This window comes from Medicago sativa, chromosome 7, assembly GCF_051527215.1.
Source record: "Medicago sativa cultivar Bolivia chromosome 7, Bolivia_mono, whole genome shotgun sequence".
Classification (NCBI taxonomy): Eukaryota; Viridiplantae; Streptophyta; class Magnoliopsida; order Fabales; family Fabaceae; genus Medicago; species Medicago sativa.
Window position 1 is genome coordinate 37,228,385 of NC_140755.1, and position 72,089 is coordinate 37,300,473.

The following is a 72,089-nucleotide window of genomic DNA, read 5'->3' on the forward strand; positions in this document are numbered from 1 at the left end:
ATAACTACTACAAAATTATTTAAATTTCAAAAAATGTCTCTTCGACGAGAAACTGGTACTCAGCTCCTCCTTTCGATGCCAATCTTCCTTCGACTTCTTCTTCACTCTATCGAACCATCCTCTCAATCAGCACATCTTCTGGACTTCACTTCGACAGTCGAACTTGAGAATCAAACTCAATTCACTACAAGAAAAACTGCATTTTGGAACTTTTAAAATGGCTGATTGCGACTGTTAGAAGGGTCGCAAATGTACAATTGCGACTGTTCCCTAACAGGCGCGGATGTTGGGGTCGCAACTGTCTTTTGTGACCCTTCATAGAACAGTCGTACATGACTAATTTAAAATTTATAATTTAATATGCTGTGACTGTTTGAACAATCACAAATGTATAATTTTTTTATTTTTAAAAGTCACAAATTTATTTATTTTTGAAATTGATATGCCTTGATTTAAAAAATATTCTCCAGAATTTGAAGAGAATCTCAAAATATATTACTAAAGGCATAAAATACAAAATATACATAATTCAAGAGAAGAAGTTTGATCCATATATCAACTTAACTAAAACAAAAGATATATAGTACCAAGTTTATACATTCAAAAAATAGAAACACTAGTGACTGAACATTCAAAATAGATGTAGGAAAATTAGAAGTCCATAACAAAACAGTTGTAGCAAAATTAGAAGTCCATAAAATATGCAAATATTCCCTAGTGATGTTGCTTCAATGATCCTCAAGGCGCGCGGTGGCTAGACTCAGATGAATGTCTACCATCCCTTGTTTCTAAATTTGTTGGTTGAAAAGAAGAAGAAAAAAAATAAGACAGTGATTAGTAAATTGAAACGCAAAATATTGAAAATGAAAAAAGAAACACCAGAGATATCAAATATATCGATAAATGGCAGAATATTCGAGTACTTGTATTGCTAAAAAAAAGCACCAGAGTTGTCAAGATACAAGTAAAAACACAACATTCAGTAATGGCAAAAATGAGCCAGTCATAGCAGTTATACAAAGACAAGTCTAAGGACTCTTGCAGATATCAACTTCTAATTTTTTTTTTTTTAAAAGAGAAGAATGTTTTTGCAATAGTTTGGTAAAAGTTACCTCTTTGTCTCTAGAATTTTGCACTTGCATTTGCATTAAAAAAGCAACTTGCGCCTGCAAGATATCAACTTGTGAAGCCTTAACCGTAAGAGAATCAATCTCAGCTTGCATTTTCAACATTTTGTCATTAGCCTCGATGGAAGATGAGGCTAATCTAGTAGAGCGACTAGAGATTTGAGATGGTGTAATCCCAAGCCCCATAGAACGGACATATCCAGCATGTTCCTTTCCAAACACTTGGACAAATGCTTCATTCTCACATTGAGTTTTTTGCATTTCAACTTGCAATAGTTCCTGCATATACAACAGTTCATGAAACAACTAAATAAAACAGAACATCAACAAACTTTGACAGTGATAATGTCAAGCATTTCATAAATTAAACAAAACATAAACTTTCAATGTTATGACCTCTTTAGGCAATAATACAGTGATAATGTCAAACATTTCATTTTAGGCGAGCTATGAGGTATTATGACCTCTTTTTCAATTGTGCAGAAAAGAAATTGTCACTTACAGCTTTTTCCCTTGCATATTCATTGACAAATTTTCCCTTGGCATCTTTATGCGAAACATCATACATATCTCCCCTGCTATATTCTCGACCATATCTCAATTCCTACAAGTAAGCACATATAATAATTACTTGTTCATTTCCGAACAATCTTATAATGTACGTCCAGATGAGATCACTAATTGCCTAGATGAGATGATAAGATCAACTAAAGAGAGATGTGCCTACAGGTAAATTGCAGAGTATTGCATACACAGAAAAGTAACATATCAAAGATAAACTCATCTTTGAGTGAACCATACCAACTTATCTTTTTTGATCTCAAGCGAGTCAGTTCCTAGTGTATGAGGAGTTTTTTGCTTTTTTCGATTTCTTTCATATTTTTGAGCAATCGCCTGCATTAATTGAAACAATAATTTTTATACACGCATTAGTTAAAAGCTTAAAAGAAAACAAATGAAACCATAGTTTACCACTTGTTCAGCCTTCCTCCTAAAATTGACAAAAACAGCCCAATGATCTGGGTGAATAAATCTTGGACGATTTTTGAGATTCTCCTCTAATGTGAGTTCCCATTTGTAATGTTTATTTAACAATCGAGACTTTCCATCATTCCATTTTTTTCCAAGGCAAGAGATAACATATTTTTTATGGTTTCCATCATCATCAACAACAAACTTTGACTTACAACATAAACATAAAAAAGCAAATTGTTTTTTTTTTTTTGAAGAAGCTAAACTAACCCCCTCAAATTAGGCACCAGAGAGAATCGAACTTGAGACCTTGAGGAGGAGCACACTCCCAGGTCCCAAGCCAATACCACTAGGCCAACCCAAGTGGGTTGATAAAAAAGCAAATTGTTAGTTAACACAAAAAACAAGAAAAATCGTATATATTTAAATGTATATCAATTATACCTTTACTTTGCTATCATAAAACTCAGTTTTCTTTTCCTTTAAAATTGCAGCATCCCATCTTTCAACCATTATCAGGAAATCTTTAAATTGCCTTGCCATTGCACCCAAATAATTTGCTAACAATTTAGCAAATTGCCCCACCGGTTGAGGAACATCATTCCATCGAGTCATTATCCTGGTTCCATTTGGAGATTCTTCAAGCACATCTGCCACTATTAAACGTCTCCTTGAAATATGACCCGCCGCATCTAACAAATAAGAAAGTGAAACATAGCATAATTAACCATTTAAAACAATCAATAACAGCACTTACAGGAGAAAAAAACACAGCACCACAAATAGGACACTAGATTACATACTTATAACTTCAACCTCCTAGTATCTAGGTTTCTTTTTATCAGTAATGTTCAGCTCTTCATCTACATCATCATCTACATAATCATCTCCAGAGCCAAGGGACAGAATATCATGTGTAGGTGTCACATGTGTAGGTGAAGGTGTCACATGTGTAGGCGATGGACATGTCTCATGTGTGGGTGGTGGATCTGTAACATGAACATGCGGTGAAGGTGTCACATGTGTAGGTTGTGAAGCTGCATGTGGTAAACCTTGTGAACGGAGACGCTTCTTATTGGCTGCCTCAAGAGTTTTGGGTTGTACATGTCTATGAGCTTTTAACTTTTCAATCGGTGTAAGAGTGTAACGTGAAGATCCACCAATAGGTTTTCCAACTCTAGGAAATAATTCGGCTACACGCGGGTCAATTTGTACATCATTAATAGGCTCATCGTCTACACGACCCGGTTGATTCCGATTAGTCTCAATGTTTCCTAGATACCTTGAACCATATGTAAGAATCTCATGTATGATGTACCCTTCTGCAATAGACCCTTCTGGTTGTGCTTTATTACGTACATATTTCTCGAGTTTTCCTAAGTACCTATAAATTGAACCACAATAATATTATTTTCAATAACTTTACAAACTACTAAATTATTGAAGGAATGAAATCCGACATATTTTACCTTTCGACAGGATACATCCAGCGATACTGAACGGGACCTCCAAGTTTAACCTCTTCAACAAGGTGAACAACCAAGTGAACCATGACAGTGAGGATAATTTGGTTTTGCATTTTTTCCAAATCTTCAACTTTCAATACTTTACCACATAATTGTCTAAAGAATGAGCATAACTCGATCAATACTGCTGAAACTTCAGTAGGTAATGTTGTCCGAATGGCTAATGGTAGAAGTTGTTCCATCAATATGTGGCCATCACGACTCTTCAATGATCCTTTCAACTTAAGAGCTTCCAAGTCAATGAATCTAGAAATGTTGCTTGAATAACCATCAGGCACTGTGATATTCTTTAAAATTGTTAAAAATTCCCTCTTACTTTTACCAGTCAAAGTAAAAATTGCAAGAGAAATTTTTCCATTTTCATTGCACCAAAGGTCAGATCTTATGCCCATAACTTCAAGGTCTCTTCGAGCATCAACATGGTCTTTACTCTTTGAACTATCGTTAAGCAAATTATATATGATATTATCCAACACATTTTTATCGATATGCATCGGGTCAAGATTATGACACAAAAGATTCTCCTTCCAATATGGAAGTTCAAAGAATATGCTTTTCTTCTTCCAGATTGGAGGGTCATCTTCTGTAGATTGGCTCTTGCCTATCCTTTTTTCCTTTTTTTCTGATTTGGAGGGTCACCTTATGTAGGTTGTTTCTTGCCTTTTCTTTTTCCCAACATTGCTTTCTTTGGCTTTTTACCAAAAATGACCTTTATGTTTTCAACTTGTTGAAGAACTTGATGTCCAGATAATGTTACCAGTGGACTACGCATTTCTTGCTCACCATCAAAGCGAACCTTGTTCAATCTAAATTTGTTTATCCGATCAAGGTAACAATGATGGCCCATAAAACACCATTTACTGTTATTTTTAAGGCGACGAGGTTTAGTGTCGGTGTTACACGAAGGACATGCAAAACCGGTGTATGTGTTCCAACCAGAAAAAATACCTAACCCCGGAAAGTAACTAATCGTCCACATCAAGATTGCGTGTAATGTGAACACCTCTTTCTTAAAAGAATCATATGTATCCACACCAGTTGTCCATAACTCCTTCAACTCTTTGACTAGAGGTTGTACGTAGACATCGATATCATTTCCTGGCGAATATTAACAGGAATTATCATCGACATTATAAAAGATATGTCTTTCATGCATACCCGTGGAGTGTTGTATGGGATGAGCACAACTGGCCAAATGCTATAATTTGAACTCATTATACCAAATGGATTAAAGCCATCACTAGATAATGCAAGACGCAAGTTTCGCAGATCTGATGCAAACCAAGTGTGTTTCAGGTTAAATTGTTTCCAAGCTTCAGAATCTCTAGGATGCCTCATCATTCCATCGTTGTTATTATCAACTGCATGCCATCTCATATCCTCGGCAGTCTTTGATGAAAAAAACAGTTTTTTCAATCGAGGTTTTAATGGAAAATAACGAAGAACTTTTGCAAGAAATTTTTTCCGATTATTGACAACACAATCCTTTTCCCCTGATTTCCATTTTGAAGTGTTACAAATTTTACAGGTCTCCCTCTCTTCATCTTTACCCCAATAAAGCATACAATCGTTGGGACATGCAGGTATCTTCACATAATTCATACCAAGTTTTGTAATTGTTTTCTTTGCTTCATAGAACGAACTTGGAATACTTGCAAATTCAAATGCATCCTTTAATAGCTCTAAAATCATTGTCAACGACTTATCACTCAACCCACACAAACACTTGATGTGATACAATTTTAACAAAAAAGACAATCTTCAATATCTTGTACACCCTTCATACAAGGGCTGTTCTCCATCTCTAGTTAATTCATAGAATTCTTTGGCTTCATTCCTTTCTTCACTTACACTTGGTATCACATTTTCATCTCGATCAATCTCTACATTTGATGCAATGGGTACCTCATTTGTCTGATCCCTATCAACTCCAAACGCATCATTGATCACGTTTTGAATAGGATCTTCAACAACCACCGTGTCTTGACCTATATTTGGAATAGTACTAGTTGAGACACTACTAGTTACTCCTAAGGACTCCCCATGATGCAGCCAAACAGTGTACCCCTTTGGAAATGGTGACCATTTTAGGTGGTCGAACATTACGCTCCTACTTTGCGGTTTTTTGAAACGGCAAACTCTACAGAGGCATATTACTTCACCATTTTCTACTTCGTCTTTAAAAGGAAAATTAAAAAATTCCACTATCCAGCACCTAATATTTGTTCTAGTGTGTAGGACCATAGACAAAAATTTGAGTGCCTTTAATTCAAGCATAGGTTACGGAAGAACAAATGAGAGCAATGAAATCTACAAAAAGGAAGCTTGTGTTGCAAGGAAACATCTGAAGAAAAGAGGTTCTGAAGACAAAAGATTCTGAAGATCATCAAAAGCTGACGTCATCAGAAGCCCTCTCAAAAGCTGAAGACTACCAGAAGCTGACGTCATTTGAAGCTGAAGATCATCATAGGCTGAAAAACTAGAAGCTTCAATGTTTGTCAAAGAGATCTTATGATCATGCCTATCATTGCAGAAAGAATAGAAGCCTGGAGCAACGGCTATTTCAGATGAATTGAAAGGCATTGGATGCTTATTATTTGGAGCGTTGGAAAAGGACAATAGTACAATTGTACAACCACTATCTCCACTACTCTGTTTTGTGTCTGCAATAGTACAAGAACAACGGTTGTGACTACGCTGGTATTCCTCTATACTTTGAATGGATTTGAAATTGTTCCCTCTTCGAACAATAACCAAATCAAGCAATAGATCATTGCTAATTTGATCAAGCTTCAAACGACTCTTTTGATGTGTTGGCAATCAACAACGTCTCTTTCACACCTCTATATAAAGGAGTGAAGACTTGAAGATTTCCAAGAGACTCACAACAATTTTACAAGGGCCAAAACTATGCTGAAATTGTTCCACATCACAGTTCACTTAGAATTTCTTAACAACTTTCATATCTTAGAAATTCTATAGTCTTAAGAGTCTCATCTGATTTGTATTGTGAACACCACTGATTGTATATCAAGTGTTCAACCTCAAACATTTTCTTTGTAATTATGTTTGAATAGAAGTCTCTTGCAGTTGTGCTTGAGCATAGGAAGTCTCCTGATTTTGTTCTTGAGCATAGGAACTCTCTTGCAGTTGTGCTTAAGTAGTTTGAAGTCTCTTGATATTTTGAGTAGTGAGCAGTTGAAATCAGATATTGATTTTAGTGAACTCTCCTTAGAAGTGCAAGGGGGACATGACTACTTTCGGTTTATGGACGAAACCTTTATTATTGCTTTGTGTCTCTCTTCTCTCTCTCTCTCTCGCTCTCTCTTTCTCTACTTATCCGTTGCAACTAGACTCTGATCACTACTTCAGAAGCTGAACTCTATCAGGTTCTAAACAGTGAATTCAGTTTTAGCAGAAGAAAAAGAAACCACAATTCAACCCCTCCTTCTTGTGTTTTTCTCACCTTCAATTGGTATCAGAGCCTTGGTCTGTTGTCTTAACACTTAACAGTGTAACAGAAAAATATTTGAGAAAAACATGGTTGAAGAAATTCCTACAAGGAACAATGTTGTTCAATATGATTATGGTACCACTAATGACAAGAAATCTGACTCAGGCAAAGCTCCAAAGTTCAATCGGAATCCTGAAGAATTTTCTTGGTGGAAAACCAATATGTACAGTTACATCATGGGGTTAGATGATGAATTGTGGGATATTCTTGAAGATGGTGTTGGTGACTTGGCTCTTGATGAAGAAGGAGCAACTATTGATAGAAAGAAACACACTCCTGCTCAGAAGAAACTTTACAAGAAGCATCACAAGATCGGAGAAATCCTTTTTGCATCTATACCTCGCACAGTGTACATGAAGATGAGTGACAAATCTACTACAAAGGCAATGTTTGCTTCACTTTGTGCAAACTATGAAGGTAGTAAGAAGGTTAGAGAAGCAAAGGCTTTCATGCTTGTTCATCAGTATGAGTTGTTCAAGATGAAAGATGATGAAAGTATTGAGGAAATGTACTGAAGATTTCATACTATAGTCTCTGGACTTCAAATATTGAAGAAAAGTTATGTAGCTTCTGATCATGTGAGCAAGATACTAAGAAACTTACCTTCTAGATGGAGACCTAAGGTGACTGCTATTGAGGAAGCTTGATGATTCATTAATTAGTTTATTTTATTGCATTATTTAGTTTAGTTTTATTAAAGATTTGATTTGATTTTATTGCAATTTATTTCTTTTTTGAATATTTTACTTCAAATTGCTTTTATTACATTTTAGGAACGAATATATGGTGGAAGGTGTCTTGGAGCAAAAGAAAGAGGACTGGAGCAAATACAGTGCGAAAATATGAAGATACGGGACAAAAATATATTCCCACCAAGTCAGAAGCTTGGCACGGCCCGTGCTAACATGTGGCACGGCCGTGCCACCTCCAGAAGCCACTTTTGCTGCTTTTCTTCAAGCCCAAGTTACCCTGTTGCAGCTTTACTGTTTTGCCCTTTTAGTTGCTTAGTTTCTAAGTCGATTGTAAAGCTATAAATAGAGTAGCTCTCCACTATAAACATTCACCTTTCCTTTGAATATTTTAAGAATTATTTCAATAAAGTCTTTTATTTTATTTACTTTCTTCTTTGCAATTTACTTTACCGTTTTCTCTCTTCTTCCCCCATGTCTACGATGAACATGAGTGAGTAGACTTCTTTGTCTTGGGATTGTTGGATAAGTCTAATGACGTATTCCGGATTAAGCCAAGCCTTAAACCCTAATTATATGTTACCTTAATTCCTAATCTAAATTCACCGCTTTAACATGAATTAATTATTATCAAACTGTGGAAGCGAACGCGGAGGGTTTGATAATGGTTAATTCATCATCTAAAATATCAATTCATAAAGCGAACGCGGAGCTTTGATATTCGAACAAGTGAATTTAGACAAGGGTCGCGAAACATGAGAATAGTCTAGCAAACCTTGGGACACATAAAGTTTCGATCTTCAAGGGTCCCAAAGGCAATCACCCATGAGAATAGGTGTGGTTGTTGGAGGGATACACTCACTGACTTCGAGAGAAGCTGTGATATGCTAAAGAGAAACTTGTCCTTAGAAATTAAGATTAACGCATAATTATAAGTTTAAGGCTTTGCTTGTGAAAAGATCCGTTATTAAGACGAACCAATGATCCCAAGGCTCTTTATCATTATTGTTATTTACCGTCAGCAAATAAACCTCCTTTTACTAAACTTTCTTCTCCTCTAATCATTCTTTAAAGGTTAATTGAATTGAACAACTCCCTAGCGGAACGATACTCTTCTTACTACTATTACATCGATAATCCGTGCACTTGCGGTTTGACCCTATCAAGTTTTTGGCGCCGTTGCCGGGGAGTTAACTAATTTAATTAAATTTTCTTTAGTGGTTAGATTTCTCTCTTCTTCTTTTTCCTTTCTTTTTATTTTTATTTTTAACTTTTTATTTTTCTGTTATCGTTAACTTCTTGGGTTCTCAATTTTTTATGCGAAAAACCAGAAATCGAGTGGTAATAATCCCCGAGATCGAAAGATATTTGCATAAACGAAAGAGAGACGCACGAAATAACACCGCCATGGCTAATCACACTCTCAAAGAGTATGCAATGCCATCTACGGCTGAGCCACAAGCTGTTATTGTGTACCCAATGGTTGAGGATGACAACTTTGAAATAAAGCCTGCCCTACTTAACTTGGTGCAGCAAAACCAATTTTCGGGATCCCCCACCGAGGATCCCAATCTTCACATATCTGTTTTTCTACGAATTAGTGGAACCATGAAGGAGAACCAAGAGGCCGTAAGACTTCATCTCTTTCCCTTCTCCTTAAGGGATAGAGCTAGCGCTTGGTTTCATTCCCTCGAAGTCGGTTCCATTACTTCATGGGATCAGATGAGGCAAGCATTCCTTGCCCGGTTTTCCCCCCATCCAAAACTGCTAAACTTAGGGATCAAATTACACGGTTCAATCAAAAAGATGGGGAATCTCTTTATGAGGCGTGGGAGCGTTTCAAAGAAATGCTAAGACTTTGTCCCCACCATGGCCTAGAGAAGTGGCTTATAGTCCACACTTTTTATAATGGCTTGTCTTATACCACTAAGATGTCTGTTGATGCAGCTGCAGGTGGAGCTCTTATGAACAAGAACTATACGGAGGCATATGCCTTGATTGAAGACATGGCTCAAAATAATTACAAATGGACCGACGAGAGAGCCATCACTAGTTCTTCATCCTCCAAAAAAGAGGCAGGTATGTACGAAGTCTCTAACTATGATCACCTTGCTTCTAAAATTGATACACTAACTGAAAAACTTGAAAAACTCAATGTTAGTGCTATCAATTCTGCTTCTACTCCTTCTTGTGAAATTTGTGGTATAACTGGTCATGCTGGTGTTGATTGTCATCTAGGTAGTGCTATTAAGGGTGTTGAGCAAATGAACTATGCTCAATACAACCAAGGGATGAGACAAAATCAAAATTTTTATAAAAACCAAAATCCTTATGGACAAGTAGCACCACCCGTTTATGCAAACAACCAGAGATTCACTCAGAAATCTAATTTGGAAATTTTGTTGGAAAATTCTATTGCCAACCAAAACAAACAACTTCAAGAACTCAAAAACCAAACTGGATTTCTGAATGATTCTCTTTCCAAGCTCAATACCAAAGTCGATTCTATTGCTACTCACTCTAAAATGCTTGAAACTCAAATCTCCCAAATAGCCCAACAAGTGGCTACCTCTTCCCAAACACCGAGAGTCTTTCCTGGTCAAACCGAAGCCAATCCCAAAGCCCAAGTTAATGTTATATCTTTTGGGGGTAGTAAGTTAGGCAAAACTTTTGCTAAGGTTAAAAACATTGGGAAAGAAAGTGTCAAGCCTTTAGGTGATAAAATTGTGATAGAAGAAGTAAAACCGCTTAAAGAGAACAAAACTCCATCCCCACTAAACCTTGCTAAGCTTAAACTAGAGGGTAAGTTTGAAAAATTTGTCAATGTACTTAGGAAGATTTGCATTAAACTTCCTTTTGCAGAAACTTTGTCTAGGATGCCTCTATATGCCAAATTTTTAAAGGAAATTTTTTCAAAGAAAAGGCATATAGAGCATAGTGAGACAATAGCTTTGGCTAAGGACACTAGTGCAATCATTCTACCATGTGAAATTGAGAATGAAATTGGGAATGAAACCATAAACAAACCCTTATGTGACTTAGGAGCTAGTGTTAGTCTGCTGCCTTTGTCTCTTCTTAAAATGATGGGAATAGGAGAGTTGAAACCTACCGAGATATAATTGAAGTTAGCTGATCGTTCAACCATGAAACCAATAGAATTTGTTGAGGACATACCTGTTAAGGGTAATGGCTTGCACTATTTGGGGTAGAACCGAGATAGGAAACACTAGAACCGATGAGTTGTTCATGTTATGGGCAATGCTATATAACCACCCCGTCAACACTTGCTTCTACTTGATTGATTACCTAGACTTTGTAGGTACTAGACCAGCCGGTAAGGGAGACATAGTGGTGGGTGGCATCATTACATACATAGCTATGTGTTTTGGGTTGAGTGAGGATGAGGGGATCAAATCGATTGAGGGAAACAATAGGCTCAATAGGGAAACCCTCATTGCTATGAATTTCATAAAACATCGTCCACCCATGAAATACCAACTCAAGCTAAATGTGCCTATTATGTTTTTACTTCCTAACCCATCTCGGACCACCACCGAGGTGGAAGAAAATTGGTTGTATGTTGATGATGTACAGGTTCTTGGTGAGCAAGCTCATGATGCGGGAGAAGGTGCTCACTTGCACCAAGAGGAAGGAGAAGGTGCTAACTTGCACCATGAGAGAGAGCACCATGACCATGAAGCCAGTGAACTTAATGAAGATCAAAGATGGGCATGGATTCACAATGAAGTTGAAAGAGTGAGCACCGAGCAACAAAGGTAAGGTGTCGAAATCGCCGGACTAAGGAACGATGTTCAAAGGGGCAACCGCTTAACTCAAGAAAATAATGAGATGCTCCGCCGGATGATGCAACACCTACAACTCCATGGTCCTCCTTATGGACCTCAATAGACATTGTGAGCTTTCCTCTTCCTACTCTTCTTCTACTCTTTAATTTTCTTTTCTTTTGAATCATAGAGGACAATGCTTCCCCTAAGTGTGTGTGTGTGTGTGTGTGGGGGGTGGGGTGGGGGGGGGGGGGGGGGCGCTAATAAAGTGTCTAGAGTCGTAGTGTTTCCAAACTCCCTTGAACTTTATTCTTTTATTTTGTTTTTATAGCAAAAGGCATGTTTAAGTAGATTGTTTTTAATGTAAAATATGGCATAAAATTTTTGTTTTGTCTCTTCTTTAAAGGTTGTTTCTTGTACATGAAAGTAGTTTCTTGTGTTTCTTGCTATACCCATATCTTGTTTTATTGTGAAAAATTCTCCAATGAGAAAAGCACCCAGTTGCAATCTTTGAGCAAGTGTATGAATAGGTATTTTAAGGAGCATGTTCTATCTTTAGTGTTAACTTAGACCCTTTTAAGTCTTCAGAGTAAAAGTAATATAAGTTTGTGTGGGAAAAATCAATGTTCTTAATTGTTATATTCTTAAATTGTTAAAGTTATAATGGGGCGGGAGAATGGCACCAACATGTGGGGGAAAGGACAATCCCTAACTTCCTAATTGTGGTGGCGACTCCCTAATTTGAACTTATAGTGAAACAAACTCATCAATGCTAGGGGAAAGGACAATTACATCCAAAAAGACTTCCTACGCGGAGATGAAATAAAATTTTGCAGCACTGCTTAGGGTGATTTTGAATCTAGGGGGAAAGGACAATTACATCCGAGAAGACTTCCTATGAAGATAGATAGCCCCTAAGCAACTACAGCCCCCTTTGAGCTTAAATGTTAATCTAATCTAATTTAATTTTAACTTAAATTCCCATCACTCTTATATGAAATGAAGAAAGGACTTTTCTCGGTTACTTTAGCACTAAGGATAGAACCTGTTCCTCATAATATCTGTCTTATACAGGAGCAAGAAAAAGGTTGGATTGCACACACACACACACTTGAGACTTGATGTTGGGTTGAATAGGTTCACGAGGGATGTTTGAAATTTTGATTAGTGTACTTGAAGCAAAACCTTTCTTTTGAGACATGTGTTCTTAATAGTACTGTCATGATTAATATTTTGTTGCTGCTATGTCTATTGCCTTTTGCTTGAGGACAAGCAAAGATTCAAGTGTGGGGGAGTTTGATGAGTCATTAATTAGTTTATTTTGTTGCATTATTTAGTTTAGTTTTATTAAAGATTTGATTTTATTTTATTGCAATTTATTTCCTTTTTGAATATTTTACATCAAATTGTTTTTTATTATATTTTAGGAACGAATATATGGTGGAAGGTGTCTTGGAGCAAAAGAAAGAGGACTGGAGCAAATACAGTGCGAAAATATGAAGATACGGGACAAAAATATATTCCCACCAAGTCAGAAGCTTGGCACGGCCCGTGCCAACATGTGGCACGGCCGTGCCACCTCCAGAAGCCACTTTTGCTGCTTTTCTTCAAGCCCAAGTTACCCTGTTGCAGCTTTACTGTTTTGCCCTTTTAGTTGCTTAGTTTCTAAGTCGATTGTAAAGCTATAAATAGAGTAGCTCTGCACCATAAACATTCACCTTTCCTTTGAATATTTTAAGAATTATTTCAATACAATCTTTTATTTTATTTACTTTCTTCTTTGCAATTTACTTTACCATTTTCTCTCTTCTTCCCCATGTCTACGATGAACATGAGTGAGTAGACTTCTTTGTCTTGGGATTGTTGGATAAGTCTAATGACGTAATCCGGATCAAGCCAAGCCTTAAACCCTAATTATATGTTACCTTAATTCCTAATCTAAATTCACCGCTTTAACATGAATTAATTATTATCAAACTGTGGAAGCGAACGCGGAGGGTTTGATAATGGTTAATTCATCATCTCAAATATCAATTCATAAAGCGAACGCGGAGCTTTGATATTCGAACAAGTGAATTTAGACAAGGGTTGCGAAACATGAGATTAGTCTAGCAAACCTTGGGACACATAAAGTTTCGATCTTCAAGGGTTCCAAAGGCAATCACCCATGAGAATAGGTGTGGTTGTTGGAAGGATACACTCATTGACTTTGAGAGAAGCTGTGATATGCTAAAGAGAAACTTGTCCTTAGAAATTAAGATTAACGCATAATTATAAGTTTAAGGCTTGCTTGTGAAAAGATTCGTTATTATGATGAACCAATGATCCCAAGGCTCTTTATCATTATTGTTATTTACCGTCAGCAAATAAACATCCTTTTACTAAACTTTCTTCTCCTCTAATCATTCTTTAAAGGTTAATTGAATTGAACAACTCCCTAGCGGAACGATACTCTTCTTACTACTATTACTTCGATAGGCCGTGCACTTGCGGTTTGGCCCTATCAAAGCTAAAGATTTAAACACTTTAAGTGTTGAAGATCTTGTGAGTTCTCTCAAGGTTCATGAAATGAGTCTCAATGAGCATGAGTCTGCTAAGAAGACAAAATCTATTTCTCTGCCATCTAAAGGAAAGTCATCTAAAGCTCTAAAAGTCATTGAATCTGAAGATGAATCCCCTAATGGAGATTCTGATGAAGATCATGCTGAGAAGATGGCTATGCTTTCCAATAAGCTTCAGTATCTGGCTAACAAGAACAAGATTTTCTTGAGCAGAAGAGGTAGTTACAAATACTCCAAGAAAGAAGATCAGAAGGGTTGCTTCAACTGTAAGAAGGTTGGACACTTCATTGTTGATTGCCCTGATCTTCAGAAGGAGAAATCAAAGGATAAGTCCAAGAAACCGAATTTCAACTCAAGCAAGTTCAGGAAGCAGATTAAGACAAGTTTAATGGCAACCTGGGAAGATTTAGACAATGAATCTCGATCTGATAAGAAAGAAGCTAGAGATGAAGTAAATGTAGCTATGGGGTTAGTGGCTACTGTGACTTCAGAAGCTGAACCTGATTTAGACTCTGAATATGAAAATGAGGTATATTCTAAAATTCCCAAATAAGAATTTATTGAGTGTCTTAAAGAGCTTCTTACACACTTTGAACATAGAACCAATGCGATGAATGATAAGAAATAGATATGGCATAGAAGCATAGAAGTTTGGGACATACTAACTGCATATTAATCTCTAAGCTTAGTAAGTTACAACTGGTCAGAGGCTTACCTAACATTGATTATCATTCAGATGCACTTTGTGGTGCATACCAGAAATGGAAGATTATTAAATCATCTTTTAAAACAAAAGACATTGTCTACACTTCCAGTTAACACTGCATCCCTATATGGAAGTAAATATGGATTAGTCATTGCTGATGATTATAGCAGATGGACTTGGGTTAAATTCCTGAGAAGTAAGGATAATGCTTATGATGTATTCAGTAGCTTCTGCACTCAAATACAGTCTGAAAAAGAAATGAAATTTTTAAAAGTCAGAAGTCATCATGATGGAGAGTTTGAAAATGAGCCATTTGAAACTTTTTGTTAAAAACATGGAATTATCCATGAATTCTCTTCTCCTAGAACTCCACAACAAAATGGGGTTGTAGAGAGAAGCAATAGAACTTTACAAGAAATGGCTAGAACCATGATTCATGAAAACAATTTTGCTAAACATTTCTGGGCAGAAGCAGTGAATACAGCATGTTATATCCAAAATAGAATCATCAGACCTATCTTGGAGAAAACAACATATGAACTCTTTGAGGGAAGAAGACCCAATATCTCTTACTTTCATCAATTTGGATGTACCTGTTACATTCTAAATAACAATGTCTACCTAAAGAAATTTGATGCCAAGGCCCAAAGAGGAATCTTTTTAGGAAGGTCAAAGGCATACAGAGTGTATAATTCAGACACTCTGTATTGAAGAATCAATGCACATCAAATTTGATGACAAAGAGCCTGGAAATGAAACTCGAGAGCAAGGTGAAAGTTTTGCAGATATACAGGTGCCTGAAGATAATTCAGAACCTGATCAGACTCAAGAGTCTGAAGGTAGTCCAGAAGCTAAACCCACTCCAGAAGCTCAAATTGAAGATGCTTCTGATGAAGCTCAAGATGGTTCTCAGCAAGCTAATCAATCCAAGAATAAATTCAAGTACAAGTCTTCACATCCTGAGGATCTAATCATTGGAAACAAAGAAAGTCCCAGAAGAACAAGATCATATTTCAGACAAGATGAGTCTATGATTGGATTGTTATCAGTGATAGAGCCTGCTACAGTTGATGAAGCACTATCAGATGATGGATGGATACTAGCTATGCAAGAAGAACTCAATCAATTTCAAAGAAATGATGTGTGGGATCTGGTACCCAAGCCTCAGCACAAGAATATTATTGGAACAAAATGGGTATTCAGAAACAAGCTCAATGAACAAGGGAAAGTAATCACAAACAAAGCCAGACTTATTGCTTAAGGATACAGTCAACAAGAAGGCATTGATTATACTGAAACATTTGCTCCAGTTGCAAGATTGGAAGCAATCAAGTTACTTCTATCCTATGCAGTAAATCATGGCATAATATTATATCAAATGGATGTTAAGAGTGCATTTCTCAATAGAGTAATATTTGAAGAAGTGTATGTTAAGCGACCTCCAGGTTTTGAGGATCTGAAGTATCCTCACCATGTTTATAAGCTTAAGAAATCACTATATGGTCTTAAACAAGCTGCTAGAGCTTGGTATGATTGACTAAGTAATTTCTTAATTGAAAATGATTTTAAAAGAGGTCAGGTTGACACAACACTCTTCAGAAGAACTCTTGAGAAAAACATTCTTGTTGTGTAGATTTATGTTGATGATATAATATTTGGTTTTACTAATGCATCTCTTTGCAAGGAATTTTCTAAGTAAATGCAGGATGAATTTGGGATGAGCATGATGGGAGAATTAAAGTAAGGTAGAATCTCTTTCACTCTCAAACCCCTACTTACTTGAGCGTCGGAGTGTCTACAGGTACACCCCCCCCCCAATACAGGCTACTTTCTTTATATATAATATAGATTATGGATTATAGATTAGATATATAGATCATATGTGTATTGTTACGCTCGTTAAAGTGTACTAGATCTCCTTCCCGTGCTACCGCACGGGGCATATATGGTATGAATAAAGAAAACAATTGAAAAAAAAAACAGAAACATAAATTTTTTGATGTTATTGAATAAAGAAAAGTGACGTGTTAGTCCAAAAAAAAACTGTCATTAACAATACAGAAACAATGTCTAATATGAGTTATTGTCAAAATGTCACAGTGTTGTTTAAATAAGTGCTTATACATTTTGGAATACTTCTTTGTAAACAACATAGTTTGTGTTGTCAGTGCAGTCGCCGTTACTATCAGTTATGAGAATTTTCAAACCCTTCCTTGATGTGACTCTGGAAATTGCAACATATAATTGGCAGTGAGAGAAAACTGATTGTGGCAAGTAGATTCCAACATGTTTTAGTGATTGACCTTGACTTTTGTTAATTGTCATACCAAAACAAACCGTAATAGGGGATTGCCTCCGTTGGAATTTGAATGGTATTCTGGCGTCCAAAGCCATATGAGCAAATATGAATTCAGCAAGTTCCTGCAATGTCAAAAAATCATATCAGTAATTATAGCAAAATTTATCATGTTAAGTGAAATATAAGATCAAAAAAGTTATGAATTTACCAAATATCCAACAGTAACATCATGAAGACGCGGAATCTTTTCATAAGTTAGCTGAAAATTAAACACATCATGCACAAATGGGCGCGGGACAACCCAGTTAGGGGTGACTGACACAACAATACGATGAACCCTAAAATCCATTGGTAGTTCCAAGGTTGGATACTGAATCCTCTTACCAAACCTATTTTTCACTCTAATGCTGAACATGTTGTTTCCCTTAAAGACAATGGTAATCCACAAACCAAATTGGACCTTGTAGAAATCACGAATAGCATGCCAACCCTTAGTCAGATAAATTCCTTGGTTATTTCTTTCCACCAATACCTCAAAACGATTGTTTTTTGGATCAATAAGGGTTGCATACTGATGTATCTGGTCCCCAAAGTCATGTGAAAACATCATTGGCAGCATTACAGATCCCTGAGTAAACAAAGTCGTCATTAACAATTTAAAAAATAAACACATAACAGTAATGAAAGTTAGAGTGCACTATTATATTAGGTAGACCACCCACGTATTTCACATCCATCTCAACCATGTATGTCCGATATTTCAGACGAAGCTCGTTGATCCTCCTCTCCATATCAGTAGTTGGGTTGGGGATCAAAGGCGTTGAAAAAAACATGAAATGGTTTAAAACCAAAAAGATGGCGACAAAATGCAATTACAAAAATAGAAACACTTCAGAACATTTTGGTTTGACATGAACAAAAAATAACATAAACAGAAAATAAAAAATTAATAGTATGAATATTCACCAATTAGCATATGATAGGAAAGCATTGCCTGAAAGTTGTGGTGGTGAGTCATCACTGGAAAGGGAACGTGGACTCCATACTTGAAAGCTTGAATATATAGAAGGCAAAATCCTTTGATATGAAACCATAAAACATTGGGAAAATGGGAGGTATTGAATAACGTTTTGGGAAACCAATATTTGAGGGATGGTGGAATACAATAACCGCCATTCAATCAATGTTTTGAAACTAATCAGAAAGGCATAGATAATACTCCCTCCGGTCCTATTTATAAGAGAAATTTGGGTCAACAAAAGTTGATGTATCTAGTTAAAAATTCAGTCCAAATACATTCATTTTTGTTGACCTAACTTTCTCTTATAAATAGGACCGGAGGGAGTAGAAGTTGTATCATTGTCTTGTGAATTGTGATAGCAATAACTACGCCACCGAAAGAAAAAAAATCACGGCATAGCATTTCCAAAAAAATAGGAACAGCAAGGCGCCAAAAGTGAGTAGAATTAGGGTTGGCACACTTTGTTAGCAATGTTATTCATATTAGAAATAAGTATGATTATAATTATTTATAACAACTTACGACATAAAAGTTTAAGTTTAGCTATTTTCTATAAGCTTTGATATACTAAATGTAAAAGGAGAATAAATTACTAATATTTATAATAATATATTTTATTCATTTATTTATTAAAGGAGCTTATTATAATTATGTAGTGGTGTCGTTGTTTGTGATATCTTCAATGAGCAAACGAAGATAATAATACTTGCATGTTATAATAATACACTTTTGAGCTTGTCATAAAATTCAATGGCATAAGAGATATAAATCAAATTCTAAAGTAAATTATAAAAGTACAAACATTATTATACGCTTTGAGGAAGCATACTTATTTTTAAATTAAATTTTTCTCCCTAAAGTATCGACAAAAATTAGCTTCGCACTTCAAAAATAGAGGAGGGGACGTCTTTGGACAATGTTCATCAGAAAAGCAAGGAATGTTAGCTGCATTGTAAATAAGAAAGATAAATGTTATTTAAAGGGGATAAAATATTGTGTATAAGATAAATTAGAAAATTCAAAAATAGTTTAAAAAATGGCATACTTCTCTTTGTTTCAACTAGAAACAGAGAAAGAAAGATGATCAAAGAATAAACAAACATGAGAATTTGAGCTATATTTTTCCTCCTTTGCATGTAATAGACCATTTTTTTTATCTCTTTATAAGTAAGATTTAATGCTTTGTTAACTTTAACTAAATAGTTGTTACCATTTAGAAGTTGCAAGAAGCGCCATATAAAGCTGTAAATAATATTAAATGTCACTAATCAATATGTCGTGTGTATCCCTTTAGCTCACTGAATTGATCATTTAAATTTAGGAAGTTTCTCACATAAAAATATTGATAATCATCAATGTCATTATTTATTATTTAAATTTTAGCCTTTCATAGATATGGAAAATCCAAAAATAAAAACACCAATAACGAATGATAAAAAAAAGTTAGATGTATAAATAATGGATCGAAGATGTACCGACGTAATATATTTTATGGATTAAAAGTACCATGGAATGAAGTTTTGTACAATATTTTATATCAGAGTAAACGCATATTAAATGTGAAAATTGTAAGAATTGAGCAAATGTTGTGTTCTTTTGTACAAAGAAAGAAAGAGAATTAATTAGTTATGGTATGTAATATTGTCATTCTATAGACATAAATGAAAAAAAAAAAAGGAATGGATTAAAAAATTATTTAGACCATGTATTTTGTTAAACATTTTGGGAATTTAAATCATAAATTTATAAATATTTCAATTTAATTAATTTTTACGGTAAAAAACTTAATTCATTTCATTCATAATAATTGTTTGATATGTGTGCCAAAAAAATATGAAAATTGGTTAAAGATGGAGACACTCTAACAAGATTATGGTCATCCTCATTGATTTGTCTCTTAATGAACTTGACATAAGGATTCACATATATGTGGATAGGATGCATCTGTAATCATTAATAATAGTATCGTAAGCTAAAACACATGATTTCTTGTCGTCGAGAAGCTGCATGTCTCAAACCCACCCAAGGGTCTTCGACAACCCAACTGCTTCACCCGTATCTACCACAAGAATCACTACTATAAAAAACACTGGTTGATACAAGAATTTTAAGTGGACAATTATCTACTTGACTTAAAAACCTGACGGAGGATTACCTGTAATAGATATTAATAGGCGAGAGTCATTTCATTCTAGAAAGTAAAAGTCTTCCATGATCATCGCAAATACACATTCCAACACCCACCTATTAATAGTACTTGAAAATGAGACATCCACGTTGCATTTGTAGACTCCTGGAGATGGTTGACCACACCATACCTGTGTTGTTTACTTGTACTAGAGGGCTATGTTCTTAGACATTTTGATCATTCTTCTATTGCAACCTCATGAATTGTTTCAATACTCCCTCCGACTCAAAATAAATATCCTCTTTACTATTTTGATTTATCTCAAATTATTTGTCTCTTTTACGATACTAATACAACATTCATTTTGTCAAAAAAAATAAATAAATACAACATTCATTTTTCTTTTACACTACTATACTCTTATTTATTGCATTTCACTCATTACTCTTCTAATTATAATTAATAGTTATAGTAAATGAAATACATTTCAACATTAAAATTAACACAACTAATCATTTTTATAATACCCATGTAAAACTTAAAAAAGACGCCTAACATGATACGGAGGGATAGCATTATTTCCAACCCTAGACATTTCTCTTTGTTTGTGAACGCTGAACATGTCCACATTCCAATGCATTTCATTAGGCATTAATAAATCAACAACTTTAAGATTTTGGATTGTGGTATTTGCTTGATTTGGCAGGCTTCTGCAACACCAATCCACTTTGAATCTATGTACTCCCTCCGTTTCAAAATGAGTGTCGTTTTAGGTGTTTACACACATATTAAGAAATGCAATGATTAAAAGAAAGAGAATGGTTATTTTACCAAATTATCCTTAATAACTATTGGTTAGTTTTGAAAGTAATACTTTGGAAGTAGTGTGCAGAGTATTAATTGGAGTGTACCAATTGAAAGGAAAAAGTTATTATTGCATTGGAAACTGAAAGTGACATTCATTTTGAAACAATTTTTTTTGGCTAAAGCGACATTCATTTTGAAACGGAGCGAGTATAATGTTAACTCTTGTCCGAATACTCCATTGGTTTAAATGTGTGTTTGGTCCCTACACTTTTACCCAATTTTGGTATTGGTCCCTGCGTTTTTTTTTGTTTGGCATTGGTCCCTGCAGTTTGTAAAATTTTTGGTTTTAGTCCTTCCGTTAAGTCTCAGTTAAAAAAAAAACCAAAAACTAACGGTGTGCCACGTGGACCAATAATAACACGCCACATGGCACACCAAAAGACAAAATTTTATAATTAGTTTTTTTAATATTATTATTTTATTAGATATTTAAAATAAAAAACAAAAATAAGATGAGAAAAGAAAGAAAGAAGAAAACACTGGAAAGAGAAGGCAAGCCACCGTTCCAGTTCCTCTGCTTTTGCTGCTTCATGAATATCTAATAAAATAATAAAAAAAAAAAAACCATTCTCCGTTCTCTTCGTGTGTCTTGGCAACAGACTTGGTGAAAAAGAGGGGTTTTGATTCAAAGTTCAGTTCTGCTGGTACAATCGGTTATATGAAGTGGGTTTCTCCTTTCTTTTCTCATCTTATTTTTGTTTTTTATTTTAAATATCTAATAAGATAATAATATTAAAAAAACTAATTATAAAATTTTGTCTTTTAGTGTGCCACGTGGCGTGTTATGATTGGTCCACGTGGCACACCGTTAGTTTTTGGTTTTTTTTTTAATTGAGACTTAACGGAAGGACTAAAACCAAAAGTTTTACAAACAGCAGGGACCAATGCCAAACAAAAAAAGCGCAGGGACCAATACCAAAATTGGGTAAAAGTGTAGGGACCAAACACACATTTAAACCTACTCCATTTAAAACCTCTTTGAAGAACACATTTTTAGAGGCTTCGAAGAACTTATTTAGCATTTAAAATACTCTACCAAACATATCTTGGATTGTGACCGATGCTTGAATCAAGAAAATCACATTTTAAAAAATATTTTTCTTTGAGTAATCCAGTGATGAAGTTCCCCGAATTTGTAAATAACTTCTAGCACATAGTTAAACTTGACACACTTTAAAAATGTGCTCTATAGTCTTAGTCTATAGTAATTTGACACATTTTAAAAATGGGTATCGTGTAAAAAAAAGGTAAACAATCCTAATACTCTTAACCTATAGTATTAACATTACGACAAAATAAAGAGACATAAATCAATAGTCTTTGGATTTTGTAGGGGACGAAAGGGGTCAAAATTGCTTTTATTTTATTACGTGACGTCTTCTCAGCAATTTTAGTCTTAATCTCAATAGTCTTATTTTGTAGGAATGTTAGGGGTTTTGATTGGGTATTTTAGGAACTAAAAAATTTAAAAACAACATTAGGACTTTTCCTGTTTCATTCTTGCTATCATTTTTACCCTCCTCGCTTTGGTTGGATATCTCAATTTCTATAGTTGTTTATAGAAATGTCCAATTAATATTCCCCGTTTTGAAAATGTATCCATTTATATTCTTTTTTTTCCGTCAAGTAACATATTAGCTAGTATTTCACCTCTTAAGGTGAATAAGTGGGGAATACAGGGTTGAACCTCGATCTCTACATATTGCAATGCCCTAATCAATTGAGCTATGCATTTAAGTTTTGAAAACATTAATCCCTACGGTGTCGAATATAAGAAAAAAAATTATTTTTCCAAGTTTATTAAATAAATCATGTAATTCGTCTATGTTATTGACCAAATATATCAGTTATTGAAATTATATTTGGGGTTGTTTCATATATTTTCACATATTTTAATTTTATTTGGGGTTGTTTCATATTTTATAATAGGGTTTAAAATTATATATTAATGAAATTGTGAATAAAAAATAGCGAAAAATATATATTCAAATTTTGATTATATTAAAATGGACCCGCAATACTATTTTTCTTTGAAATGTGTATGATTTTTTTTGGGTTAATTAAGTTTTTAGTCCCTATAAATATTCACAGTTTTGTTTTTAGTCCCTACAAAATAAAATCATACTTTTTAGTCCCTGTGATATTTTTCTTAAGCTTTTTAGGGACCAAAAATGTTGATGAAAATTTTTGACATGGACTAAAAATGCTGATGGAAAATTTTATACGGACTAAAAAGTGTGATTTTATTTTAAAGGGACTAAAAAAATTCAAAATATTTACAGGGACCATTTACTTAATTAACCCTTTTTTTTGTCGCTAGATTATTAGAAATGAAAAAATTTATTGAGGGAGTAAAGCGTATATTTTAACATAAGAGGGGAGGGAAGGGTAATTCAAGCTTCCTCAAGGGAGGGGAGTGAAATATTTTCTAATGTGTTTTGAATAAGAGGGGAGGGAAGTGTATATTTGAACATAATAGGGAAACAGAGTGTAATTCAAACATCTTTGAGCCTATTATGATATACTCTTATAATTACACTCTACTTCCCTATTTTAAACAACAACACCACTACATAATTATAAGATAAATGATATTTTGACAACCACTTTTTGACAACTTTTGAACAACTTTCTCTCTCATACTCACATGATGTTGTTATCCTCTCTCTTCCTTTTTCTTTCTCCATTGTTTTTGACCAATAAGAAGTGAGAAAAACAAGGTTGTCAACAAAGTTGTCATCAAATAGATGTCAAAATATCATTACTCTAATAGCATCTTTGAGCCTTCCCTCTTATTCAAAGTTTGAGGGGAGGGGAGTGTAATTTACTGTTATAATTATGTACTGGTGTTGTTGTTTGTGTTATCTTCAATGAGCAAACAAAGATAATAATACTTGCATGTTATAAGACTACACTTTTGATCTTATCATAAAATTCAAAGGTAGAAGAGACATAAATTAAATTCTAAAGTAAGTACAAATATTATTATACGCTTTTTTTCGGTTACTAACATTATTATACGCTTTGAGGAAGCATACTTATTTTTAAATTAAATTTTTCTCCCTAAAGTACCGACAAAAATTATCATCGCACTTCAAAACTAGAGGAGGGGACGTCTTTGGACAATCATCATCGGAAAAGCATGGAATGTTAGCTGCATTGTAAATAAGAAAAATAAATGTTACTTAAAGGGATACAATATATTGTGTATAAGATAAATTAGAAAATTCAAAAATAGTTTTAAAATTGGCATACTTCTCTTTGTTTCAACTAGAAAAAGAGAAAGAAAGATGATCAAAGAATAAACAAATATGAGAATTTGCGCCATATTTTTCCCCCTTTGCATGTAAAAAACCGTTTTTTTTTTTATCTTTTTATAAGTAAGATTTAATGCTTTGTTAACTTTAATTAAATAGTTTTTAGCATTTAGAAGTTGCAATAAGTCAGTCATAAAGCTGTAAATAATATTAAATGTCTCTAATCAATATGTCGTTTGTATCCCTTTAGCTCACTGAATTGATCATTCAAATTTAGTAAGTGACATAAAAATCTTGATGATCATCAATGTTGGTTAGTTACTATTTAAATTTTAGCCTTTACGGAAAATCCAAAAATAAAAACACCAATAACGAAAGATAAAAAAAATTAGATGCATAAATAATGGATCGAAGATGTGCCGACGTAGTATATTTTGTAAATTAAAAGTACCATAGAATGAATTTTTGTACAATATTTTATATTAGAGTTAACGCATATTAAACGTGAAATTGTATGAATTGAGCAAATGTTGTGTTCTTTTGCACAAAGAAAGAAAGAGAATTAATTAGTTATGGTATGTAATATTGTAATTCTATAGACATAAATGAAAAAAATAAAAAATAAGGAATGGATATTAAAAAAATTATTTACACCATGTATTTTGTTAAAACATTTTGGGAATTTAAATCATAAATTTATAAATATTTCAATTTAATTAATTTTTATGGTAAAAAAACTTATTTCATAAGACTAAAAAGATTTTATCAACTCCAAAACTGAATCTGTAATGGTACTACAGAACCATCGGACGAGTTTCTATGTTTTTGAAAAAGATTTTACAACTCGCCCCAAACTTGTCCACGACAAGTTGGTCCTGAAGTTTATACGTTTTAAGTGAGTTTACTTACGACATATTTCATCAGTTTCGAAAATGTATAATTCCATGAGTTTAGAAATAAGCATCGTTCCCAAGCTCCATAATACAAATCTTAGCTTTAAAAGTTATAAAATCATGACTTAACATGTTTTGACAAGTATCGTTTTCACTCAACAAGTATTGCATACAAGGGCATGAATCTTATAACACATCACTCAAAAGTTGCTTCTCTCTCATGATAACATACTTAACTTCAAAGATAGATTCTTCCCTTTTTAACCGATATACATACTCGCAATAAGGCTTACATATCCGTAAGAAATCTTTGGTCCTTTTGCCATAAACTTGTTCCGCTTCTTCGGAACACTAAACTTGAATCTCCACATCCTCTCATTCAGTTATCGTTTGAGCGTTAACACCTTTTTCGGAACCCGGTCATCATTCTTGTTGCTTTAATTCTTTACTTGAGTCTCGAAAGGTAACCTTCTGAACCTTACATACTTCCCATTATCATCTTTCGAGCATCCTGACCAATTCATATATGGCAATTCTTGTCCTTTTTATCTTACTTAGGTGACGGCACATACTTAAAACTTTTACCTTAGCCAACACTGATTGAATAAGAATTCATCCTTACTTATCACATTGAGAACTCCTTGCATGTCTTATGATGCTTCCTGTTAAACTTGTGTTACCAACCGAATGTTCTTTACAAAGATTCTTTCATACTAAAATTACATGTTCCATGATTAACATTTAGCTTCCATGGCGCTACTCTGATTCCCATCGGTTGGCTTAAACCATTACTCTAATCCATTAGAGCAATTGAGACTTCACATTTCTGCTTACCACTTGAATACTAACTTCTTGAACTGTTTTCAAGATTTTCCCCTGTTGCAACCAACGTCACAATCCTACACTTGTCTTGAAAATACAAAACGCATGATAACTTATCTTATGCTCACAATACTTATCTTGGGGGTAAACTTTACGTTCCTGCTGGTTGCATTTACCATTCACATCATACTTGAACTTGTTTCCAAGCAACTCGAACACATCTTTCTTGAACATCTAACCTTGTACCTTCGCATGCTATATTTTGCTTAATCATACCAATGCTTGCTCGTTGATTTTTCTTTTAAAAGAAAACTTCGTAAGCTAGCGCACGGGTCATTGACGTTGAATCAAAGAAGCAAGTAGACAAAACTAAGGTTTTGGGCATGTTTGAGCTTGGAGCTTGGAGTTGCTTCAAGATTATGATTAGGTGAGTTCCATAGATAGAATTCCCACCCTTTGGGATTATGATTATGCCATGTATGTATATTATGAATAATATGAAATTCTAGGGTTTATGTATTAGTTTAGTTGCCCCTTTTCATGCAATGCTTACTAAGTGTGCTAATACTTGCCACATGAATGTTTTACAAGTTTCTTATGATCAAATATGTACCAATATGTTTAGGGACACTTGGTTTGAGGTTTTTGGGTCAAAAATGCCATTTTTAGGGGTGCTGGACTGTCCTAACTCGCCACGGCGAGTAAATAGCTCGCTAGGTGAGCTAGAAGGTCGAACAGGGGGTTCTGCTCGCCTCCTACTCGCCATGGCGAGCAGTAGCTCGCCTCCCCAATAAGTTCACTCGCCTAGGCGAGTAAGTAGTGCCATCTGGTGCTGCTTGCTCGTTTCAGGCAGATTCGGTGATTTCCGTTCCGGATCTTTTGTGCAGTCTTTTATAAATGTAAACTCCTCAAACCAAGGTCCTAAATGATGATCAAAGAAAGCATGATTCTTATGATGTGAAGCAAGTATTAAGCATGTTAGTAAGGCATGGCATACGAGAGAAATCATGTCATGAAACGGGTAGCAAGTTATCCATAAGTAAGGGAAAAACTAGAGCCTCGACATAGTTGTCGAGAACTAGCAAGTTAGCAAGATTCCTAGAATGCTAAGACGCGAAGTATAAACTCTTCGCATATGTTTAAGTGTGTTTAGCAAGCATGTTAAGTCGTGGTTTGATTAGTTAAATCTCTCCACCATGATTAAGTATCTACAAGCATGAACAAGTAAGACTTTACCATTAATTGGATCGATCAAGGTTCCGAGGTAAACATGTATGCATGATTAGGTTTATCCTAAATTTATGACAAGAACATGATAAGTATAAGTAGGTGGCATGTCTCTTGTTATCCACATTAGGGGGATACAAGGGGTTCTCATTTTGAGAACGATTCAAGCCGTAAAAGACCCGCATGTCACCGAAAATGCAAGACTAAGATTATAACCGCATGGCGGTGCTCGTGTCTCTTGTTATCCACGTCAGGGGGATACGGGAGGTTCTCGACCTAAGGGGAACGGTTCAAGCCGCAAGGGACCCACACGACACCGAGGGAGTCCAATGTACGTACATCGGTCATGTATGGGATTGATCTCGGGGTTACTCCACCCGGGGCTCTCCGTAAAATGAACCAAGATAACTGTTTGTTCAATGTAACACCCTATATCTATTAAGCGGTAAAACGCGCGAATACATCAGAAATATTCTAGAAATAGATGCTACGTCTCTAAATAAAACCAACTAATGTCATGCATATATATAATATTTCAACGGTCACAGCGGAATACAATTCATAAACTTCAACATATACATGCCATGGTCAAAATATATCCTCATGTGAAAATATTCCAAGTCCGACAAGTGGACAATAGCAACAACATAGCAACAGAATCCAAAACAACAAATAGACACTAAGCCTAATCAGAGCCTAGATACTACGACACTAACACGACAACGGAGAAAGCTCCCGTCGTCCAAACATCCAACAAGCAAACTCACCAAGCGTCTAGTCCTGCACAACGTCTACCCATCCATACAGACATGTAGGCGGTCGAAACCACTGGGGGTAAGTATTACATTAATCATAATCCATACGAAAACATAGCATTCAAGGATTCATACATATCACACATACATAACCATCCCTCCTAGAATACTAGCATCACATGATTAATATCCCCCATTACTTGTACCTCAAGCTATCATAGCATATCAGACATATTCAATCTCTAATCAAGACATCGACACAATCTCATCATTATCATCAAATTAATTATCATCAAGTATATTCACCAAGTGTATAAGCACAAACGAGTAAGACATGCAATTAGAACATAGTTCAATTATTTACAACCATCAACAAGGTCCACCAATGTACATATACACCAATCCACCTAGATCACAACATTTCAAGATTTCATCAATGCACAATTCATCAAGTCACAAGTATGTATTCATCAAACACACTTACCATCAACAATCATCATTCACATGCAACAACAAGATAACATTTCAATATGCAATGCGCCTATACTCGACACATATATGCATGTGGTACCAAATCAACAACAGTCATTAGATGCCAACTGAACATCTATGTAAGAGTACACCTCCTCTTACATAAGAGTACACCTCCTCTTACAACAACTATGTAAAAGTACACCTCCTTTTACATTTCAACATATGACTCAACATGATCATGATGCATGGACATACAACAACGACCCAATAATGCACAACTTCAACATAACAACGACAATGTAAAAGTACACCTCCAATTACATTGAATACCTCAACAACAACTGCATTATCAAGTATACGTGTCCACACATTCAACAATCACAATCAAATAAGAGTCATCAACATACATCAACATCATCAACATAAATCATCATCATATTCATCAACAACCAACAACATCATCCTCATCTTAATTATCAACATACATCAACATCGATTTACAATTCATTTCCATTTACATCACATAAACCAAGTAAAATGGAATAACACAACAATTTATGATAAACATCATTCTCATCCTTCCACAATCATTCAAATACAACCATTTAGTCATATGTGACCATTCACAAAAGATTCATAAGACTTTAGTTCATCAAGGTTCATTTCTACTAAGTTCGTCTCCAAAAGTCACCATTTAAAAATAATAGAAGTTATGAACCAAAACCAACTCTACAAGCTCAATTTCCTATGCCATGTATTCTCACAAGTCACTTATAGGTGCAGTAGAGGATACATAAGCATTTCATCGGCCAAAAACGACGAATTCAAGAAAAATTCAAAGTTCGTCTCACTTTTCCACTCTTTACAAAATTTTCCATTTTCAAAGCAAAACAAGTTAGATCCATCACCTCATAGATTAGATAGTATTAAACACCTTAATTGAACTCATAAAACCCAAGTTTGAAGTGTGGAAACAATCCATAAGGTTTGGGTCGACTTAGAAATAGTTATGCGGATTTTTCGTAAAATTTTCTCTAAGACCTCCTTGGAGTATTTTCCTCAAAACTTAAAAACCAAAAAACATTTTCAAGTCAAACCAAAGCCATTGGAAAGCTAACAAAATTATGTACAACTTTCATGTTTACACCAAAGACCAGATCAAAACAGAAACGAGGGAAAAAGACGCAAGAACGCGAAATAGAAAAGCGGTTTCTGGGCAATTTCGCTATTAGCGTAGTTTGAGCTATTAGCGCAACAACTCCAGACACTTTCGCTATTAGCGCAGTTCTAGCGAATTTCTTCAGTAGTTACGGATTTTTACACCATTTTTGCCCAAAATCCCAATTTTCAAACCCCCAACTCCCAAATCAACTTCCAGAAAGTGTTTATGGGTCAAAATAGGTTCAATACACTTAAACAAACATGATTCAAGCATTAGAAACAACAAAATAGCTCATTTCACCAAAATCATACCATTTTCTCAAAACACCAACACAACCACAAATCTCCTCACAAATCCATAAACGACGATTCCAGTTACACAAATTCGATTTCAACAGTTCAACAATCATCAACAACAACTAATGAACACAAATTCATGCACAATTCAACATCACAACCTCATTTTTCATCAAAATTGCTCAAGAACACAATATACCCACAAATGCACATTTCAACATGCTAATTCACATAATAACATGCAATTGTCATACAAATCATGTTCTCAATCATAACAACAATCATGCACGAATTTAGAGCAATTAGATTCAATTTATCAATTTCATAAAAATGGGTATAAATGAAAAATGATGAAATTATGATCAAAAACTAACCCCCTTACCTCCAACACCAAGAATCTTTAATTCAAGCCTCAATTTAGCTCCTAGATGATGAATCCCCTCCTCTAGCTCTAGCCCTTGATCTTGTTCTACTCTCAAGCTTCTATCTCTTCTCTTCCCAAATGAAATGAAATGTGAAATGTTGTGAAACCTAATTTTCACCAACAACTAGAGTTTATATATGTGCTCTATTCAATTGGGCTTATCTCTCAAACCTTAATGGGCCTAACCCATTTCTATTCTAACACCCAAAATGTCACTACTCACTTAATGGTAAATTACAACACTAACGGTCACTTACCGGTAAATAAAATGATTACTACACTCTCTCTAGTAACTTGGTAAAATAATACTCTTACTAAGCACTAAAATAATTCTCATCCAAAATTACAAAATTACCCCTACTCTCAAAATGACCAAAATGCCCCTAAGTCCAAAATGACTAAAATACCCTTCTACACCGAATTCTACAATTCCCAACCAAAAATACACACAGATGCAAATAATCACATAATAGCACACACAACACACATAAATAAATAATAAAATAAATCTAGCGAAAAATCGGGCTGTTACATTCAACGCTAACATAATGAATGAACTTAGTTACGTTTATGTATGATTATGATTATGTTATGTTCAAGATTATGCAAGAGTGAATCCATGCAAGTTTATGTTTAAGAATAAGAGCATTAGATAATTGTAACACCCATACCAGACGTATCTAGAAAGTCTGGCACGTGCGTTAATATTAGTACTGGATACATTAAATTATACAACATAAAACATTTACGAATGAATAATATTTACATCAAGTCACGTTCGTATAAATCATAATACAATACAACTCATCCATACATAAAAATACATCCTTGATGTCCATATCGTCCTGCAGCTTTACGAACGAACCCTTGAAGTAATATCCATCCGGCTCCGAACATGCATAAACATCCTGCTTATCTGAAACAAATAAGGATTGGGATGAGACATAATTTCTCAGTGAGTTCCCCTAAACCCTAGGCTATAGGCAACCTCAAGGGGAAACCTACGGTCACCACGTGTCTACATTACAACCTGACGGTTGATTATACGTGTGTGGGGACTTGCATACTTAGACGGTAGTGCATACTAGAGCCTTCATAATCATATCTTACTTGTTATAGGCTTCACTTCCTATATGTGTCATGGCGGTCGAGGAGAACCTAGAACCGCGGTGCCAAGAATACACTCTATGTATCGAGGCCTAAACATAACATAATCATGACACGACTCTAAACCGGACGATTAGGGGAAACCTAAGATCGTCATCGGTATTATGTTCTTTACTTGCTCTAATCCATGCCTTGTACTTATCATGTAGCATCTAATGCTCTTATTCTTAAACATAAACTTGCATGGATTCACTCTTGCATAATCTTGAACATAACATAATCATAATCATACATAAACGTAACTAAGTTCATTCATTATGTTAGCGTTGAACAAACAGTTATCTTGGTTCATTTTACGGAGAGCCCGGGTGGAGTAACCCCGAGATCAATCTCATACATGACCGATGTACGTACATCGGACTCCCTCGGTGTCGTGCGGGTCCCTTGCGGCTTGAACCGTTCCCCTTAGGTCGAGAACCTCCCGTATCCCCCTAACGTGGATAACAAGAGACACGAGCACCGCCATGCGGTTATAATCTTAGTCTTGCGTTTTCGGTGACATGCGGGTCCCTTACGGCTTGAATCGTTCTCAAAATGAGAACCCATTGTACCCCCCTAATGTGGATAATAAGAGACATGCCACCTACTTATACTTATCATGTTCTTGTCATAAATTTAGGATAAACCTAATCATGTATACATGTTTACCTCGGAACCTTGATCGATCCGATTAATGGTAAAGTCTTACTTGTTCATGCTTGTACATACTTAATCATGGTGGAGAGATTTAACTAATCAAACCACGACTTAACATGCTTGCTAAACACTCTTAAACATATGTGAAGAGTTTATACTTCGCGTCTTAGCATTCTAGGAATCTGGCTAACTTGCTAGTTCTCGACAACTATGTCGAGGCTCTAGTTTTTCCCTTACTTATGGATAGCTTGCTACCCGTTTCATGACATGATTTCTCTCGTATTCCATGCCTTACTAACATGCTTAATACTTGCTTCACATCATAAGATTCATGCTTTCTTTGATCATCATTTAGGACCTTGGTTTAAGGGGTTTACATTTATAAAAGACTGCACTAAAGATCCGGAACGGAAATCACCGAATCTGCCTGAAACGAGCAAGCAGCACCAGATGGCACTACTTACTCGCCTAGGCGAGTGAACTTACTGGGGAGGCGAGCTACTGCTCGCCATGGCTAGTAGGAGGCGAGCAGAACCCCTTGTTCGACCTTCTAGCTCGCCTAGCGAGCTATTTACTCGCCGTGGCGAGTTAGGACAGTCCAGCACCCCTAAAAATGGCATTTTTGACCCAAAAACCTCAAACCAAGTGTCCCTAAACATATTGGTACATATTTGATCATAAGAAACTTGTAAACCATTCATGTGGCAAGTATTAGCACACTTAGTAAGCATGGCATGAAAAGGAGCAACTAAACTAATACATAAACCCTAGAATTTCATATTATTCATAATATACATACATGGCATAATCATAATCCCAAAGGGTGGGAATTCTATCTATGGAACTCACCTAATCATAATCTTGAAGCAACTCCAAGCTCCAAGCTCAAACATGCCCAAAACCTTAGTTTTGTCTACTTGCTTCTTTGACTCAAACCACACCATCTTGTTACCTTTTCTTGCAATTCAAGCATCATGAATCTTTGCTAGCTCATCTCTAATCCATTCCAAATCTTCTTTCACCAAAACCCTAATTTCATGGTTTTTCCCCTTGTGAAGATAAAGTTGGAAAACAAGCTCAAATAGAGCTTCTACTTGTTCCTTGCTCTTGAGAGTACCATGCTATAAGCCCAACCTTCTTGCTTAATCAAAACCCTAGCTTTGAAGGACTTCTAGAGAAGAAGAAGAGTTGAAATCAAGCCTCAATCTAAGCTACCAATCTCATAAAGGGTGATGGAGGAACCAATTCTTGATCTTGAATGTTAAAGGAAGAAGATTTGATGAATTAAAGAAGTAGGGAGAGAAGAGAGAAGGCCGATGGAGAGGAAAGAAGGGAGAGGAAATATTTGCTCCAACCTAGAGAGAGAAAATGATAAGGGAAATGAGATATAAACATATAAATATTACTTTTCGTGAAATTACAAAAATGCCCTTGCCACAGGCGTATTAAATACGACCTTGATACTTTATCCGTAATAAGCTAACATCTCATAAAATATTTCCATTAACTTACTTTCCATGATTTTAATTCCTCTGACACGATCGACTGGTAATATCTTGATACTGACAGGCAGGATATTACATCCTACCCCCCTTAAAAAAAAATTGTCCTCGAAATTTAGAGATTACCTACCGACCATCCTGACAAAGTCTTACCATTTATGGTCTGAGCCATACATTTCTTATCCATACATATCCAAGAAGTTCATCATTGCTTGAGTTTCGTCTTGTTTCTCGATTCACATACATAAGCATATAGCTTTCTTGTTATTAATACCACTCATACTTAGGGTTATCATAGTACATCATGATTCAGAACTTACCTTGCTACACATAGATGTATTGTCTCGGACTTGTATCTTACCGTTTAACATAAACCATTCATACATATATCTTATCATAAACATGAACACTCAGGATTTGCATTTTAACTGGAATCCTACCGGAAACCAAGTTTTCCCTGTAGTGCTTACTTGCAACATAAAACATTTTTTCATGCATACATAATCTTATCGGGTAACATATAATTTATACATCAGTTTACTGATTGTACCTTGAAACATGTGCCTCTTTCTGACATTACTTATCTTGACGATTCTACGAATCTCTTACCTCTTTTCAGAGTCTTATTAATTCTTCTGATTTCATTACCATTCTTATTGCACCCAAATTCATGGATGACTCATATAACTTGTCGTAGAGAGGTGAGATTAATTACGCCTATACATATAACATTCATCAACCCATCTTGTAACTTACATGCCCTTAAAACTTCCGACTTAGACCTCTTGCATTTGAATACTCTTAACATATACTTATGCGCCTCATAAGACTTTTCGAAAAACTTTGTTGTTTACTTCAACACATCTTACTTTCCATAGCATTCACATACCTTCAAGCGTCGTTTCTTGTTAAATAATGACGATACTCATTCTAACATATTGCTTTTAAAAAGTTTTCTAAACATGAGTATTCGGATTCTTGGAACGAATGGAAACATAGTCTTTTAAAAGAATTTTGTGAAAAGTATCATGTTAAAAATACTTTCGTTTCCAAGTTCCTTAATATCCATTTTAAATTTAGGAGTTTTTAAATCATAGTTCGAAATCTTCTTAGTAAGTATCGTGGTCATTTAACAAGTTTGACATAAAAGGGTATGCACTTCATTGTACCTAACTCATGACTTGTATCTCCTTTCTTACTTAACATTTCGAGAACATCTCGCTTGTCCCATAATGCTTCTAACGAAGGCTCTTACTATCACATTCCATGTTCCATGTTTACTGTTAGCAACTACACCAATTAACTTTCGTTGCGCCACTCTGATTCCCACCAGTTGGCCTTAACCAATACTCTAATTCATTAAGACAACCGAACTTTACATATAAACATCATCTTCTTGAACTCTTGTCAAGACCTTTCGTGTGGCATTCAATGCCATAAACTTGCACTTCACAATACCTTGCAAAATTGGATCTCACGGTAGACTTGTCGAATTACCATATTATTTTACTTGAGGATAGACCTTACTTTCTCACTGGTTGAGTTTACCTTATGACATATACTTATCGTACTTTAAACTTGTCTTCGAGCAATCTCGAATTCCCATAGTAGACTCATCATAAATTCATACATACTTTTCTTGATCATACTTCATTGCATCCTTGTATTCTCGCATACTATGTTTTGCGTAATCAACTGCTGCTTGCTCGTTAATTTCTTTCTTTAAGAAAACATTATAATATAACACACGGGTCATTGGCGTTGACGATTTCTCCTTATATAAAAACGTAATAAGTTTGGCCCCAGTCGTTGCATCAAAAATCAAGGAATAAGTTGACAGCACAATTGTGTCATCAAACCTTAGTTCCGGTGAGTTTAGCCCACTCTACGTGAGTCGTAACAACCGGTACCTGCAAAATTTCTTTTAAATCCAAGAACGCCATCTCCAATCACCCATATGCATGTATTCATTTTCAAAATTTTGACAAACTTTAGAATTCATCATCATAACGAGCCTTAACAAATCAATCAAGCAAAACATAGATCCGTGGGGGAATACTCATAACTTCATTGAATCTAAAAATCTTGTGACTTTGCATAATTCTTTACCACTTACCTTTCATCTCATGCATGCGCATTCACTTTATCTAGTCATATGCCGGAACTTTAAAACTTCTGACCCAAGCTCTTCGTCAGCTCTTGCTACGTTAACTTCTAATGTTACATTGAACCGGATTGATTCCGTTAATAGTTGTCCATGCATTTTCTTCCTTAGAATTCATAGGGTGTAATATGCATTCGATACTTGATGTTATAGAGAGTTTTTGTTGCATAAAAGATTGTGAAAACAACCTCCAATAGCTACTACTAACCCTAGAGACGAAATGACAGTTTTCGGGAAAACCGAAACTTCGCTCCAGGTTCGCTATTAGCGAAATCCTCTATTAGCGAAATTTTCGCTATTGGCGTGCTTTCTTTAACACAGTTTTCCAAAAATCATATTTTTCATAAAATCTTATTTCCTCAAGTATCCCAATGCATATCATTCCTTTCGATCGTCTTAGAAACAATTCTATAACCTTTGCATGACAAGCATTAACATCAATCGATTCAATTCACGGCACATTAGAAACTGATATCTTGTCATCCTAGCACTTAACATAAACTTCCACATAAAACTTCAACTTCATTCACTACGAACGACTTAACTTATTTCTCTGCTAATTCATTCACTGTTAGAATCTTATTCCCGCTGAACATATAAATCTTTATCTTCCGTTCTCATATCTCAATCCCTGAGAGCTTACTAACTCCATCAACACATATCGACATATCCTTAACTTGTAGTCTTGTACTTACGTTCCAGAATATATATATTCCATTCTAGAAATGACTCCTACCGAAACTTTCGGTCATGCTTAGATATATATATATATATATATCCAACTTCTTCACTTACGGATACATGAAGTATCACTAACATCATACTCGAATTTGTCGGAACGTTCTTTCTTAACATGCCTTACATTCCCGGAGGATTCACACTTGTGCTTGATTAGTTCACCGGCCACCTTTTGGCATGATCAACCAGTGAGAAAGAGTGTTTACCAAGCATGTTAAGTCGTGGTTTGATTAGTTAAATCTCTCCACCATGATTAAGTATGTACAAGCATGAACAAGTAAGACTTTACCATTAATCGGATCGATCAAGGTTCCGAGGTAAACATGTATGCATGATTAGGTTTATCCTAAATTTATGACAAGAACATGATAAGTATAAGTAGGTGGCATGTCTCTTGTTATCCACATTAGGGGGATACAAGGGGTTCTCATTTTGAGAACGATTCAAGCTGTAAGGGACCCGTATGTCACCGAAAACGCAAGACTAAGATTATAACCGCATGGCGGTGCTCGTGTCTCTTGTTATCCACGTCAGGGGGATACGGGAGGTTCTCGACCTAAGGGGAACGGTTCAAGCCGCAAGGGACCCGCACGACACCTAGGGAGTCCGATGTACGTACATCGGTCATGTATGGGATTGATCTCGGGGTTACTCCACCCGGGGCTCTCCGTAAAATGAACCAAGATAACTGTTTGTTCAACGCTAACATAATGAATGAACTTAGTTACGTTTATGTATGATTATGATTATGTTATGTTCAAGATTATGCAAGAGTGAATCCATGCAAGTTTATGTTTAAGAATAAGAGCATTAGATGCTACATGATAAGTACAAGGCATGGATTAGAGCAAGTAAAGAACATGATACTAATGACGATCTTAGGTTTCCCCTAATCGTCCGGTTTAGAGTCGTGTCATGATTATGTTATGTTTAGACCTCGATACATAGAGTGTATTCTTGTCAACTTGTAAAACATTCATGTGGCAAGTATTAGCACACTTAGTAAGCATGGCATAAAAAGGGGCAACTAAACTAATACATAAACCCTAGAATTTCATATTATTCATAATATACATACATGGCATAATCATAATCCCAAAGGGTGGGAATTCTATCTATGGAACTCACCTAATCATAATCTTGAAGCAACTCCAAGCTCCAAGCTCAAACATGCCCAAAACCTTAGTTTTGTCTACTTGCTTCTTTGACTCAAACCATACCATCTTGTTACCTTTTCTTGCAATTCAAGCATCATGAATCTTTGCTAGCTCATCTCTAATCCATTCCAAATCTTCTTTCACCAAAACCCTAATTTCATGGTTTTTCCCCTTGTGAAGATAAAGTTGGAAAACAAGCTCAAATAGAGCTTCTACTTGTTCCTTGCTCTTGAGAGTACCATGCTATAAGCCCAACCTTCTTGCTCAATCAAAACCCTAGCTTTGAAGGACTTCTAGAGAAGAAGAAGAGTTGAAATCAAGCCTCAATCTAAGCTACCAATCTCATAAAGGGTGATGGAGGAACCAATTCTTGATCTTGAATGTTAAAGGAAGAAGATTTGATGAATTAAAGAAGTAGGGAGAGAAGAGAGAATGCCGATGGAGAGGAAAGAAGGGAGAGGAAATATTTGCTCCAACCTAGAGAGAGAAAAGGATAAGGGAAATGAGATATTTTCCCATCCAAAACACATAAATATTCCTTGTTGTGAAATTACAAAAATGCCCTTGCCACAGCCGTATTAAATACGACCTTGATGCTTTATCCGTAATAAGCTGACATCTCATAAAATATTTCCATTAACTTACTTTCCATGATTTTAATTCCTCTGACACGATCGACTGGTAATATCTCGATACTGACAGGCGGGATATTACATCCTACCCCCCTTAATAAAAATTTCGTCCTCGAAATTTAGAGATTACCTATCGACCATCCTGACAAAGTCTTACCATTTATGGTCTGAGCCATACATTTCTTATCCATACATATCCAAGAAGTTCATCATTGCTTGAGTTTCGTCTTGTTTCTCGATTCACATGTATAAGCATATAGCTTTCTTGTTATTAATACCACTCATACTTAGGGTTATCATAGTACATCATGATTCAGAACTTACCTTGCTACACATAGATGTATTGTCTCGGACTTGTATCTTACCGTTTAACATAAACCATTCATACATATATCTTATCATAAACATGAACACTCATGATTTGCCTTTTAACTGGAATCCTACCGGAAACCAAGTTTGCCCTGTAGTGCTTACTTGCAACATAAAACATTTTTTCATGCATACATAATCTTATCGGGTAACATATAATTTATACATCAGTTTACTGATTGTACCTTGAAACATGTGCTTCTTTCTGACATTACTTATCTTGACGATTCTACGAATCTCTTGCCTCTTTTCAGAGTCTTATTAATTCTTCTGATTTCATTACCATTCTTATTGCACCAAAATTCATGGATGACTCATATAACTTGTCGTAGAGAGGTGAAATTAATTACGCCTATACATATAACATTCATCAACCCATCGTGTAACTTACATGCCCTTAAAACTTCCGACTTAGACCTCTTGCATTTGAATACTCTTAACATATACTTGTGCGCCTTATAAGACTTTTCGAAAAACTTTATTGTTTACTTCAACACATCTTACTTTCCATAGCATTCACATACCTTCAAGCGTCGTTTCTTGTTAAATAATGACGATACTCATTCTAACATATTGCTTTTAAAAAGTTTTCTAAACATGAGTATTCGGATTCTTGGAACGAATGGAAACATAGTCGTTTAAAAGAATTTTGTGAAAAGTATCATGTTAAAAATACTTTCGTTTCCAAGTTCCTCAATATCCATTTTAAATTTAGGAGTTTTTAAATCATAGTTCGAAATCTTCTTAGTAAGTATCGTGGTCATTTAACAAGTTAGACATAAAAGGGTATGCACTTCTTTGTACCTAACTCATGACTTGTATCTCCTTCTATACTGAAATTCTTAAACTTCAAAAAAATAACTTCTCTTATCATAGCACATACTCTTCATTTGTGGTGACTCTAGCATTTCCTATCTTACTTAGATGAAGACACATCCACATACCTTAACCCTTTTCATGACTGACTACATAAGTCTCCTTTCTTACTTAACATTTCGAGAACTTCTCGCTTGTCCCATAATGCTTCTAACGAAGGCTCTTACTATCACATTCCATGTTCCATGTTTACTGTTAGCAACTACACCAATTAACTTTCGTTGCGCCACTCTGATTCCCACCAGTTGGCCTTAACCAATACTCTAATTCATTAAGACAACCGAACTTTACATATAAACATCATCTTCTTGAACTCTTGTCAAGACCTTTCATGTGGCATTCAATGCCATAAACTTGCACTTCACAATACCTTGCAAAATTGGATCTCACGGAAGACTTGTCGAATTACCATATTATTTTACTTGAGGATAGACCTTACTTTCTCACTGGTTGAGTTTACCTTATGACATATACTTATCGTACTTTAAAGTAATAATTGTTTGGATATGCATGCAAATAAAAATAAGAAAATTGGTTAAAGATGGAGCCACTCTAACAAGATTATGGGCATCCTCGTTGACTTGTCTCTTGATAATAAACTTAACATAAGGATTCACTTACATGTGGATAGGATGCATATGCAATCATTAATAATAGTATCGTAAGCTGAAACACTTGATTTCTTGTCGTCGAGAAGCTGCATGTCTCAAACCCACCCAAGGGCCTTCAACAACCCAACTGATTCATTTGTATCTACCACAAGAATCACTACTATAAAAAACACTGGTTGATCCAAGAATTTTAAGTGGGCAACTATCTACTTGACTTAAAAACCTGAACGGAGGATTACCTTTTTTTTTTGGTCGAAACGGAGGATTGCCTTTAATAGATTAATAGGCGAGAGTCATTTCATTCTTGGAAGTAAAAGTCTTCCATGATCGTCGCAAATACACATTCCAACACCCACCTTATTAATAGTACTTGAAAATGAGACATCCACGATGCATTTGTAGACTCCCGTAGATGGTTGACCACACCATACCTGTGTTGTTTACTTGTACTAGAGGGCTATGGTCTTTAGACATTTTGATCATTCTTCCAACTCATTGAAAGCTTTGTTGCAACCTCATGAATTGTTTCAATACTCCCTCCGACTTAAAATAGATGTCCTCTTTACTTTTTTATTTATCTCAAATTATTTGTCTATTTTACAATACTAATACAAAATTCATTTTTCTTTTCCACGATTATACTCTCTTATTTATTGCATTTCACTCATTTAACTATTTTATTAACTATAATTAATAAGAGTGTTTTAGTAAATGAAACCAATTTCAATATTAAAATTAACACAACTAATCATTTTTATAATACTCATGTAAAACTTAAAAAAGACACCTAACATGATATGGAGGGATAGCATTATTTCCAACCTTGTTGTTGTTTCTTTGTTTCTAAAGGCTCCAAAGCATAACACTAGACATTTCTCTTTCTCTTTGTTTGTGAACGCTGAACATGTCCACATTCCAATGCATTTCATTAGGCATTAATAAATCAACAACTTTAAGATTCTGGTCAAAAAAAAAAAACTTAGATTTTGGATTGTGGTATTTGCTTGATTTGGCAGGCTTCTGCAACACCAATCCACTTGGAATCCATGTATAATGTTAACTTTTGTCCGAATACTCCATTTAAAACCTCTTTGAAGAATATTTTTTTAGAGGCTTTGAAGAACTTATTTAGCATTTAAAATGACACCCAGATGAATGCTACCAAATGAAGGTATGAACTGGAGGTGGGAAGGGAGAGTGAATATGTCTTGTAGAGTGGCGATTGTTCACTGTTCATCGTCAACCACAACCACTAACCGACCTTTATTTACTTGTTGATTTCAATCATGTCATCCTTTCTTATTCCCTGGAAATGCCTCCTAGATGATAATCCACAAACCGATTCACAAAAAAAATCATGATCCAAACAACCCACAAAAAGGTAACCTTATTAAATCTAGATCTACAGCTTCGTCAATCCCATGGAAGTGCCTACAAGAATCCACCAACAAACCGAATACACCAAAAGAAACAAACAAAGCAGTTCTAAATCAACCCAAATCCTTTGCACAGGCGCTTCTAAACAAAGTCATGGTTCCTTTGTCTGATCTCCCGAAACCTTGTTTGAAAGGTAATTTCCTTTCAATCAAAATTTCGGAGGATGTTTATCAATCTCGTCTAGCTAACTGCAACAATTACCTCCATGGTAGATTACTGTTGTCTAAAGGGGATAAGCCTTTATCATCCAAAGACTTGCACGCTAAACTCTCGCATTTGTGGAAACATCTTGATCAATGGAAGATGATTCCTATGAATAGGGGTTTTTTTGAATTTCGTTTCTCATCCGTTGATGATCTTAGAAGTGTCTGGTCGAATGGTGCTTGGAACTTGAAGCCGGGAGTGCTACGCTTATCGCGTTGGTCTTCCGATTTTAATCCCTCTAATCAGACTCAATCCAATAGTCAGGTATGGGTACGATTTCATTATCTTCCACTGGAATATTGGCAAGATAGAATCCTTTTTGAGATTGCTGGGGCTATTGGTATGCCTATAATAATTGATGAGAATACTAGAAACAATTCATTTTGTCATTATGCTCGTGTTCTAGTAGATATCAATTTTGCTGGATTTATCCCTGATACTTTGTGTGTTGAAAGAGATAATTTTGCTTTTGAAATTGAGATTGAGTATGAGAATCCTCCATACTTTTGTTTCACTTGCAATTCTATTGGTCATTCTACTGATCATTGTAGAAAAGATCCTGCCAATAAGATTGCACTTGAAAAGGTTGTTTCTAAAAACGACCCTGTGAAAAATAACAAAAAGGTTTTTGTTCCTAAAAAGAATGTGGCACAAGTGCAAGGTTGTAGCAAACCTGTGGCTTTCGAAGATCCCCTTATTACTGATATAATAAGGTCTAGAGAGGTAATTGCAAGAATGCATGTGGGAGATGTTTTAAACCTTGAGAAAGAGATACTTCCTAGCATTTCTGTTGAAACAGCTCTCGTGCAATCAATTGAGGTGGAAGTTCATACCACTGATTTGGCTAATTTACAAGGAGATGATCATCAAATTAACAATTACCCTGATATGCTAATAGTTGGCCAATGGTGTGACGCCGTCACTGATTTGGACTACACTCAAGATTACTGTCAAGATTCCACCATCAGTGATCTTGAGCAGGATTTTGGATCGGATAGGAGGCAACTTGTTCTAGGTGCTCCACCTATTCCTGTTGCGGTTCAAGAGATATAGATTTTCTTAGACAGTCCTGGGATAATATGGCTGAAGTTGATGTCAATCAACCATTTCAAATGGTTGTCTCAAAGAAAAAGAAGAAGAATCAAAAGCATCAGGCAGAAGCTAGCAAAGGGACTTACCCTACCAGATTCAGGGTAAGTACCTCTAAAGGTTTTCAATTGAAGCTCTAATTTATCTTTCTATCGTTTTTTATCGTTTTCGTTTTCTTTTTTGTTTTGTTTCTCTGAGGGTTTTGGTCTATGCCCCCCCTCTTTTTTGTACTTTGTTTTCTTTTTTATATATACTAGACTCTAACACGTGCGATGCACGGCACGGGTTTTGTATATAAAATATTATACTGATTGTACATTCAATACTATCCTATGAAACGACTGCAAAAAACAACAAAAAATGCAAAAATTACACTAATTTAAATTATTAAATTTATTTTCTTACCAAATAATATTACCAGGTTGTGTTTTTGAATTTCTTTTTTTCTCAATCTTCATATTCGATTACATTCATGTTAAAAGAACAACTAAAATAAACAAATTGAAAATAGTAAACATTTTTGAAAAGTCAGAGGGAGAAATCAAAGTAATGTTATAATTTAGTGTAGTGATTTTTGCAAATAAAAAGTCATAATAAATAACTTCAAGTAATAATATATGAGAAACAAAGAGGCTGACAAAATTATCATCGGAATCAGTCAAATTATCAACAATTATAAAAATACAACTTTAATATCGTAACACGTAGTAAGCATACACCAAGAAACTGATCCTAACCGCAAGGGCCGTTAATTCTATAAAAATGAAAAGGAAAATGAACTTTTATGTGGTAACTGAAATAAGAAGAAATATGAAAAGGAACTTTTATGTGGTAAACGACAGAAAATAACAACAACAACAACAAAAAAAATAATAATAATAATAAATACTGCCATCAATAAAGGAACCATTAAAAATGAAAAGAAATTGTTATCAGAAAAGGAACCGCTAGGGCGTTTGCGTCTTTAAAAAAATGTTTTAGTACTGTGGTATATCAATTTTGGAAGCAACATTATTTCAATCAAAAAGGAAGTGACTTAGTGGTGAGAGTTGTAAAGTCTAGCCAAGAGGTACCCAGTTCAAATCCTTGAAAAACCTTTTTTTTCATAAAAAATATTCAGACCCGCCAAAAAGGGCGGGATTAAGGTTAGGTCAGACTGTCTAACATTTATATATATTAAGATTAAGATTTGGATGTGGCAGTAGGTGATCCCTCTGTCCCATCTTTTGCTTAAAAAAAAAAATTAGCATTTAAAATACTCTACCAAACATATCTTGGATTTTGACCGATGCTTGAATCAAGAAAATTACATTTTAAAAAATATTTTCCTTTGAGTAATCTAGTGGTGAAGTTCCCCGAATTTGTAAATAACTTCTACCGCATAGTTAAACTTGACACGCTTTAAAGATGTGCTCTATAATCTTAGTCTATAGTAATTTGACACATTTTAAAAATGGGTATCCTGTAAAAAAAAAAAAAAAAGGTAAACAATCCCAATATTCTTAATCTATAGTATTAACATTACCACTATGTATTAACATTATCTTAATCTATAGTATTAACATTACCACAAAATAAAGAGACATAAATCAATAGTCTTTGGATTTTGTAGGGGACGAAAGGGACCAAAATTGCTTTTATTTTATTACGTGACGTCTTCTCAGTAATTTTAGCCTTAATCCCAATAGTCTTATTTTGTAGGAATGTTAGGGGTTTTGATTGGGTATTTTAGGAACTAAGAAATTAAAAAACGCCAAAACAACATTAGGACTTTTCCTGTTTCATTCTTGCTGTCATTTTTACGCTCCTCGCTTTGGTTGGATATCTCGATTTCTATAGTTGTTTATATAAATGTCCAATTAATATTCCCCGTTTTGAAAATGTATCCATTTATATTTTCTTTCCGTCAAGTAACATATTAGCTAGTATTACACCTCTTAAGGTGAATAAGTGGGGAATACAAGGTTGAACCTCGATCTCTACATATTGCAATGCCCTAATCAATTGAGCTATGCATTTAAGTTTTGAAAACATTACTCCCATCGGTGTCGAATATAAGAAAAAAAAAATATTTTTCCAAGTTTATTAAATAAATCATGTAATTCGTCTATGTAATTGACCAAATATATCAGTTAATTAATGAACTAAAAAAACAATTTTCTCTTATATTCGAGACCGGAAAAAATATCTACTAGAGTTCAAATGGAAACAAAATAAACATTCTTGTCTAAACTTATCTTTATTATAAATATATTAAATATAGATTATATGCTTCAGATCATACCATCTATGTATTGTTATGCTAGTTAAGGAGTATTATAATTATTTACAAGAACTTATGAAATAAAAATTTAAGTTGATTTTCAATAAGTTTTTATATACATTCCAAATGTAAAAGGAGAATATAAATTACTAATCTTTGTAATAATATATTTCATTTATAATAAAGAAGTTTATTATGATTATGAAGTGGCGTTGTTGTTTGTGATACCTTCAATGAGCAAACGAAGAAAAGAATACTTGCTATAATATTAAACTTTTGAACTTGTCATAAAATTCAAAGGCAAAAGAGACATAAATCAAATTCTTAAGTAAATGATAAAAGTACCAACATTATTTTTATATGCTTTAAGGAATCATGCTTATTTTCAAAATGAATTTTCCTCCCTAAAGTACTGACAACAATAATCAACGCACTTCAAAACCAGAGGAGGTGACGTCTTTGGACAATCATCATCGGAAAAGCAGGGAATGTTAGCTGCATTGTAAACAAGAAAAATAAATTTTACTTAAAAAGGATAAAATATTATGTATTAGATAAATTAGAAAAAATGAAAATAGTTTGAAAAAAGGTATACTTCTCTTTGTTTCAATTAGAAACGGGGAAAGAAAGATGATCAAAGAATAAACAAACATAAGAATTTGAACCATATTTTTCCTCCATTTCATGTAATAAACAATTTCTTTATCTCTTTATAATTAAGATTTCATTCTTTGTTAACTTTAATTAAATATTTTTTAGCATTTAGAAGTTGCAAGAAGCCAACTATAAAGTTGTAATTAATGTTAAATGTCTCTAATCATTATGATTTGTGCATCCCTTTAGCTGACTCAATTGATAATTTAAATTTAGGAAGTATCTCACATAAAAATATTGATGATCACCAATGTTCATTATCTTTTTATTAAACTTCATTATATTTAGTTTTTTATTTAAATTTTAACCTTTCATAATAGATACATAAAATCCAAAAATAGAAACACCAATAATGAATGATAGAAAATGTTACATGTAAGATGTACCAACAATTTTTTTTATAAATTAAAAGCACCACAGGAAGAATTTTTTAATAGTATTTTTATATCAAAATTAACACATTAAATGTGAAAATTGTATGAGTTGAGCAATTGTTGTGTTCTTTTGCACAAATAAAGAAAATTAATTAGTTATGGTATGTTATATTGCCATTATATTGACATAAATTGAAGGGAAAAAAACCAGGAATGGGTTAAAAAATTATTTATTTAGACCACGTATTTTGTTAAACATTTTGGGAATTTAAATCATAAATTTATAATTATTTAAATTTGATTAATTTTTTCCAGTATTTATAAATATTTAAATTTGATCAATTTTAAATCATAAATTTAAAATTATTTATTAAGACGGTTGGATTTTATGAATTTTTAATTTATAGGCTGATATATATTAACGATGACTTTGCTCAATCGTAAGATGAAAACATTTACTTCAAGCACTTGCTAACATGCAAGATTGAGACAGATTGTACTTCTACATGATTCAATCATATGTTTAAGTGATGGTTCTACAACTAATTTGCTAGTTATTTTCTTTCTTCTGTTTTATTGTATGTTATGTAAAAAACTTGCAACAATCAAATGAAATCCAAATCATTTTAGGTAAATAAAAATCAAGCTTCTGAAAGTACAATTACAAGTATCACAAACTTTGCACTATAAGTTTCAGAATTGACCAATTTTGCTACTCTTCCATGACATCTCCTTCAATTATTTCGACTTTCTCCTTCAACGGTGTAATTTTTGTTGAGAGAACCTCTGTAACAGATATAAATATCAATATTAGATTTCGTACATCAATTTTTTAGAAGGAATGCACTCCATACTGTTTAATCAACTAGAAAAAGCGGCGAAGAATAAGTAAAGACACAAAAGAGGCAGACTATATCAATGTCTAATTATCTTCTCAAACTCACAGTAGAATTCTGCCTTGTTTAAAAATTGTCATCATCTAGGCTAAACTAGACTCACCAACATAGGGTTATGTGCAATTAGACTCCTTGAGCTTCAGATTAACCCCCAAGAAATATAAGATTGAAAAAGTCGTACCCACAATTACTATTATTGTGTTTAAATAGTTAATGGAACTGTGTAGGTGACATCACAAAATCAGCCATACACCCCCAACGCGTTATGTAGCCTTGTGTATTGTGCTACGTTTTTTTTTTATAGTGGATGAAACCAGATGAAATTACTGTATAGGTTTCTAAAGATGCTCACAAAAAGCCCTTTCAATACTGACATTAAATCAGGTACCATACATAAACTGCTCTTTTATTTTGGGTGAGTTTTTAAAACTGGTATCACGAGAAACTATACATACTGTATATGCATAGATCTAAGTCAGCAGAGTCAACAACGCGTAGCGTCCCCTTACCACTACAAAACATACAGTAGCAGAGAGGTTTGATGTGGCGGCTGTTGAAGCAAGATAGATACACACCCCATAATGAAATTGAAAATTCCACAAATTTTTGGAAGGTTTAGGGGTTTTGATTGGGTATTTTAGGAACTAAGGAATTAAAAAACGCCAAAACGACATTAGGACTTTTCCTGTTTCATTCTTGCTGTCATTTTTACACTCCTCGCTGTCAGTCAAAGCTAGTTGTTAAGTTTTTACGTCTAAATTATATAAATTGTATAAAAATTTCATTGTAGCAGCCATCATGCATTATGCTATCAAGCTATAGCATTCCACTGTCTGATGTTGATAACATTGCATTAAATCGGCAAACTAAAAATTCAATCATAAAATTTCTTTAATAGGTGACATAATATATTCCAAAATATGGAAGCACAATGATAAGAAAAACAATATAGTTATATGGCAGTCTCAAGTGTAGTGTAATCAAATAAGTAAAGTTCGCAACAAACCTGTCTTTTTGGAGAAGGTAAAGCCTTTTGGATTGACAAAAGTACGAGGATTTGGTTGGAGGTGATTCCTTAGATATTCCTTATGTCCCTGTGTGGCATTAACGAAGAATTAGTACATATATTACATTTATATCTATCCCCTCAAACAACTTGCAGGATTGGGCATCAAAGCACTAACCTTGGTTATCACACAAACATCAACATTACTTCCACTTCCCAAGTCATTAAATATACCAGCACATATCGACTCAACGACTAGCTTAACTCCTTCATCCCTCTGCACAAGATCAAAATGATTATAGCAAATTAAATCTCTATTGAAATGCAAAATATAGGCATGATTGAAGGTACAAAAACCATCAGCATCAATTACAACAATTAGAGTGTATTCCTTCCTGACTAAATTATAAGCAAAACTAAATACCTACTGGCAGATTAAGGATGTTAGTTAAATCCATTTAATCTTCTTGAACTCAAAAAAAAAAATGTGAAAAACATTTCTTAAACTATTGTTAATGATACATACTGTAGAGGATCCTCACATTTCACTTGGCTTGAATTATGTGAAGGGTAATTTTGGAACAATGACATTAAATAGGTCTAGGTTTAATTTAAATTTGCTTATAATTAAGAACAGAAAACTAAGGTCTTTTTTTAAAAAAAATTCGAGTACATCTCTATATCTAGACATTGAATTGACATTAGTTTCATTTCGTCCTTTTAAAAAGGAATGTCAATGTAAATAGAATAAACATTTGGCAGAATCTTATCAAATGTAGTACTCTAAGAAGTTGTAAGGGTGTCTTTCCTCATAGTCTACAACAATAATAAAACTTTCCAGGAGACAACAGACGTGCCGATCTCTCCACTAATTTTACCCACCAATTTATTAGCTTATTCTCATCAAGTATTTGATTTCATCTGACTATTGGAAGTAAGGGTGTCTGCGGATTGGATAGAATCGGTTTTGACGGGGAAATTCGTCTAAATCTGATCGCTTCGATTTTGTAATTTGATCATACCATTAGTTTGATTTTAAAATTAAATATGATCCGAACCCATTTATTTCAGTATAGATTGGTTTTTTATTTTGATTATTGTCTATAGTATTTTTTTTTTAGAGTAGTTTATAAAATGGTTACATCAAGCATAAAGTATAGACAATACATTATGGACATGTGCCTTAGCCAACAATATCAAACTTCAAATATAGTTTAATAATTACTCAACAAGTATGATACTTGGGTGTAAATACTAAATGAACTTGGATCAATAATATAATTTATGGGTTTGGATTGGACGGGTTTGGATCATAGTAACTGAGAATTGATTCAATCCATTCAAAAAAGCACATTTTTCAATTTTTGGTTTGTTCGGTTATTGCAGTCTATAGTCTATACTAGATTGGATATGAAAATCCTGAATTGGAAGTACACTAAACATTTTGAATTGGATGGTAGTTTTTTGTTTTCATTTATGCACAGCATATCATGGATGCATCTAGTTATTTTAATAAAAGCTAAATAGAAGCAAGCAAACACGATTTCTTAGCCTTAATAAGCTTACTTACACTCAAACTTTCTTTGTATTTAGACTCAAATACAGACATTGCAGCAAGTGAACCTGATCCCATTGTAGCAAATGGAAGGGTGTCAGTTGACCCATGGGGATAGATCTGCAAAACATGAACTCAAATAGTCACGAGAAATTCAACTGTATCCATTCCGAACAAAAAAAAAAACTTTAGATATCAAAGAAAAGTTTAAACAAAGAACTAACAGTGTGTAGATGTGGTCCAGTGATGTCAACCCCACCAAGAACTAACGCAGCTGAGACATGACCTTGGTAACTGCACATAATTTGAAGAGTTAGAATCAGTGGTTGTTACAAGGAGCAAAATAACTTGAAACGGATGGAAGTTCTGAAACTAAACTTGAAAAGGTGTCTCTTAAGAAGAGTCAGTGCTGTAACAACTCTTGATTCTCGGCCAGTATGGTACCGATGTAATTGCAGCTGGGAGCTAACCATGTCTACAATAAATAACAAACATATCATTTCAATGGTTTGACTATATTAACAAGATCAAAACCTAAATACCAGCCATATGTAACATTTTATAAAGAATGAAATAAAAATGTGCAAAACAAAATATGCATTATGAAAGATACCTGTTACGGCCTCCGTATCAGCAGCAGTGCCTGCTCCACAGCAATATATGTTGGGTGCCATATAATGAATTTTCTCACAATTTTTATCTGCGACAATGGGTCCTTCAGTTGCTCTGGTATCGGCTCCAAGAATGATACCATCCTGAGACAATTTATTTTTGGGAAACGTCAACATTCAATCAAACTATAGAAATTGAACATAAAAACACACAGTTACAAAAAACCATGTTGAATGTGTGACCGTTCAAAGAAAGTGTACATCAAACATCAGCTTTAACATGATAAGTTTATAAAACACAACCAAATTGAATGTTCCTCAGCTTGATGATGCAAGGCAGGCGAAGCTCAATTGCTTACATGAGATCCCCCACTAACCAAATTATAGTAACAAGTTAAGAGCTAGCCAATTATTCATTGCCTTTTTTATAAACCATGCATACCTTTAGAACCAACCGTTGCATTATCATCATAATGTATAAACATACGACACATCCCAAGCAAATCCTCCTTACCACTAACACCAATATTAACGTTACTTCCAACATTTGTTTGACTTTCCTTAACGTACACAAAGAATCTTGAGAGTACGATAACATATTTCTAGTCACTCTATGTTACAATCTGAGGCGTAGCTTCACATTTAGGGCCTATTCGGATTGTCTTATTTGAGCTTATCCATTGCATAAGCACTTGCGAGACTATTTGAGAGAGCTTATGAAAACAGCTTATAACGAGTCCATAAGTTTTGTTCAGCTTATATTCACAAGCTTAACATGATACCTAATCAAGCAGCTTATAATTTATATGAAAACAGTTGATTTTAGTTTGGCTCTGTTTAGATAAACAATTTAATTTCCAGCATATGGCATAATCATGATAGCGCATAGGTATAATAAAAATAAAATAAAGTTAAATTGTTTTCATATAACCTATAGGTTGTTTTCACAAGCTCTCTTCGAGAACTTATGAAACTAAGGCCCCGTTTGGATTGGCTTATGTGGGCTTCTCTACTCTCATAAGCCCTTTTAAAGGCGATTGGATAAATCAAAAAAAATAGCTTATCATGATTTCATAAGCTGCTTATACCCTATTTTAATAAGCACAAATTTTGAGCTTACAGCTTAATACGAAGCTTATGCAAATAATGTAACCTACTTCGATTCTCTAGTTCCACTTTTTTCCAAACCTATATTTTAATTATTATATAGTTATCTTTTGCTGTGATGAGTAGAAAAAGAGGCCCTACTTAGTTATATACTTATCTTTTTTGAGTACCATGTGTAACAATCACCATTAAAAATAAAAATAACAAACGTAACTTTGTCTTTTTTTTTTTGTTACAGAAGCTAATTGATGTTGTGGATTGATTTTTGATTTTTTTTGTTGTTAAATTTAAAACTCTATAATTACTTATGTAATGTCACATCCAAACACTTCAATTTATGCAAGTACTTTAGTGTACATATCCAAACATAAAGAGCTTATGATGTAAGCTCTACTAATGCTATAAGCATCTATATAAGCTGTTTATCCAAACGGGTCCAAAGATAAGAACAGCTTATAAACATGTTTATAAGCTTACAACAAGTACTCATCATGAGTCATGTTAGTAGATAAACTCAAATAAGTCAATTTAACGAGACCTAAGTCAATTCTATCTTTTATCATCAAAATAATTTACACATAAGGAATTAAGGGTAAAAGTAAGTAATGTATTACCTGAAAAACTAAACCAACAATAGTGGTACCAGTTTTCAAATAAGAAGGGGATTTAAGACCCTTCTTTTCAAGCATATCGTTTCTTCTGCATAGATCGAAACTGAATCCACCTTTTGGAGGAACATCCAATGATTTCGTCATTCTTCAATTTCAAATCCAACCTGAAAACCAAAATTATTAAAATCGGAAAATCGACGGAAACTGAGTAGAGAGAGAGAGAGAGAGAGAGAGAGAGAGAGAGGCTCACAATTGAGTAATGCGATGCGGAGGAAAGTGGGAAAGTAGTAGAATGGAGGAAAAGAAAGAGAGGGTTTTAACTTTGTCAATGTATGTATCGTGGAGAAGAAGAAAAGCACCGATTAAGCGCTTCTTGTTCTACAATTTTTTTAAGTACGAGTGTTCTCCCTAAGATTATTATGCAAAAGACAAAAACACCCTTACATTTTTACATGTGATATGGATCGTCCAAATCAACTGAGTTAAGCTCACGAGAACACATGTGATATGTTTGATAAGACCCGTTTGTTTCTCAGCTTATACTTATGTCCCTGGTTCATAAAAAAAAAATACTTATAACTTATGTCTTATAAATTCATTTCATTTGACTTAAAAAAACTTGTTTGATACTTCCCCACTAACTTATAGTGTTTTTTTATGGCTAGTTTAAGTAACTTATAGTATAAAGTTTATAGTTTATTTCCTTGAGTTTTGGTAGGAACATTGCATAATATATGCGGGGGTTAGGGTTTGAACTTCGGACATCTTACATCTCCACATTTAAAATATGTGAGCTGTAACGCCCAATTTGAAAGAGTCTAGAATATTCAAATGTGCGCTAAAACTGATATTGGATACATTAATTATACAATACAGAAAACGACAACAAGTCGAGAGTTTAGATACAACGATATCCCGAGTCATATGTTACATTATTTCACACCAAAGTTTGCCACACAAGTCAAGCTACAATAATACATAACTAAACATCTCTTAATATAACATATGCTTCAACTATATCAACACCGAGTTGGTTCCACGCAAACACGGTCAATCCAAAGCTTTTTCTTTACCTTTTCCTCGAGTAACCTGTGAACCTGAACAAATTAAGGAGAGGAATGAGACATAATGTCTCAGTGAGTTCTTTCTAGCCCTAGGCTAGTGATAACCTCGGGGAAATCTACGGTTACCACGTGTCTAAAATACAACCTGGCGGTTGATTATACGTGTGTGGTCATGTTCGTCTAGACGGTTGTGCCAACTAGACCAGTCATAGTTTCTTCATAACTTGTTATAGGCTTTGCAAACATCATACGTGCCATGGCGGTCAAGGGATCCTAGAACCGCTTTGCTAAGATACGTTATTCGCATCGAAGCCTAAGCTTGTAACAATCATGGCACGAACTTATACCGAACGAATAGGGTAACCTAAGATCGTCTTCGGCATAATGTTCTTTCCTTGTTCTATTCCAATACTTATTCATGTCTAATATCATAATCATAATCATGCATAGTTAATTTCATAATCATATGTTAGCGTTGATCAAACAAACATTATCTTGATTCATTTTACGGAGAGCCCCGGGTGGAGTAACCCCGAGAACAATCCGAGCATGACCGATGAAACCTAATTAGGGCACATCGGACTCCCTCAGTGTCGTGTGGGTCCCTTGCGGCTTGAACCGTTCCCCTTGGGGGAACTTCTCGTATCCCCCTGGCGTGGATAACAAGAAACACGAACACCTACATCTTGCTATATTCTTGTTCTTATGCATTCATGAAGGGTTAATTCTTAACAAAATAACTCATTTACCTCGAATCCTTGGTCGATCCGATTAGTGGTAAATTAAAACTTATTCATGAGCGTAGAAAGTATTCTTCGCTTCTCAACATACATATGCATTCATTCGTTATAATTCTCGCTACGTTCATGCTTATGTTCCTACCCATTCTCTCAACCTCTAGGTTAAGTCTATATGTTTTCTTTATTTGCATAATTCTATCCGTTTACTCTAACAATGCTTACCTAGTGTTCTTGGTGGTTACATGGAATTAGGTGTGACATATACCTTCCCATTACTATTCAAACAAAGAAGTCTTGGGTTACATGATTTTTTTATTCAAGCAAATGAGAGTTCTCTTTGACTGTTAGAGAAGTTTTAGAATAAAAACAAATGATTCGATAATGCTCCAAAATGAACAAATCAAAGTAGCAAAATTGAAGGATTATGTGTTGTTTCAAATGGCAAAATGTTTCCAGACTTCTAGCAAGTTTCGCCATTAGTGAAACAAAAATTTTTCCACACCAGAATTTCGCCATTAGCGTACTTCTCTGGAAGTTTGCTGGGAATTTTCGCTATTAGCGAAAATCTAGCTAATAGCGAGTTTCTTGAGCATCATCTGCAGATTTTCAAAATTTCATGTTGAACTCTCAAGCTAGAACCTGTCATCAACCCTAGACAACCAGTAAACATAGCAACCATGGAATTTGCAAAGCATAGTACCTAAAACACCCTAACAACCTTTAATCTCTTAGTTTCATCATGAAAAGTAAAACTTACATAAGGCATCTAAAGCTTAATCAAGTATGAACTATCAAGAACACACACCCATATGATAGAATTTCTATCTAGGAACTCACCTTGAAGAGTTGGTGTTGGTTTCAAGTTTCTACACACCAAAAACCTAGATTTTCAACTCTTTATATAGAAAGAAAGTAAGATGAAGATGCTTGCTCCTATGTACCCAAAACTGGCTTGATTCCTTTCTTGGAAAACTTTGAACAAAGATTAAGCAAAAAGTTGAAGAAGTGAACCGATTTCTAGTGAGACGGGAGAGCACGAGTTTAAGTTCTAACCTAGTGAGAGAAAGTGGGGAAATAATGAAAATTTTGGGCCTAATTTCCTTAAGTACTCCTCAAGCTCAAATGACAAAGACACCCTTAGACTTGAACGTGCACAGTTCATCGTTAAAATTAATACGTCGCAACGTAATAAAGCAGGATATTACATCCTACCCCCTTAAAAAATTTCGTCCTCGAAATTTAGAATTTACCTGAGAACAAGTGCGGATATTGATTCAACATCCCCGATTCAAGTTCCCATGTAGCTTCTCCATCTGGCGAACCCTTCCATACTACTTTCACTATAGGAATCTCTTTGTTCCTGAGAGACAAAGAGATTCTTTTAGGTTCCGGCTGAAACGTCAAATCTGATCTTAACTCTATGGAATCTAATTCAACCGGTTGGAAAGGATCTGGAACATACTTCTTCAACTGAGATACATGAAATACATCGTGTAAACCTGACATAGCTAGAGGTATGGCTAACTGATAAGCCACTGGCCCGATACGTTTGAGTATCAAAAACGGTCCCACATACCTCGGACACAATTTCTTAGTTCTGAAGACACCTCTCAGACCCAATTTAGGTGTAACTTTCAGAAATACATGATCACCTTCATCAAATTCTAAAGGTTTTCGCCTCCTGTCTGAATAACTTTTCTGACGACTCTGAGTTGTTCTCATCTTCTCTTGTATTGACTTAATCTTCAGAGTCATTTCTTGAATGATCTCTGGTCCAATAATACTCTTATCTCCAACCTCGGCCCAACATAAAGGGGTTCTACACTTCCTACCATACAATGCTTCATAGGGTGCCATTCCAATACTCGAGTGATAGCTATTGTTGTAGGAAAATTCTATCAAAGGCAAATGATGATTCCAACTTCCACCGTCTTCCAAAACACAAGCACGTAACATATCTTCTAAAGTTTGGATAGTCCTCTCTGACTGTCCATCTGTCTGTGAATGATGTGATGTGCTCAACTTCAAGCGAGTCCCTAAAGCTCTTTGAAAAGCCCTCCAGAAGTGTGAAGTGAAAATTGGATCCCTATCCGACATTATGCTCACCGGAACACCATGTAGCTTGACAATCTCTGAGATAAACAATTCTGCATATTGTGATGTTTTGTAGGTATACTTAACCGGTAAGAAATGAGCTGACTTGGTTAATCTATCTACAATCACCCAAATTGAGTCATGACCTCTTTGAGTACGGGCCAATCCTCTTACAAAGTCCATAGTAATGTGTTCCCACTTCCATTGAGGAATCTCCAACGGTTGAAGCAATCCTGCTGGTCTTTGGTGCTCAATCTTAACCTGTTGACATACAATGCACCTTGCTACAAACTCAGCAATATCCTTTTTCATGCCAGGCCACCAATACTCCCTCTTTAAATCTTGATACATCTTGGTAGTACCAGGATGAATTGAGAAACTACTTTCGTGAGCCTCTTCTAAGATCAATCTTCTAAGCTCTTGATCACTTGGAACACATAATCTTCCTTCAAAAAAAATTGCTCCAACTGAAGCCATAGAGAATTCTGGGTTACCACTTCTTTTCTGAAGTTCAGAATCGACACCTTGTGATTGTATGATCCTCGACCTTAAATCACACGAGACCTCTAATTTGTGTAACCAAATGCCATCATCATCCTCTGTGATTTCAAGATTAAGGTCACGAACCTTCTTATACATCTTACAAATGTGCATCATAACATCGACTTGAGCTAAAGCCTTGCGGCTCAAAACATCTGCTACAACATTGGCCTTTCCTGGATGATATTTCAAATCAAAGTCGAAGTCTTTTAAATACTCCATCCAACGTCTTTGCCTCATATTTAAATCTCTTTGATCAAATAAGTATTTCAGACTCTTATGATCACTGAAAAGTTCAAATTGCGCTCCATACAAATGATGTCTCCATATTTTCAAAACAAATATTATGGCCGCTAATTCTAGATCATGAGTGGGATAATTTTCTTCATGTGTCTTGAGCTGTCTAGATGCATAGGCTATCACATTATTTTCTTGCATAAGTACCCCACCGAGTCCCTTAGACGATGCATCACAGAATACAACATATTTCTTCTCTAGGTCTGGAATAGTTAAAACCGGTGCTTGAGTCAATTTCTTCTTCAGAATCCTAAAACTCTTCTCACATTCTTCATCCCACACAAACGGTACATCTATCCTTGTGAGTCGGGTTAAAGGTAAAGCAATCTGGGAAAACTTCATGATAAATTGCCGGTAATAACCAGCTAATCCCAAAAAGCTTCGAACTTCCGAAACATTCTTCGATCTTGTCCAATTCTGAACAGCTTCAACTTTCGATTGATCAACTGCCACACCTCCCTGAGAGATAACATGACCCAGAAATTTGACTTCTGACAGCCAAAACTCACACTTACTGAATTTTGCATACAATTGCTTCTCCCGAAGAATATCCAAAACTATCCTTAAATGCTGAACATGCTCCTACGAAGTTTTAGAATAAACCAAAATGTCATCAATGAAAATAATGACAAATTGATCTAGATACGGCTGAAAAATATGGTTCATATAATCCATGAAAACTGTTGGAGCATTAGTTACACCAAATGGCATAACTAAAAATTCATAGTGTCCGTAACGCGTTCTGAAAGCCATCTTGGATACATCTGAAGATTTGATACGAACCTGATAATAACCCGATCGAAGATCAATTTTCGAGAACACTGACGCCCCCTTAAGTTGATCAAGCAAGTCATCAATTCTCGGCAGAGGATACTTGTTCTTGATAGTTACCTTATTCAGCTGACGGTAATCAATACACAACCTTATGCTACCATCTTTCTTCTTAACCAACAAAATCGGCGCACCCCAAGGAGACACACTGGGCCTGATAAAATGCTTCTGAATAAGCTCCTCCAATTGAGTTTTCAATTCCTTGAGTTCTAAGGGAGACATTCGATAAGGTGCTACTGACGCCGGTTCGGCTCCTAGAATCAAATCAATAGAAAACTCAATTTCCCTTTCTGGTGGCAAGTTTGTGATATCGTCCGGAAAAACATCCAGATACTCACTGACAATTGGAATGTCACTGGGGCTTAAATCTGTCTCTGGAGTCACAGTGAGCATGACATAAAAACCCTTATCCTGAGCACAAATAAATTGAACCATCTGATATGTGTGCTTAAGCAATTCTAACAAGGCTACTCCTTCCACCGTATTATTAGTAGGCATGTAGATACTTTTCTCCGCACACCCTATATACACATGATTTGTTGACAATCAGTCCATGCCTAATATCACATCAAGTTGCTTCATGGGAAGACACACTAAATTTATATAGTATGTCTTGCTAGATACGGTGATAGGACAGTTCTCACAAACATAATTCGCTACAATTCCTCTGTCGGTGGCCGTCGTTACCATCATAGGGGGATTTAATAAAGAAACAGACAACTGAAGAGCTTCAACACATTGAAAGGAAATAAATGAACATGATGCACCACAGTCGAATAAAACTCTAATAGGATTTTTTTCCAAGAAAACACATCCCGCCAATTAGATCTTCATTAGCCTGTGCCATCTTTCCATCAAGTGAATACACTCTACCTTTACTCATTGTAGTATTTACACCTTTGCCCTTGTTCCCTCTAGTTGGACAATCTGCCACATAGTGCCCTGCCTGACCACATGCAAAACAACTGTCGGTGCCTACCCTGCATTCTCCCTGATGAGCCTTGCCACACTTCTTGCAATTGGATTGGTTCTGGGTGGCCCTGTGTGCTTCCCTCTCTGTGGAGAACCCTTAGGTTTCAGCTTTTCATGATACTTGTCGACAAAGTTACCTTTATTCCTCCCACTTGCTCCAGAACCTTCTCTAGCTGCCTTATCAAAACCTCTTTCAGCCTCCAAACTGTTATGCACCATTTCATCAAAATTTGTCAACCTCTGTTGACTGACCACTGCGTAGATTTCACCTCTTAAAGCATGCCTATACTGATTGACTTTCCACATCTCATTGCCCGCATACTCATTATGAGTAGAGTAATGAGACAATTCCTCGAATTTCTTGGTGAACTCCGTCACCGACATATGGCCCTGCTTCAAATGAAGGAATTCTTGTTCTTTCCTGACCTTGAACGACAAAGGAAGATACTTCTCTTTCATCACTTGTTTAAAGTTCTCGCAGTTCACTGCTATTCCATTTGTCACCATTCTACGTTAAGCGGTTTCCCACCAATCCTGCGCTGCACCTCGAAATTGATTAGTTGCATAAACCACCTTCTCTTCCTCGGTACAGTTAGCCATAAGGAAAATCTTTTCCATATGCTTGATCCATCTCTTAGCTTCAGGTGGCTCCCCGCTACCGTCGAACTCTGGAGGATGGTTCCGGTTATATTCTCGGAAAGCTGGATTTCCCACAACTGGAGGCGGTGGATGCACGAGATGCATTCCCGGACCTTGTTGTAGAGCTGCAGCCCACTGTTGTTGGGACTGAGCATTCTGTTGAATCTGTTGTTGCATCATTTGCATCATCTGTTGATTTTGTTGCATCATCTGTGCCCACATCTGAGCATCAGGGTTAACATTCTCCTCCACATTTTGATTAACTCTTGGCCGGCCTCGTCCTCTTCGTGCTCCAGACATTTTCGCTCTAACTGTCATATTTAAGTCAAAGTGGTCAATTTCAACCAAATATAACAATGAGGACAAATATCCTAAACTCAAAAAGAACAACTACTTGGATTTTAATCTTAATGACCCAAGGCACGATCTGAAACGACCTGCTCTGATACGAAATTGTAACGCCCAATTTGAAAGAGTCTAGAATATTCAAATGTGCGCTAAAACTGATATTGCATACATTAATTATACAATACAGAAAACGACAACAAGTTGAGAGTTTAGATACAACGATATCCCGAGTCATATGTTACATTATTTCACACCAAAGTTTGCCACACAAGTCTAGCTACAATAATACATAACTAAACATCTCTTAATATAACATATGCTTCAACTATATCAACACCGAGTTGGTTCCACGCAAACACGGTCAATCCAAATCTTTTTCTTTACCTTTTCCTCGAGTAACCTGTGAACCTGAACAAATTAAGGAGAGGAGTGAGACATAATGTCTTAGTGAGTTCTTTCTAGCCCTAGGCTAGTGATAACCTCGGGGAAACCTTCGGTTAACACATGTCTAAAATACAACCTGACGGTTGATTATACGTGTGTGGTCATGTTCGTCTAGACGGTTGTGCCAACTAGACCCATCATAGTTTCTTCATAACTTGTTATAGGCTTTGCTAACATCATACGTGCCATGGCGGTCAAGGGATCCTAGAACCGCTTTGCTAAGATACGTTATTCGCATCGAAGCCTAAGCTTGTAACAATCATGGCACGAACCTATACCAGACGAATAGGGTAACCTAAGATCGTCTTCGGCATAATATTCTTTCCTCGTTATATTCCAATACTTATTCATGTCTAATATCATAATCATAATCATGCATAGTTAATTTCATAATCATATGTTAGCGTTGATCAAACAAACATTATCTTGATTCATTTTACGGAGAGCCCCGGGTGGAGTAACCCCGAGAACAATCCGAACATGACCGATGAAACCTAATTAGGGCACATCGGACTCCCTCAGTGTCGTGCGGGTCCCTTGCGGCTTGAACCGTTCCCCTTGGGGAACTTCTCGTATCCCCCTGGCGTGGATAAGAAGAAACATGAACACCTACATCTTGCTATAATCTTGTTCTTATGCATTCATGAAGGGTTAATTCTTAACAAAATAACTCATTTAGCTCGAATCCTTGGTCGATCCGATTAGTGGTAAATTACAACTTATTCATGAGCGTAGAAAGTATTCTTCGCTTCTCAACATACATATGCATTCATTCGTTATAATTCTCACTACGTTCATGCTTATGTTCCTACCCATTCTCTCAACCTCTAGGTTAAGTCTCTATGTTTTCTTTATTTGCATAATTCTACCCGTTTACTCTAACAATGCTTACCTAGTGTTCTTGGTGGTTACATGGAATTAGGTGTGACATATACGTTCCATTTCTATTCAAACAAAGAAGTCTAGGGTTACATTATTTTTTTATTCAAGCAAATGAGAGTTCTCTTTGACTGTTAGAGAAGTTTAAGAATAAACACAAATGATTCGATAATGCTCCAAAATGAACAAATCAAAGCAGCAAAATTGAAGGATTATGTGTTGTTTCAAATGGCAAAAAGTTTCCAGACTTCCAGCAAGTTTCGCCAATAGCGAAACAAAATTTTTTCCACGCCAGAATTTCGCCATTAGCGTACTTCTCTGGAAGTTTGCTGGGAGTTTTCGGTATTAGCGAAAATCTAGCTAATAGCGAGTTTCTTGAGCATCATCTGCAGATTTTCGAAATTTCATGTTGAACTCTCAAGCTTGAACCTGTCATCAACCCTAGACAAATAGTAAACATAGCAACCATGGAATTTGCAAAGCATAGCACCTAAAACACCCTAACAACCTTTAATCTCTTAGTTTCATCATGAAAAGTAAAACTTACATTAGGCATCTAAAGCTTAATCAAGTATGAACTATCAAGAACACACACCCATAGGATATAATTTCTATCTAGGAACTCACCTTGAAGTGTTGGTGTTGGTTTCAAGTTTCTACACACCAAAAACCTAGATTCTCAACTCTTGATATAGAAAGAAAATAAGATGAAGATGCTTGCTCCTATGTACCCAAAACTGGCTTGATTCCTTTCTTGGAAAACTTTGAACAAAGATTGAGTAAAAAGTTGAAGAAGTGAACCGATTTCTAGTGAGAGGGGAGAGCACGAGTTTAAGTTCTAACCTAGTGAGAGAAAGTGAGGGAAATAATGAAAATTTTGGGCCTAATTTCCTTAAATACTCCTCAAGCTCAAATGACAAAGACGCCCTTAGACTTGAACGCGCACAGTTCATCGTTAAAATTAATACGTTGCAACGTAATAAAGCAGGATATTACATGAGCTCTAACCATTTATGGGATTTTTTCCGATTTAATCTTTAATGTTATAAAATGTCAATATTGTATCCTTTTTTATGGGATTTTTTCGATGAAATTTGGGTTTCTAAATTTGTAAGATGAAGATTTGGGTTTGTTTATGACATATCCGATGACTATCGAGGAACCGCGAATATTATCAAAGGTAGAAGTCATGGAATCAATGGAGAATATGAAAAAGACCAAGAGCTTCCCCATATCCACATTATAGACAGGTGATTTTTTTTTTTGTAGGAAGACAGGTGATAACCACATAGTTTTGACAAGGACAAACGTACATTCATCATCTCTTATGCACATACCTCATCTTGAATTTTATTAACCATAATTTTGAATGTTTTTAATATAATCTAATATAATCTTAGTTTTGCCATCATAAAAAGAAAAAGAGTGTGTAAGTTCATGTTCTCCTAGATAGATTAGACTATTTTGATTAGAATATTCTTCATATCACCCTTATTTCGAATATTCTTCATATCACAAACACAAGAATCCAATGCACTTATTACCATGGCCTTCCTTGAAATAATTTTATATTCAACATTGCACCTCTCAGCTTCTTCACTCATTTCTTTAATTTCGAACGGTGACAAGCTTTCTTTGTCATTGGTTATGGTGATCTCGTTCTTATTTATTCTAGATATTTCTTTAGCAGAAAGAGTTAGGATACCATTTTCATCGATGGAAAAAGATATATCTAAGGGTTGGCGCCGACGAGCACCTGTAAAGGCAGGAAAAGCTGAAAGAACCAAGCAGATTATTGTCACTAGCTCTTGGTCTGTCACCCTCATAAACGTTAATCAAGACATCGCGATGGTTATCTTTAGCTTTAGCGGTATCACATCGCTTTGTCTCCTTGACAGGTATGGAAATGTTCTTAGGAATCACCACACGCATGACACGACCATCCTCTGCTAAGATACCAAGTGAAAATGGGGTAACATCTCGCAGCATCAAGTTCAGGACATTCTTAAAGCCTTCACTCAAAATAGCAGCCTGGACAGCAGCACCATAAGCAACAGCCTCATCCGGGTTGATACTCTTGCACAAATCTTTCCCCTCGAAAAAATTTCGCAACAGTTCCTGCCCTTTAGGAATCTTAGACGAGCCACCCACAATGACAATATCATCAATATCACTCTTGCATATCTTTGAATCACTGAGACAACTTTCAACCGTTTTGATACACTCATAGTCATCGAAAAGGTCCATATTAATTTCCTCAAATTCGGTACGAGTGATTGATGAAATAAAGTCTATATCCTTAAATAAAAACTCTACCTCAACAAAGGCGACAGATTCCTCGGAGAGTGTCCTCTTTGCCCTCTCACACGCATCTCTCAACCTCCTTAATGATATCGCGTTCCTGCTAATGTCCACTTTATTACTCTTTTCCAACTCCTCTACAAAGTAGTTCACCATTCTGGTATCGAAGTCTTCTCCCCCAAGGTGGGTGTTTCTAGAAGTGGCTTTTACTTCAAAGTCATCACCCTTAATTGTGAGTATATTCACATCCAAAGTACCACCACCTAGATCAAAGACAAGATTTTTTTTTACCATCACAGTCACTTCTCTTGTCAAGACCATATACAATAGCTGCAGCAGAAGGTCCATTGATTATCCGAATGACATTAAGGCCAGCAATCGCACCAACATCTATGGTGGCTTTTCTCTGAGAATCATTGAAGTATGTAGGCATAGTAACAACGACATTCTTCACAGGCGACTCTAGATATGTCTCTGCAACTTCCCCATCTTTGTAAGGACCAAAGATGATATTTGCTCAGCACAAAACTGCTTCTCTTCACCCTTGTACGGTAATCATGGGTTTGTCATTCACGCCAGCCATGACCTTGAATGGCCAAGACATTATATCCTTTTTGACAATCGGATCACTAAATTTCCTACCAATTAACCTTTTAGCATCTGAAAAAATAAAAAATATTAATAGTCTAAACCACAATCAATGTATATATGATTAAGACCACAACAACTACATTTGACGTCATTCTCGACAATATCAACAATTTTGACACAACTGCATTAGAAAAAATATATAGAATAGAAATACTGCCCTAAATACATGAAGTAGCCGAGAATAGAAATACCGAAGATAGTATTTTCAGGGTTACGTGCTTGATCCTTAGCAGCATCACCAATCAACCTTTGATCATCAGTGAAAGCAACGAAAGAAGGTATTGTTTTGTTGCCTTTGTCATTCTGAATAACCTCCACTCTACTGTTTTGCTCTAGCCACACAGCAACACGAGAATACGTAGTTCCAAGATCTATTCCCACGACACATCCTTCTGCCATGAACTTCCTTTTTTTTGGCATAAATCATGATTTCAATGAAAACAAAAAGAAGTTGAAAATAATAACTCAAGCTAAAAGATTAGGCAGAAGCAAACTTTAGGGTTTGTTCTTACACTCGACCGTGACAGTGTGCGTGAAATAGGTCACACAAAAAATAGGGTTTATTACTTCTTAGGCAATAAAACGCTTTTTGTGCTTATACCCGTCCAATTTTTTTTTTTTTTTTGTGAGAAACCCGTCCAGTGTATTAAAAGCCCATTATATGTTATACCTTGTTTGAAATAAAAGCAAAATCGTATTTTTAAAATAATTACTTTAAAAGTTTTCATAGGTTCTTAGAAATTCTTAAAAAAGTAAGAATATGAAAATAATAAAAACTATTTCAAATAAGAAGTTATTTTGAGTAGTTTTTCTTAAAAATTATTTTCGATAATTGATTAGTTTTTTCTTAAAAGCATTTTAATATTTTTTTTTGAGAGAAAAGGATTTTACTCTTGATAAACAACACAAAATAACGTATGCGCTTTTTAAAAATTTAACAAATTAATTTCTAAATTATTAAGCATCAAAATAACTTTTTTAATAATTCGTAGCAAATGGGCACTATAACAAATATAAATATCCCTTCCTTAAAAAAAAGGGTTAAATATATTTTTGGTCCCTATAAAATTGGGACCTTTTAAGTTTAGTCCTTACTTAATTTTAATAGTTCTTTTAGTCCCTAAACAAAATTTATGTGCTCAGTATTAGTCCCTCCTCAATTCAAATTTGTTTAATTTATGCTTAAACTCTTGAGTTTTTGAACAATTTTTTGCAGACGTGTTAAGAACATTACTAAAAGTTCCTCCGTAAAAAATTGTCGCAAAATTTGATTTCTACGTCCGGATTTTGTTAATTTTATCTTTAACTTTTGTCGTTTTAAAAAATTCATATTTAATTCGTTTCATGTTAAAAAATTCTAAATTTTAGCAAATGAACCGTTCATAGTGTTCTAAACTTGTCTAAAAAAAATGTTCAAAAATTTAAGAGTTTAAGGATAATTAAACAAACATTGTTGTAACAGGGACTAAACTTAGAAGTAATTTTCTTTTGAAGGGACTAAAAAATTAAAATTAAGTAAGGACTAAACTTAAAAGTTCCCAATTTTATAGGGACCAAAAACATATTTAACCAAAAAAAAAAATATAAATATCCCGTGTCTTTGGCAAGAGCAATTCTCTAATTTACGATGGATATAAACTTGTATATGTAAAATAGAGTTATTTGGCATCTCCGTGAGCATAGCTCGGGTTGTAAAGACAATACATTGTTATATGTAGAGGTCAAAGTTTTAATGGGACACCACACTTATTCACCTTGTGAATTCTAGCCATTTGACTACTTAGCAAAAAATAAAAATAAAGAGTTGTTTGGCAATTCAAATATATGGATAATTATGTTAAATGGATGATTAATGAATATAATAGGTGTCAGATGTAACAGCCCGATTTTTCGATAGATTTATTTTATTATTTATTTATGTGTGTTATATCTGCTCTTATATGATTATTTGCCTCTGTGTGTATTTTTGGTTGGGAATTGTAGAATTCGGTGTTAGAAGGGTATTTTAGTCATTTTAGACTCAGGGGTATTTTGGTCATTTCACGAGTAGGGGTAATTTTGTAATTTTGTTGAGGATTATTTTTAGTGCTTAGTGAGAGTGGTTATTTTACTAAGTTACTAGAGAGAGTGTAGTAATTATTTTATTACCGGTAGTTGACCGTTGTTATTACGTTTTATCGTTAAGTGAGTAGTAACATTCTGGGTTAGAATAGAAATGGGTTAGGCCCATTAAGGCAATATGAGTTGAGCCCAATTAAGTAAAGCCTATTTAAACACTAGTATTAGTAGTGAAATAGGGTTTTACCAACATTTGTCATTTGGGAGAAGAGGAAGAAAGAGAAAGAGCAAGAGAAGAGAAAGGGTTTGAAGAAGGAGAGCTAGAGAGAGCTAGGGATTCAAGTTGTGGGAGCTAAATTGAAGCCTTAGCTTGAGTTTATGAAGAATTAAGGTAAGGGGGTTAGTATTTGGTCATAATTATTTAGTTGTAGCTTCTACCCTAATTCTTTAATTAAGTGCTTAATTGAATAATTGATTATTGTGGAATTAATTGTGAAATTTGTGCTTATGTTATGATGCAATGTTTCGGTATATAAATTGAATGATAATTGAGTTGTTGATGATGAAATTGCAAGCTTAATCATGTACATATGTATGCTTTGTGTTTTGCCTAAAATTTGTTGATATGAGGTGTTGTTGTTGATGAATTGTGATGAATTCATGATTGGTTGTTGTTGTTGATGTTGTGAGGTGTTCTTGTTGATGAATGGAACCTTGGGTTATCATTATCTTGAGCTTGTGATGATTGTGTTGTTATTTTTGAAGTTTTATGAAAATGGGGCAAATGGTGAATTTTGTTAGGAGAATGTTTTGGGTCAAATTTTATATCAATTTGAGCGTCTTTTCATGTTTGGAAATGTTTGGACAAACCTTTGGGATCAAATTTGGGCATTGGGAACTCAAAATTGGGGTTTTAGGGTGAAAATGGAGGTTTTCCCGAGACTGAACTGTCACAACTCGCCACCGCGCTCGCGAGGCGAGTTGGACGCGAGCAGCAGGGGCTCCCTGGAGCTTACTCGGCTCGCGAGTAAAGTTACTCGCAACGGCGAGTTGCACAAGGCAGTACCCCCTGTTTCGCGTTCTTGCATCTTTTTCCCTCGTTTCTGTTTTGATTTGGTTTTTGGTGTAAACATGGAAGTTTTAGATAATCTTGTTATCTTTCTAATGGCGTTGATTTGGCTTGAAAATGATTCTTGGATTTTAAGTTGTGAGGAAAACACTCTAAGGATGTCTTAGAGAAATTTTACGAAAACTCCGCATAACCACTTTTGAGTCAACTCAAACCTTATGGATTGTTTCCTACTTTCAAACTTGGGTTCTATAAGTTCAATTATGGTTTTCAAACTGTGATGTGTTGGGTCTAACTTGTTTTGCTTAGAAAATTGGGAATTTCTTGAAAAGTGTTTCGGTGAGACGAACTTTGTGATTTTTATGATTTCGTCGCATTTGGCCGGTGAAACGCAAAAGTATCCTCTACTGCACCCACATGTGGCCTAGAGGTATACTTAGTTGAGGCATTGAATCTTGTTTTACTTGGTTTGTTTCAACAATTTCAATTATTTTGAAAATAAGATAAGATAGACGAATTTTGTTGAAAACGGTTCCTTTGGACCAATTGCCATGTGAATCTCTTGTGAATGATTTTATATGATCAATTGAGAGTGTATGACTGGTTGTTGAAGGTTGAATATGATGTTTGTCATGTTTGTCATAAATGATGTATTTTTCCACTCTGCTTGGTTATGAGAAGTGTGTGGATTGTTGTGAGATGTTGTGTAGTTGATGATGACTTATGTGATGAGGTTTCATATGTGAACTGCGATTTGTTGAATGTGTGTGGACATGAATACTTGATAATGCTAATGCTGTTGAGCTAGTCAATGTAATTGGAGGTGTACATTTACACTGTCATTGGTAGTTGTATGTTGAAGTTGTGCATTATCAGGTCATTGTTATATGTTCATGCATCATATCATATGAAGTTAGTTGTTGAATGTAAAAGGAGGTGTACTTTTACGTAGTAAGAGGAGGTGTACTCTTACTTTGATGTGCGGTTGGCATCTAATGTTGTTGTATGGTACCACATGCATGTATGTGTCGAGTATAGGCGCGTTGCATATTGAAATGAAGTGTTGATGTGATACGTGAATGTTGTTTGTAGGTGGCAAGTAGATGTTTGCTTGAAATATTTAAGTTGGTTGAATGAATGTATATATGGAAGTTAATTGTTTATGCAACTATTGAAAATTAATTTGACTTCTTTATATCCAATAATTATTTCTTAATTATGATTAATGTGAAGCTAACCTCCAGTGGTTTTTGCCGCCTACCTATCTGTATGGATGGGTAGACGTTGTGCAAGAGTATTCCGCTTGCGGTGAGTGCTTGGTTAGCTGGAGTTCGCCTCCGCTGTCATTTTGGAGTTATAGTTTAGGGCTCTGATTAGGTCTAGTCGGTGTCCCTTTACTTTTGTTGGATTTCATTTATGTTGAGGTGTACTCATTGTTGAGACTTTGGAGGATCTCATGTTGATGTAATGTTGACCATGGCATATTTATGTTGGAGATTTTGTATATGAATTTTATCTATTGTGACTGTTGAGATATTTTATCTAGATATGCATGTTGAGTTTTTGAATTTTGTTTAGACGTAGCGTCTAATTCTTGAATATTTGTTATATTCGCGTGTTTTATCGCTTTAATATAGTTAGGGCGTTACATCGGAACTTATGACCATCTGTTGAACTCAATTAATAATAATTTTGAACGTCATTAAACACGATTTTCAAATGTATGTTTAAACTTGAATGGTGGATAATGAATATAATTTTCAAGGTCTTGTTAACAAGTGCCCTAAGGGCATTCTTTAAGGATTCCTAATTAAGAAAATGTTTATACAAAAAGTTAAATAGTTCACTTTTCAATGCATTGAATGCATTAATTTCTATAAAAGTTTACTATTTAAAGGTTTTTAAAGAGTGTCACAAGGACACTCGTTAGCATTTCTCCTTCAACACTTTAATAATGATCTCATTAGTGAGTGGATCTATTAATTGCTAGTGGTTTTAAATTTGATTATTCAATTGCCTATTTGTTTATTATAAATTGAAGTCATATTGTATTATAAAGTACACACATGCAAAGAGAATAATACAAAAGCTTTTATCTTTTTCATTCTTAATTTTTCTCTTTATAATTCATTTTATAACACCTTACAAACACGAGATTTTTACCAAACTGTGATTCAAAACTTTGGAGCATATAGTGTTGGGCAAAAGAAGAACTTATGCATAGATAACTTTTAAGTTTAACTTATTCTTTTATAGGTATTTTTGCTTTCCAATACAAAAATCACATTCAAAAGGTCATTACTCCCTCATTATCTTGTCTGAAAAAATCCTTAAAAAAAACTTGTTTAAGAAAAGAACTGACACCATTCCATTTTATTTGGATAGGAGGAGAGGGTGTGTTTTAAGATAGAGTTTGCTTTGTCATGTTTTAAAATTCACAGGGACTTCGGAGCCAAATCACTTTTTTGAAAAAAAAAATTGACTCCATTCTAGGGAGAGAGAAGTTCTCTTCTCTCTTTTCCCCTTCACAACCTCTATCCCACTCAGCCTCCACTAAATCCTTCATCTTCTCTTCATCAATTTTTTTGCCAAGATGTAAAGAAGGAGGCGGTGGTGCATTTTCCTCAACGTCGCACCACCCTTTAATCCCGATGGGTTTGCACCCCAAGGGGCGGTTTTCAACCAGCACCGTCGGTGGTCACCATCTCTACCATATATATTTCTCGACGGTTTTGGGATGGTTGCTCTAGATCATGACTTGGAAGACCATTCACCGCCTTTAGGTGTTTTGTTTGGTTTCTCTTAAATGTTGTACGAAAAAGCAATGAAGGGTTATGTTTCTTTTGCATATATGTCGTTATCAGTGGTCGACAATTCAAGCTTCTCGGTTTTATTCATGGAAGTGGATCTCGTAACCGTGTTTGTTTTTCAGGTTTCATGTTGGTGTTGGTTTGGTTTAAACCAAAGAAGTCTGACGCGGCCTCTTCTGATGATGGTTGCTGGTTCCTCTATGGTATGTTTGTGATTGGCTAAGGATTCTGTTTATTCTACATCCCTCAATCTAGGCTCTCAATTGGTCCTTGAATGTTTGTGTTTTATCTGAATCACTGTTTATACTTGGCTACAAACAACTGGCTAGAAATGGTCGTGGATGCATACTGTTTTGGTGCTATTTTGACGCAGCACAGTGGGGTGTAAGTACGAAGTTCTGTTTCCATTTTGGAGGTCAGATCCATGGTCTTTCTGAAAGATCTGGATTTGGTGTTCTTAAAGATTCACATACCTTTTCCTTTGCAATTTGGTTTTGAGCTCGTACGCGGGTGAGCTGGATTGTACATTGACATGTCAATTTTTATCCCGGATTTGATTTGTTAGCTGGATTATATTGATTGCTTTTGTGTTCTTATAAGAGTTCCCAAATCTTAAAGCAAATCATCTCCTTATGAGATTTTGAAGATAAGACAACCTAATGTTTCCTACCTTTTAACTTGGGGATGTCTAATGTTTAAGACAACCTAATGTTTCCATTATATTTACATCACAAATTTTCATTAGACCTTAAAGCATCATTGCTACATTCTAATTTTGACAAAAACTAATTATAAAAGGCAAAAATCATAAAAGACAATAAGTATGTAATTAATTTTGAATCAAATCAATAACCCTTACAGAAGGAGATAGCCATTTTTGGCGAACCTTTACTGTGCATAACCAATTCCAGTGGTTTCGTATTCTTCTATCGTCTCTTGGGGTTCTCACGTGGAGCATGCACTGTTGTTTGCCGAGTTGCGCATGTGGGTTCTAAGTTTCTAGAACTTTCGACTGCGACAAGGGGGATCTTACTGCAGATCGTGTCTCCTCGGATGTTTTTTGTCCGATCCGGAAATTTTGTCTTCTCCTTCAGGAATCGACTGTCATGGTGTCAGGTTTGTCACATTCTGTCTTCTTAATTTTGGATGAATTCGTTGTGGTACCCATTTCATTTGGATCTATATATAGTTGTCTTTGTACTGGTGTTCTGTGCTATCGAATTTGTTATCCTTAGCAACTGTATTTGGATTGCTGAGTCTGATTTATTGGACCTGATTTCTAGCATGGAAGGATCCTTTGATTCTTTGTCTTCAGTTGTACCCGAAAGAGAGGGATGGCGTTTTAAGGTCAGGGTTCTTAGGATGTGGGAGGTACTTGCCTTTTTGAAATCTGATGAGCCAAATTCCATAGAGATGGTTCTCATTGATGAGAAGGTATTCATTGTCAAAACTGTGTTTTGTTGGTTGTTTTACCATTTTAACTGTGATGTATCATCTGTTATTGATTCTTACATTTACAGGGTACCAAAATTCACGCATCCATTAGGAAGCAGTTGCTGTATGTGTTTTAGAAGAAATTGGTGGAGGGAGAGGTCTACAAGCTGTCCTATTCCTCTGTTGCTCCAAATGTTGGTTCATACCGGACAACTATTCATCAATACAAGCTTATTTTCCAGATGAAGACCAAGGTCCAAAAGGGTGAAAGCTCCATTATTCCTCTACATGGGCTCTCCTTGACTAGGATTGGAGAGTTGTCTGGCCACACAGCTGATTATGACTACCTAGTGGGTGAGTCGTTTTTAATATCGCGTTATATATTTTGTTTGTTGAGGCAGAATTGCTTCTGGTGTTGATTTTTCCGTCCATTGTATTTTTAAGATGTTATTGGTTTGATGACTGGAATATCTGCTGAACGGGAATACATTAGGGATGGAAAGGTGACTAGGATGATTGTGTTTGAGTTGACAAATGATAGGTATTTATTTATATTTGCTTATTTATTGGATGATTTTTGTTTGGTGTTTTTTATTTGAACTATCTCCTTTGTGTTGTACAGTGGTAAGATTGAGTGTGCTTTGTTCGGTTGCTATGTGGATACTCTGCAGAAATTGATGGGGAAGACTAATGGGGGTTTGCCTGTTGTTGTTGTTCAATTTGCTAAGATTAAAATATTTTGAGGTTTTACTGA

The 72,089-nt window shown here is 35.2% G+C and overlaps 3 protein-coding genes, 4 long non-coding RNA genes, 1 other non-coding gene and 3 pseudogenes across 9 annotated transcripts; 1 reads left to right on the forward strand and 10 right to left on the reverse strand.

The window, feature by feature from the left end:
• Window positions 1-1,028: 1,028 nt before the first annotated feature.
• Window positions 1,029-2,784, reverse strand: LOC146906035 (uncharacterized). The gene is made up of 5 exons (XM_085728717.1): window positions 2,544-2,784; window positions 2,100-2,309; window positions 1,929-2,021; window positions 1,630-1,731; window positions 1,029-1,406 (listed from the first exon to the last, which is right to left on the reverse strand). Exons 1-5 carry the CDS (start codon window positions 2,712-2,714, stop codon window positions 1,029-1,031), a joined length of 954 nt encoding a protein of 317 aa, XP_085584843.1. The 5' UTR covers window positions 2,715-2,784.
• Window positions 2,785-2,918: 134 nt separating this feature from the next.
• LOC146906036 (uncharacterized) lies at window positions 2,919-6,208 on the reverse strand (annotated as a pseudogene).
• Window positions 6,209-9,597: 3,389 nt separating this feature from the next.
• Window positions 9,598-9,704, reverse strand: LOC146906037 (small nucleolar RNA R71). Its single transcript, XR_015020778.1, has one exon. It is a non-coding gene; the product is annotated as a small nucleolar RNA R71 (small nucleolar RNA).
• Window positions 9,705-16,967: 7,263 nt separating this feature from the next.
• LOC146906038 (uncharacterized) lies at window positions 16,968-18,388 on the reverse strand. Its single transcript, XM_085726973.1, has 3 exons — window positions 17,902-18,388; window positions 17,388-17,807; window positions 16,968-17,301 (listed from the first exon to the last, which is right to left on the reverse strand). Exons 1-3 carry the CDS (start codon window positions 18,010-18,012, stop codon window positions 16,999-17,001), a joined length of 834 nt encoding a protein of 277 aa, XP_085583099.1. The 5' UTR covers window positions 18,013-18,388; the 3' UTR covers window positions 16,968-16,998.
• Window positions 18,389-18,883: 495 nt separating this feature from the next.
• LOC146906039 (uncharacterized) lies at window positions 18,884-19,663 on the reverse strand. Its single transcript, XR_015019266.1, has 2 exons — window positions 19,246-19,663; window positions 18,884-19,145 (listed from the first exon to the last, which is right to left on the reverse strand). It is a non-coding gene; the product is annotated as an uncharacterized LOC146906039 (long non-coding RNA).
• A 304-nt stretch (window positions 19,664-19,967) lies between these two features.
• LOC146906040 (uncharacterized) lies at window positions 19,968-20,568 on the reverse strand. The gene is made up of 2 exons (XR_015019267.1): window positions 20,356-20,568; window positions 19,968-20,259 (listed from the first exon to the last, which is right to left on the reverse strand). It is a non-coding gene; the product is annotated as an uncharacterized LOC146906040 (long non-coding RNA).
• Window positions 20,569-27,894: 7,326 nt separating this feature from the next.
• On the reverse strand, window positions 27,895-31,020 carry LOC146906041 (uncharacterized). The gene is made up of 2 exons (XR_015018949.1): window positions 30,464-31,020; window positions 27,895-28,185 (listed from the first exon to the last, which is right to left on the reverse strand). It is a non-coding gene; the product is annotated as an uncharacterized LOC146906041 (long non-coding RNA).
• Window positions 31,021-45,643: 14,623 nt separating this feature from the next.
• LOC146906042 (uncharacterized) lies at window positions 45,644-46,085 on the reverse strand. The gene is made up of 2 exons (XR_015017804.1): window positions 45,946-46,085; window positions 45,644-45,845 (listed from the first exon to the last, which is right to left on the reverse strand). It is a non-coding gene; the product is annotated as an uncharacterized LOC146906042 (long non-coding RNA).
• Window positions 46,086-46,986: 901 nt separating this feature from the next.
• Window positions 46,987-52,508, reverse strand: LOC146906043 (proteasome subunit beta type-7-B). Of its 2 annotated transcripts, none has more exons than XM_085723680.1 (9): window positions 52,419-52,508; window positions 52,168-52,328; window positions 50,449-50,590; window positions 50,214-50,310; window positions 50,060-50,129; window positions 49,851-49,955; window positions 48,459-48,557; window positions 48,281-48,368; window positions 46,987-47,164 (listed from the first exon to the last, which is right to left on the reverse strand). In XM_085723680.1, exons 2-9 carry the CDS (start codon window positions 52,306-52,308, stop codon window positions 47,091-47,093), a joined length of 816 nt encoding a protein of 271 aa, XP_085579806.1. In that variant the 5' UTR covers window positions 52,309-52,328; window positions 52,419-52,508; the 3' UTR covers window positions 46,987-47,090. The 2 variants fall into 2 exon arrangements, with proteins under 2 accessions (XP_085579806.1, XP_085579805.1); XM_085723679.1 differs by having other exon boundaries at window positions 52,415-52,508.
• Window positions 52,509-62,466: 9,958 nt separating this feature from the next.
• LOC146906044 (heat shock cognate 70 kDa protein-like) lies at window positions 62,467-64,363 on the reverse strand (annotated as a pseudogene).
• Window positions 64,364-69,742: 5,379 nt separating this feature from the next.
• The window catches only part of LOC146906045 (replication protein A 70 kDa DNA-binding subunit C-like), a 4,384-nt pseudogene continuing 2,037 nt past the window's right edge, over window positions 69,743-72,089 (forward strand).

What these genes read in the sequence shown, in the direction of transcription:
- LOC146906043 (XM_085723680.1), bottom strand. Translation starts at nt 52,308, where the DNA reads ATGACGAAATCATTGGATGTTCCTCCAAAAGGTGGATTCAGTTTCGAT. An exon ending in TTGTTGGTTTAGTTTTTCAG is followed by an intron (nt 50,591 to 52,167) that starts GTAATACATTAC and finishes AAATTGTCTCAG; the next exon opens with GATGGTATCATTCTTGGAGC. An exon ending in CTGGACCACATCTACACACT is followed by an intron (nt 49,956 to 50,059) that starts GTTAGTTCTTTG and finishes CATGTTTTGCAG; the next exon opens with ATCTATCCCCATGGGTCAAC.
- LOC146906035 (XM_085728717.1), bottom strand. Translation starts at nt 2,714, where the DNA reads ATGACTCGATGGAATGATGTTCCTCAACCGGTGGGGCAATTTGCTAAA. An exon ending in AGATCAAAAAAGATAAGTTG is followed by an intron (nt 1,732 to 1,928) that starts GTATGGTTCACT and finishes GCTTACTTGTAG; the next exon opens with GAATTGAGATATGGTCGAGA. An exon ending in AATATGCAAGGGAAAAAGCT is followed by an intron (nt 1,407 to 1,629) that starts GTAAGTGACAAT and finishes TTGTATATGCAG; the next exon opens with GAACTATTGCAAGTTGAAAT.
- LOC146906038 (XM_085726973.1), bottom strand. Translation starts at nt 18,012, where the DNA reads ATGTTTTTTTCAACGCCTTTGATCCCCAACCCAACTACTGATATGGAG. An exon ending in TTGAGATGGATGTGAAATAC is followed by an intron (nt 17,808 to 17,901) that starts GTGGGTGGTCTA and finishes TTGTTTACTCAG; the next exon opens with GGATCTGTAATGCTGCCAAT. An exon ending in ATGTTACTGTTGGATATTTG is followed by an intron (nt 17,302 to 17,387) that starts GTAAATTCATAA and finishes TTGACATTGCAG; the next exon opens with GAACTTGCTGAATTCATATT.